Genomic DNA, 72,089 nt, shown 5'->3' on the forward strand with positions numbered 1-72,089 from the left:
GAAATATAGATAACAAAGGAAATTACTTGCCTAGGTTTTATCATATGAAAAATAAATTAAAACTTTTTCCCTCATATATACCCTGGTTTTATGCAATGCAAAGCAGGGAAGAATTCAGGTTTATAAATAACTTTGCAGAAATTATAAAAACTGTCACTGAATATTTGAATAAAGCCCATGTTTTAAACTTTGAAAGTATGATGCAAAATAAATACTGATTAAATATGCAATTGGTTTACTGCATCTCAGGGAAATAGATTTCAGAATTGGTGGTGGAAAAGTGTATATTTTAATTATGTGTTTAATACTGTATTTAAAGAATATTGTCTCACAAAAATAGTGGCATGTCTTAGTTTATAATGGCAAATGCAGACAATTTCCTTGAAGTTTCTTAGCACAGACTATAACGCTACATTTAGATAAATCTGTTTCTTTATCTAGAAAGGTATATTTTCAGGGTATAAATAGGACATAGAGAACATTTTTGCCCCCATTTTGGAAATGGACCTTGAAACCACTTCTGAGACAGCTCAGATGTCTAAATGCTCTCTGGAAAACATTAAAATGCCATCTCAGTCCTTGTTTAGACATTATTGATTTTATATTACAAGTAGATGAAAGGTCCACTTGGGGAATACAGAATACTGCTGTATAATTGCTGCAATGACCTAGCCATCTAATACTACCCAGAGCAAAAGCCATTTGATCAAAATCAATGTAAAATATACATTTATCCTCCTGAGACTACTAGGGTGTAGAGGAGAGGAGGGGGAAGACACCAAATATGAAGAGCACTATTTAATAATGTGACATCAGAAGTAACAGAAATTATATCTTTACTAACTCTCAAATGCAAATAACCCTACATGGCCCTGAATTCCGGAGCTGTATGGCTTGTCAACAACAGAATAAACAAATCAATAACTTCTGCAAAAACTTAGAGTGTTTTGGAAAAAAGGAATCTTGTATTAGTGCCGGGAATATAGCTTTACAAACAGCCCAAATGCCATGCCCTTTTGTTTGTTAAAGCACTTGGTTGGATAAAAATATATTCAAGGCAAGGCTTATATTAAATCTTCCTTAGTTCTTTCCTTAGTTGGAGGACCCATACAGTCAACACTTCATAGCCACATGGGAACTGTTCTCAGGCTGAGGAATATTGGTCAGATTTGTAGAATTCAAGTTCTTTGTGTAGTCCAGTTTCTCATCTGATCCCAAGAACGGGAGAGTGTGGTTGCACACTGTTGAAGGATATCTTTTATTAAGAGGTGCATTTACCATGAGCAAATGAAGTTTAAATTTCAGACCATCCTAGGCAGGACCCTTTGCACAGCCCTGGAAAGGACCCTAGCAATGTACATATATTCATACATGTTTGTGAAACGTATGTTCGTACAAAAAAGTGAGATACTTACAATTTTCTAATTGATTTTGTAATTCTAAATAATGCAAATATTATATTCGTAATTTTGTTTTTCTTTTTTTAGTATTATTTTATTTTTATTTATTTTTAAGTTTTTATATAAATTCCAGTTAGTTAAAATACAGTGTAATATTTGTTTCAAGTGTACAATATAGTGATTCAACACTTCCATACGTTACCTGGTGCTCATCACAAGTGCACTCCTTAATCCTTATCACCTGATGTACCCATTCGCCCCCACCCACCTCCACTCTGGTAACCATCATTTTGTCCTGTATAGTTAGGAGTCTGTTTCCTGGTTTGTATCTCTCTTTCTCTCTTTCTTTCTTTTTTCCTTTGCTACTTTGTTTTGTTTCTTAAATTCCACATATAAGTGAAATCATATAGTATTTGTCTTTCTCGGACTTATTTCACTTAGCATAACACTCTGGCTCCATCCATGTTGTTGCAAATGGCAAGATTTCATTCTTTTTGATGTCTGAGTAATATTCCTCTGTGTGTGTGTGTGTGTGTGTGTGTGTGTGTGTGTGTGTGTTCTTTCTCCATTCATCAGTCAGTGGATACATGGGCTGTTTCCATAATGTGGTTATTGTAGATAATGCTGCTATAAACATCAGGGAGCATTACCCCTTTGAATTAGTATTTTTGTATTCTTTGGGTAAATACCTAGCAGTGTAATTGCTGGATTGTAAGATAGTTCTATTTTTTTAATTTTGTTTTTCTTTCAAATTTTTATTTAAATGCTTGTTAGTTAACATATAATGTAATAATGGTTTCAGAAGTAGAATTTAGTGATTCATCAGTTACATATAACACCCAGTGCTCATTATAACAAGTACCCTCTTTCATATCCATCACCCATTTAGCCCATCCCTCAACAACCTCCCTCCATCAAACCTCAGTTTGTTCTCTGTCATCAAGAGTCTCTTATGGTTTGCCTCCCCTCTTCCCTTCTCTTTTTTTTCCTTCCCACATGTTCATCTGTTTTGTTTCCTAAATTCCACATGAGTGAAATCGTATGGTATTTGTCTTTCTCTGACTGACTTATTTCACTTAACATAATATACACTAGCTCCATCCACATCTTTGCAAATGGCAAGATTTCATTCTTTTTGATGACTAAGTAATATTCCAGTGTGTGTGTGTTTGTGTGTGTGTGTGTGTTTGTGTGTGTGTGTGTGTGTGTGTGTGTAGCACTTCTTCTTTCGATTCATCAGTTAATGGACACTTGGGCTCTTTCCATTGTTTGACAATTGTTGATAATGCTGCTATAAACATGGTGGTTCATGTACCCTTTCTAATTTGTACTTTTGTATCCTTTGGGTAAATACCTAGTATTGCTGGATCATAGGGTAGTTCTATTTTTCACTTTTTGAGGACCCTCTATACTGTTTTCCAGAGCGCCTGCATCAGTTTGCATTCCCACCAACAGTGTGAGAGGTTACCCATTCTCCACATCCTTGCCAACATCTGTTGTTTCTTATGTTGTTAATTTTAGCTATTCTCACTGGTGTAAGGTGGTATCTCATCATTGTTTTGATTTGTATTTCCCTGATAATGAGTGATGTTGAGCATCTTTTCATGTGTCAGTTGGCCACCTGATGTCTTCTTTGGAAAAATGTTTACTCAGTCTTCTGCCCATTTTCAATTGGATTATTCATTTTTGGGGTCTTGAGTTTGATAAGTTCTTTATATATTTTGGATACTAACCTTTATCAGATATGTTATTTGCAAATATCTTCTCCCATTCCATAGGCTGCCTTTTAGTTTTGTTGACTGTTTCCTTGCTGCACATAAGCTTTTATCTTGATAAAATTCCAATAGTTCATTTTTACTTTTGTTCCCCTTTTCTCAGGAGACATATCTAATGAGAAGTTGCTATGGCCAACGTCAAAGAGGTTACTGTCTATGTTCTCCTCTAGGATTTTGATGGTTCCTGTCTCACAGTTATGTCTTTCATCCATTTTGAATTTATTTTTGTGTATGGTGTAAGGAAGTGGTCCAGTTTCATTCTTTTGCATGCGGCTGTCCAGTTTTCCCAACACCATTCACTGAAGAGACTCTCTTTTTTCCATGGATAGTCTTTCCTGCTTTGTCGAAGATTAGTTGGCCATATAGTTGTGGGTCCATTTCTGGGTTCTCTATTCTGTTCCATTGATCTATGTATCTGTTTTTGTGCCAGTACCATAGTGTCTTGATGACTATAGCTTTGTAATATAGCTTGAAGTCTGAAATTGTGATGCCTCCAGCTGCGCTTTTCTTTTTCAAGATGGCTTTGGCTATTTAGGGTCTTTTGTGGTTCCATACATATTTTAGGATTGTTTGTTCTAGCTCTGTGAAAAATGCTGGTGGTAATTTGACAGAGATTGCATTAAATGTGTAGATTACTTTGGGTAGTATAGACATTTTAACAATGTTTGTTCTTCCAATCCATGAGCATCGGCTGTTTTTCCATTTCATTGTGTCGTCTTCAATTTATTTCATCAGTGTTTTAGAGTTTTCAGAATACAGCTCTTTTACCTCTTTGGTTAGGTTTATTCCTAGGTATCTTATGATTTTGATGCAGTTGTAGGTGGAATTGATTCTCTTGATTTCTCTTTCTGCTTCATTATTGGTATATAGAAATGCCACTGATTTCTGTACATTGATTTTGTGTCCTGCAACTTTACTGAATTCATTTATCAGTTTTAGCAGTGTTTTGGTCTGAGCTTTTGAGTTTTTTATATATAGTATCACATCATCTGCAAAGAGTGAAAGTTTTATTTCTTCCTTGCTGATTTGGATGCCTTTTATTTCTTTTTGTTGTCTTCTTGCTGTGGCTTTATTTTTCTCACAGAAGAATCAAAACTGTATTATCCTGAGACACCATAAATCCAGGATATGTTCCTGCGATAATAAGACCCATGAAATTATCCAGATTTACTTCAAATAAGATCATGGAAGAAATGGATAAAGAAAGAAATTCTAGAGATGAAACCAGTGACCATATGCAGTACAATAACAAAAGAATCTCTCTCAAGGAGAATACAGGCCTAATCTATAATCTGTCACAAGGGCTGTTTTAACACCTATTCAGCAGAATATGACCAAAAAATAGTGCCTATTGTGGAATTTTTGACATGATGGTCTACTTTCTTCCACCATTGTATTATTTGGTGTTGGGGAAGACAGGTGCAATTAGTTAACAGGCTAATGAAGAGTGAAGAAGCCACATCTGGACCATGAAAAGAACTGTGCATCACCCAGAGATCCTGAATTTTGAGCTAGATGCAGTTCTTAATTTTAATTTTGAGCCAGATGCAAATACTTAATCAGAATTTGGAATGTTTTCCTTGGTAGCAGAATAGGTGTGTTCTTCAGGTAGGAAGAAAGGTACACATTTTCCACCCAAAGAATTAAGGGTAAATTTGGTAGTCAGAAAAATGGACTGTGGGAGTAGCTGTTTCTCCCCTAGTCTCACTACATACTTACAACTGGAAGCAGCTACCCAGTTAAGAAATACATTCACTTGCTCTGTTTACATCTGTATGTGAATATGTGATTAGTTCTCATTAAGTAATATGAATAAAAATTATGTCAATTACTTCTAGGCAACGAATTTAATAAATTGATTTTCCTCTTGAACATTCCACTTCCCCTTATACTAGTAGATGCTAATATGATGCAAGGTCAAGACAACAATCCAGAAGGAATTAAGGAGCCTGAGTCACCCTGTGGAAAGAGCCACCTTGAGTAATTGTATGAGCTAGAAATAAAATTGTAGTGCGTTTGAGTCATTCAAAAACTTGAGGTGTTAGTAAGGTAGTATCTGATGTCTGAATGTAATGTGTATCCTTGGTCTAGATGATATATTTTTTAAAGGTTTTATTTATTTATTTTTAGAGAGAGATAGCATGAGTGGGGGAAAGGGCAGAAGGAGAGGGAGAGAGAATCTCAAGCAGACTCCATGCTGAGCATGGGGCCTGACATGGGGCTTGATCTCAGGATCCTGAGATCATGACCTGAGCCAAAATCAAGAGTCGGATGCTTAACTGACTGAGCCACCCAGGCACCCCTGGTCTAGATAATATTACTCAAGGTATCTGTGTTCTTTTTCACTCCTGATTGACCAAGTGCCAACTTAAAGGAATCAACAAGTATGAAAACAATACTCCAATGTTATGTTTTCTACAAGAATAAAGCTTATGTTTTTTACTCATACGAGTAGAAATTTATTTTAATAAATTGCTATACCTTTACAAACAGGACATCATTATTTCTAGCAATTATACATTCATCCACACTATTTCTTATACCCACCCATGCTTACAATGATATCAAAACTTTCTCAGTTGATTATTACCTATAAGAGATAAGTCTGGGCAGAATGATCTCTAGTACATGCCCTATCATCCCAGGAATGTATACAATGTAAGAACTGATCTATAGTCTATCAGGCAATTCAAAAGATTAGAAAATCCTCATCTGAGTTGGAAGCAGGAAAACACCATATTCAGACAATTTCAGGCATCAAAGCTGCTCACTTTCAGCTATACCACTTCTGCTTTCTACCTGTGCTTACTACAGTTTTCTATCTGAAGCATAAATATATAGCCTACACTTATATCAACTAATCTTACATCTGCAGACTGCAAGCCTAATGATTCATTCATTCCTTAATTCACCCATTTAAGAAATATTTATTGAGTATGTTTCTGAGCCAAGCATTCTTATAGAAATGGAGCAAAACAAATGCAGGTGCTACTTTTAAAGAACTTAAAATCTGGTGGAATTCTGGTGCCATTGCAGTTACTACCACGTGAACTGAGATCGGTCATGGAGAAGCAAAAGTGGTAAATCATGTACCAGGGCTTTCTACCTGGTATGCTCAGAGAAACCTAAGATTCATCATCTAAGGAGAGGCATTTGGGGTTGGAGAATGAGGAGATATCTGTCATTTCAGATATTACTACTGGGATCATTCTCATTATATAGAATAAACATGCATTTGTAGTGTGGCCTTCTTGTTTGATGACATACTAAGTAATCACAACACATCCCATTCCATAAACATATTTTATAGCATATCGAATCTTCAGTATTTCTTAGAATGATAGAGAGATGGATAAGTGAATAATTTTTTGTGTATCTGCATGTATGTGTGCATGGTGGGGTGGTCTATTCTATCTTCTTTGGTGACTATCTGCTGGTGGTAAAACATTTCCCAGCATGAAGCTGTAGAAAGAATCCTGGACTTGAATTCTGATTATAGTAAGTTAAATCAAAGATCTGGCACTTACAAACTCTGATCCTAAGCCATTACATAAGCTTTTCAGACCTCAAGTTTTTATTCCTCATGTAGAGTGAATAATACCTCTCTGACCAAGATTAGATGTATTTTCTTCTTTAATTTATGTTTTAAATATGCTCCATATATTACCACCTTGCCTCATTTAAATCTGAAAATTCACTGAAGTCAGGGATTATGATTTTCAAATCATCATTTTCCTTTCTTAAATATTAGTAATGATAACATTTACTTAGTATTTACTCTGTGGTATGCATTCAGTTAACCACTTTATATGCACTTCACTTATTTAATGTTTACAATATCCCTAACCAGTTGTTATGACTTCAAATTCTATAGAGACTGCTTGACTTTGAAATTTAGCTCTTCTACTTATAAGCTGTAATATTGGAAAAACCACTTAGCCCCTCTAAATCTCAATTTTCAAATCTAATCATAGGTAGTTGTGATACTCAGATGAATTAATAAAAGTAAAGTACATAAATATTGCCTGGAGTATAGTAAGTTATTAAATATAAGATAACATTGCTTTCAGATATACCCATTTTTTACCATTATCACCTCTATCTTGAATTATTATGGTAGATTTATTATTGTTCATTTTTTGCTCTTTTGCAGAGTTTGAATTTTTGTTCAGTAAATACTATAAGCAACAAACCTTAGCCTCACCTCGATTAGCCCAGTATATGGGCTCTCTCCTTTCCTGACTGTCCTCTATGGATAGAGTGTAGTTACCCACATCATCGATGTTGGCCTTATCTATGGGATGTTCCTTGGCTAATGGAATACAGTATGAAATGATCTGGTGCAAGCCTATGCCTTAAGTAAAATCACTTGCTTCTGTTTACCTTTCTTGGAGCTTCTGGTTCCACCATGGGAAAGGTATGTCCCATATACCTGATACTCCTACATGCAGACCCCAAGAGTGTAAGATGTGTAGAAGATCTTAACTCAATATGCAGGAAGAGAGCTGCTCCAGCTATCCAGCTAACACAGAGATGCAAGTAATAAGTGCTTACTGTTTGCCACTGAAATTGTGTTTGTGCCTTATAATATGGTAAAGACTGGCCAATGTACCCTTTTTCCCCATCAAATTCTTTGATATGTTACTCAATTAATTTTAAAAAACCCCACAAATCCAAAGATACCATTTCCTTCTACTTAGCACCTTTTAATGGCATGTCATTGCATTTAGACTAAAATCAAATTCTTTGTTATAGCTTATGAAGGTTCCTTTTAAGATTTTTTATTTATTTTAAGAGATAAAGACAGAGAACATGAGCGGGGGTGGGGGAGCAGAGGGACAGGACAAACCAACTCTGCGCTGAGTGAGCCCAATGGGGGGCTGATCCCACAACCCTGAGATCATGACCTGAGCTGAAATCGAGAGTCAAATGCTTAACCAGCTGAGCCATCCAGGTGCCCCCTAGCTTATGAAGATTTTAACTACCTCTCAGATACCATATTATATTTTTCTATGCATAGGCCATCTGTGCCCTTACTCTTTATGTAGGGCGTCACAAGTTCTTTTCCTTCTCGGGGCCTTCTCAGATGTTGTTTTATCTTCCTGAAGGGATATTCTACACTTGTCTTTCCATGCTTCTCACCCTTCAGATCTTGACTTAAAAATCATCTCCTAAGAATGCAATTTTAATTCTATATTTATCCATTTACTTATTTTTTGTCTGTCTCTTCTATAAGTCTTGTGAGGTCAACACAAGAGTTAGATTTATTTACTGTTTAGTACTCAGAACTTAGTACAATGCCAAAAGCTTACAAGTACTAACAAATTCTATTGGATAGATTGGTTTTGTTAAGGAAATTGAGGTACCTAATGAAATACATTTCATAGGATTATGCAACTGGTAACCAAATGCAGAACTAGAACTCATACTCTAGTGTATCTTATATTTGTAATGATCCAGATATTAGGAGGAAATCATAAAAATATATATTTTGTCTCTAATACATCTAGCCTTGACTTATTCACAATTTTGGTAGTTCATACCAATGTTGAACCAATCATTGCATTATCCTATAGTAAATTGTTCAATAATTAAGTAATGCACAATTATAAGGATTGTATTTATGTGACTTAAAATAGTAGGTTTCAACTAGCTTTAAGTACTTTATAAATATTTATTATTAAAAATTCACAACCCAAGTATATAGCATTATTTATTTATTTATTTATTTATTTAAACACATACCCTCAAGGTTATCTATTATACAACTTGATCTACTGTAGTGGACATCTCTGATAAATATTTAATAGTATCTAAATTTCAGTTCTTTAACACTATTTCATATTTTGTATTTTAGATTAATTTCATTTTTTAATTGCTATCACATCTTCGTATCAATAGGAATAGGTTAGATTGTTCTATATTAAATAACTTTAAAATAGTAAGGAACTACAACAACAAATATTTGTTTCCTACGATATGTCTGTCATTGGTTGGCTTCGGCTCTGTTCCATATCTACTTTTTTTGCAGAACCCAACACTAATGAGTAGCTTCCTTCTGAAATTTTGTTGGTTGTCATTGCAGAGGAAACCTAAAAGGTGAAACATGACCCAGCCTATAAATCTCCTGCTCAAGACACATGTCGCATCCACTCCTGTGTCATTGGTCAAATCAAGTCATTTTATGAAGTCTGAAATCATTGGGACAAATACTGAATGATTCTTACTGAGGGAGTAGCATTGCATGTGGGCAAAACTAATATGTCAGTGACAGTTTGCCACCTATTTTGAAATATCTTCAATATAGTTGGAAGTCTTTAAAATCCAAAAGGCTATGATCCTTTCTTGGACCCACCATTCAAGGAAAAAAGGTAATTTCTAAGCAATTGCCTTTCCCAGAAGTTGAATTAACATTCTTAATTCTTCAGAAAAGTAAGAGGCAGTTAGACTCAAAAAAAAGAAAAATTTAATATTAAGTCATTGTACTTGGTCATACTTTTTTCTGCATGAAGATAAGTTTCAATAGAGAAATCTCACTGTGGTCCATTAGATTTTTAAAAATGGGCAAAAACTAATACAGATTTCTTACTACGCATAAGGATCTATATGTACATTTTTTAATCCTTAATATAATCTTTTTCTTTAATTCTTAATATAATCTTTGAATATAGGTACTTTAATTATCATTCTGTTAAGGGAATTGAGCCTTAAAAGATTGGATGAGGTGCCCTATGGCACATACATGATAGTGAATATCATGGATTAAAAATTTATACAATTTTGCTTTCAAAAACCTACACTTTCTATTTGCATCATGCAGTTTTACTTTCCATTTGCACTATCAAAAATGCTATTAGTGTGTATTTGAAAAATGAAAATGAGATGATACATCTGGAAATGATACTTACATCTCTGTTCCTGAATTGTTTATACTGAGTCTAGAGTAGCTTTTTTCCATCAATCCTTCACTCTAGATAAATGTGCATGCACCTCTGCAAATAACTTAATAAATCTATTAAGATTTGATAGAAGGGCACCTGGGTGGCTCAGTCAGTTAAGTGGAAGGCTTTTGTTTCAGCTCAGGTCATGACCTCACAGTCTTGGGACTGAATCATGCATTGGGCTCCATACTTGGTGGGAAGTTGGCTTCAGGATTCTCTCTCTCCCTCTCCCTCTGCCCCACTCCCTGTCCGCACTCTTGTGCTCTCTCTCCCTGTCTCTCAAAGAAATAAATAAATAAATCTTAAAAAAAATACTTGATACAATTCTGCACAACGTTCAAACCACATATGTTGTGTAATTGATCCTAGAAAGTAATATGTTTAAAACCTACTTCTTTTTTTTTAAATTTTTTATTATGTTATCTTAGTCACCATACAGTACATCATTAGTTTTTGATGTAGTGTTCCATGAATCATTGTTTGAGTATAACACCCAGTGCTCCATGCAATACCTGCCCTCCTTAATACCCATCACTGGCCTATCCCAATCCCCTGCCCCTCCCCTCTGAAACCCTCAGTTTGTTTCCCAGAGTCCATAGTCTCTCACGGTTCATTCCCCTTTCTGTTTACCTGCCCCCTTCATTCTTCCCTTCCTTCTCCTACTGATCTCCCTGCTATTCCTTATGTTCCATAAATGAGTGAAACCATATGATAATTGTCTTTCTCTGCTTGACTTATTTCACTTAGCATAATCTCCTCCAGTCCCATCCATGTTGCTGCAAATTTTGGGTAATCGTTCTTTCTGATGGCTGAGTAATAGTCCATTGTGTATATGGAGCACATCTTCTTTATCCATTTGTCTGTTGAAGGGCATCCCAGCTCCTTCCACAATTTAGCTATCATGGACAATTCTGCTATGAACATTGGGGTGCATATGGCCCTTCTCTTCACTACATCTGTATCTTTGGGGTAAATACCCAGTAGTGCAATTGCTGGATCATAGGGTAGCTCTATTTTTAACTTTCTAAGGGACCTCCACACTGTTTTCCAAAGTGGCTGTACCAGCTTGCTTTCCCACCAACAGTGTAAGAGGGATCCCCTTTCTCCACATCCTCTCCAACATTTGTTGTTTCTTGCCTTGTCCATTTTTGCCATTCTAACTGGTGTAAGATGGTATCTCAATGTGGTTTTGATTTGAATTTCCCTGATGGCTAATGATTTTGAACATTTTTTCATGTGTCTGTTAGCCATTTGTATGTCTTCATTGGAAAAGTGTCTGTTCATATCTTCTGCCCATTTTTTGATTTGATTATTTGTTTCTGGTGTATTGAGTTTGAGAAGTTCTTTATAGATCTTGGATACCAGGCTTTTATCTGTAGTTTCATTTGCAAATATCTTCTCCCATTTTGTTGGTTGCCTCTTTGTTTTGATGACTGTTTCCTTTGCTGTGCAGAAAATTTTATCTTGATGAAGTCCCACAAGTTCATTTTTTCTTTTGTTTCTCTTGCTTTTGGAGACGTGTCATGAAAGAAGTTGCTGTGGCCGATGTCGAAGAGGTTACAGCCTATGTTCTCCTCTATGATTTTGATGGATTTCTGTCTCACATCGAGGTTTTTCATCCATTTGGAGTTTATCTTTGTGTATGGTATGAGAGTGTGGTCAAGTTTCATTCTTTTGTATTTAGCTGTCCAATTTTCCCAACATCATTTATTGAAGAGACTGTCTTTTTTCCACTGGATGTTTTTTCCTGCTTTGTCAAAGATTAGTTGACCATAGAGCCAATGGTCCATTTCTGGAGTTTCTATTCTGTTCCATTGGTCTTTGTGTCTGTTTTTGTGCCAGTACCAGCTTTGTAGTATAGCTTGAAATCAGGCAATGTGATGCCCCAGCTTTGTTTTTCTTTTTCAACATTTCCTTGGCGATTCGGGGTCTTTTCTGGTTCCACACAAATTTAAGGGCTGTTTGGTCCAGCTCTTTGAAAAGTGTCATTGGTATTTTGATCAGGATGGCGTTGAAAGTGTAGATTGCTCTGGGTAGCATAGACATTTTAACTATGTTTACTCTTCCAATTCATGAGCATGGAATAGTATGTTCAGTGCTAGAATCTTAGCTTAAATAAAATAGAAAGTGATCTGTAAACATTATTATTTTCTACTGATTCTTATATCAAAAATTGGTTATTTGAAGCCACTTAGGGAGAAGGATGATATAGTTGCTACTTATATCAAGAGCCAGAGGGTGATTAAGGTTAGTGTTGCATGTGTATTTCCCAAAATAACTTACCATTAAAAATCAAGAATAATGATAAACAATAAAATTTCAGGTAAATGTTTCTGGTTTGACCTAGTATGAATTTCAAGGAAGTAGTTTCATAAATAATGATGTAGATGAGGGGCCATCAGTTTACTCATTCACAGTAGTGACATTAACATGGATTTAATTTTTCTTTTGAAGAATAGTAGTAAGTTCAGAAACCTCCCCCCAAAGTTTCCAAAGTTCCCAAGGATATCAAGATGTAGAAATAAAGAATTCTGAACCTAGGAAATTAGTAGTCTAGGAAGAATTAGAGATGTTGGGATTGAATGACATAAGAAAACAGTGACTGGCAAGATAGAATCTAAGTTGTATCATTGTTCAACCAGTTAGTCTAAACCTGATACTGACCAGCTAGTGTAAGTCTTGGTTGTAAATCAAAGGAATTCACATATTCTTGTCTAAAAATGGTATTTATTTCCTAGAAAGCAAGGAAAGGTAACCATGGCACAGTGTCTAGGTAGCTCAGTCAAGTTATTTCTTCAAGTAGAGTAATATACTAGATTGCTGTCATGTCCAGATTACACACTTCTCTCTAAAAATATGTTACGTATAGTTGACACACAATGTTACATTAGTTCCAGGCGTACAACATAGTGATTGTACTTCTCTATATGTTATACTGTGATCACCACTTCTTTATTTTACCTGATACAGCTTCTCAATCTTCAGTTGCCAGCTTCTTTCCCTTAGATGGTTCATCATGTGTTAGAATTTGTTAGCACAATTAGACATAAACTTCTCTTGTCAGGAAATGATCATCATGTGGAAACGTATAGCTCGGAGCCTCATGTGAGTGAAAATCAGTGCTACATCAAGGTGCTGAATACTATCTTATATTTGTCTAGGCTAGTAGTGATTGAAAATAGATCATGTTGTTCATGGATCCTGATTCCTCAGTAGAATTTCCATCAAGGCTTCTGTTTGGGGAGTGTTTGGCCTCAGAACATCCTCTAAGTAGAATGTAGGGAGGCAACCACTTTAGGGCCAACTTAGCATTCTTAATACTCTTACAATTCCTTTTTCAATAGCCTTACCTCTGCCCATCAGAAATAGGGCTACTTTCTTACTTTCTTCCTCTTCTAGGGTTCTTTCATCGGAAGTGATGTATATTTCTCATATTCACTTACTATTAAGATTTAGGAGGACTAGAAGGGTCATTGGTACAAATGAGATTTGTACCAAGTCAGCTGTATTAGGGTCACCTGAGTAGCTCAGTTGGTTAAGCATCCGACTGTTGGTTTCAGCTCAGGTCATGATCTCAGGCTTATGAGATTGAGCCCTGTGTAGGGCTCTGCACTGGGCACAGAGTCTGTTTGAGATTCTCTCGCTCTCCCTCTCCCCCTTCCCCTGCTCATGTGCGCGTGCTCTCTCTCTCTCTCAAATAAATAAATAAATAAATAAATAAATAAATAAATAAATAAATTCTTTTTTTAAAAGTCAGATATATTAGAACAAGAAAATTTTATGTATACCTATATCTATGATATGTGTACATATATTTGTGTGTTAACATATGTGTGGGCCTAGGTTTGGTTCAATACTTTAAAAAAACTAATTTATTTAATCAAAGCAGGCATTCCATATAAAAACATTGTTAATATGATTCCTATTTCTTTTTTTTTTTTTTTTAGATTTTATTTATTTATTTGAGAGAAAGAGCATGAACAGTGGGAGGGGTAGAGGGAGAGGGAGAAGCAGGCTTCCAGCTGAGCAGGGATCCCCATGTGAGACTTGATCTTAGGACTCCATGTTCATGCCCTGAGCCCAAGGCAGACAGATGCTTAACTGACTGAACCACCCAGGCGCCCCTGATTCCCATTTCTTTTAGAATGAAATATAATTGCAATTTATTTTTGTTAAAATTGCTAATTTAAATACATATCACAGAAGAAATTTCAGGGCTCTCTTAATTACCAGTTCCATTCAGTTAGTCTATTTGATAAGCTGTCAACCATTAGATCCATTTATATAAATGGTTTAGACATTGAAGTAAATAATATTAAAGTTTTCATCAGAGTCTGTGAATTACATGAGCTAGATTATAGTATTATCAAAATATTTACTGTTCATTCTATTTGGACCTTCCCTTTGGGAAAATTCTGTTTATAGGTTCGTAGACATGAGGCTCAGATTACTAACTTTGGACATAAATGTGTGGGCAAGTGTCATGTGATAATTGCAAGGGGAAGCCTTTAGAGTCATTGCGTGGTATCACCATGTCTCTTTTCCTTCAGTAATGAGCCTGACAATATTCTAGATATGGGCTGCTCTGTCAGCCTAGCTCTGGAGTGAAGTAGATATTGAACAGACTTAGCAGAAGTAAATATTGTATAAGCCATCACTATTCAGTGCTCAGTGTTTTTTTAACCATAGCAAAACTTAGCCTAAGATTTATGAAGAAATATTTCCCAAAATAATGTAATACAAAGATGTAATTCAGTTGTTTCTATTATATAAGCACACAGGCACTAGGGATACAGCAAGTACAGTAATTGTGTTAATGCTTATGTCATGGAATATAGTAACAAATTACTGTTAGACATAAATTAATGACTAGTATTTATAGCTCTGGCTTTTCATACAATACAATGGGCGTGTACCTTGGTATATTTCCAAAGGATAATTTTAAATATATGTTAAAAGTATTAAAGTCTTTCATACAGTAGTCCTAACTTCAAGAAAAAAAATAACAATACACACAAAACATATGCAGAGGAACGGTGATTTTTTATATAAGAGTAAAAATGTTTTGAAACAGTCTAATGTTGAAAAGTAAAAGATTGGTAACATCATCACCTGTAAAATGATATTTTATGCAGCTATTAAAATAATATTGTGAAGGAATATTTAATGATATAAATGATAATGATATAAATATTTTTGACAGAGCATAAAGCAAGATAGAATTGTAAATAATGCATAACCTCAATTCTTTTAAATCATAATAAACATGTACACAGAGACTGGAAAGAAATGAATCAACTTTTAACAGTGCTTACCAGTACATAGTATAACTTTTTAAAAATTAACATACATTACTCTTAGACCTGGAACGCTGTTACGAATTTTATTAAAAATAAAACAAAGGGGAAATAAGGTAAGACTGTATTTTTTTTTATATACATAAAATTTCAAAATGTGCTATGTGAGTGGGAAAAGCTTTTTTCTTGGCTTTCCCTGCCCAATTTGTCTATCTGTGAAGTGTGAGGTGTTACATCACCTCATCCTTGACATGCTATTTTAATTCCATTTTCACGGGTCTTGAAGTTGGACTAGTTATGTTGTTAAATCAAAAAAATTCAAAATCTTTAAAGTCAGACTACATCCAAGTCTCTTTACTACATTATTGCTATTTCTTTTTCCAACTATTGTAGAGATAGAGTATTTGTGGTAATTAAATATTATTTAGTCATTAATTCCAGCTGGGACTGCTGATAATTATGTCCCAATATGATTTCCTCTAAGATATCTCACAGGCCATTGACAAAGAACTGAGAGAAAAAAAAAATCAAGGGATTAGCAGTAATTATTGCAAAGTGGTTTGCTATTAAATTAATTGAATAAAAAGTAATTGGGTTATGTATGATCTTCAACAGCTATTAGAGTTTAAACTTTAATTAAATTGTCATAGTCCTCATTCAAAAATGAATGTTTGAGCATAAACTATTTTTAAACAACAAGAAGAGCAGAATACTAATCAGAACACCCTATACCACCAACCTTAAGCTGAAAGCTCTATCAGACTGATTACCAACCAATTTCCACACATTAAAATTATCGGCAAAAATGTGTTGAGATATAGTAATCATTTGCAGGCTTTTCAAATATTATTACCTGATAGGAAGTCAATTAGCATCGACTAAGAAAACTCATTCTTAAACAATTAGCTCAGTTGTGTGTATTAAATTTTGGCTTTTAATTTTGCCTGGAAGCTGTTAGAGTCAGAATTCCCCAGCTAAGTCCAAAATGACAGTTTATCAACTATTTCTGTATCAACCAGGAAAACCATTTTAAACATATTGATAAAACTTTTCAGGCCCAGCTCACTCTATCAGTGTTCTAAAGTAAAAATAAACAAATAAAATACTGTATATGAAATAGAGTTTATATATATTTGTTTACATATATGGGTGCACACATTTTCATGCATAGATGCATGCAGATAGATACACATACATACATATCATCTGGGGCCTCTTTCAGGCAGCTGTTTGAAGGCTGTAAGGTAAATTGCTTAAGCTTTCTCTGAAGGAAAGACAAACTGTTACTTTTTGCTTTTCTAGTTCTGCCCTTCACAAAGATGGTAAAAATAGGAAATTGCTTCATTCTAACATACAAATTTTCACTGCGAACTACAGGTGAGAATTTGAGTTTTCTAACTTTAAGATTTTTTAATATAGTGTCTGAACTATTTTCAGAGAAACTTCTTAATCTTTTTGAGGAATGTTTGATGAAATGACTCTCAATATGCACTACTTTGGATTTCTAAAAAAAAAAAAAAATTCAAGTTACTTCTGGTTTAAACCAAAGGCTTTCTAGACTCCCTATGGTAGATTTGGATCATTTGACTTTTATATTAATATTTTAAATATAGATTTTTACAGTTTTGACTTTTATCAATAATTTATCTTATCTATTTCAGGAACATTTGACTTTTATTCTTAAAGGAGATCAAACAAAATAAACTACATTTCTATTATTGAGTGCCATTTTATGCAGTGTATGTTATATGCTGTGTTTCATTCATTTCTAAAAAAAAAAAAACACTGTGAGAAACTTATTTGCTTTTAAAAAGTGGTAACTGCAGTTCAGAAGGTCTCAATACTTTGTTTAAGGTCACACAGTCAGTAGATGCTAGAACAGAGCATAAGTCTCAAAACCCTGCTCATTACACTATCCATGAAAGACATGAGGATGCCCCAAGCCTAACGTGGAGTGGGATGAAGAATGAGGGGGGAAGAGGTTGAAAATCTTCTTTCCTTTAATTAGTTCCCCACAGGCAGTTCTCTACCTCAAAGCAAATCCACTGGATTGACCCTTCCCACACTCCTTGATCCTAAACTTAATTTAGAAAGATTGACAGCTCTATGTTTAAAATTAACTTATCACATAATTTAGGATACCTGGCAGCAAAGTTAATGCCAGTGGTTAAATAAAACTAATTCTAAAAGCAACTTATGTGAATATTTAAAATAATGCTGTCAAATAAAGATTTTTAAATACAATAATAGAAAAAATGTCAAGTAGTGTGTAATCGTTTTGTTATCCTGAGAGCAAACAAAGTTTTCACTGGTCATTATTAAGGTATTACTGCATATTCAGGAAATAAAATATCAGTAAGCTTATACATATCAGGTTACCCTTAGGTATATACAAATCACACTCATAATCAGTTTTATTCATTCATTTATTCAGTACATTTTTATTAGCCAATTGCTTTGTGTCAGGCAGCAAACAAGGCACTGGAAATACAAGGGTGCCTGTAATACAGAATCTGATCTTGAGGAACTCATAGATGAAAAAAGATTAATGTCATCAAGTAAAATAAGGAAAAAACAGGGAGGTAAACCATAAGAGACTCTTAAATATGAGGAATAAACACAGGGCTGTTGGAGGGAAGGTGGTGGGGGATAGGGTAACTGGGTGATGGGCATTAAGGAGGGCATTTGATGTAATGAGCACTGGGTATGTTATATGCAACTGATGAATACTAAAGTCTACCCCTGAAACTAATAATACACTATATGATAAATAAATTGAAATTAAATTAAAAAAAGATTCATGTCATCAAATCTTTGTAAATTACTATGATAAATGCTCTAATAGTGCTAGAATCAGAGTCTTATGATATCTGAGAAATGAAATAGACTGTGAACTTAGACATTTTCCAAAGAAAACATGCAAATGGCCAAAAGGTATCTGAAAAGATACTTAATCTCACTAGTCATCAGGGGAATGCAAATCAAAGCCAGGGTAATGTATTACCTCACATCTGTTAGCATGGCCATTTGAAAAAGAGAAAGAGAGAGCAAGTATTGGTGAGGATGTGGAGGAAAGAGAACACTTGTGCACTGTTCGTGGGAATGCAAAATGGTGCAGCCATTGTGGAAAATAGTATGGAGGTTCCTCAAAAAATTAAAAATAGAACTACCAAATGATCCAGCAATCCCATTTCTGGTTAAGTCCAAAATCATTGAAATCAGGGTCTTGAAGAGATAACTGCACTCCCATGTCCACTGCTGTATTAATCACAATAGCCAACATATAGAAATAATCTAAATCTCTATTGATGGCTGAATAAAGAGAATGTGATATATAAATACAATGATGTGATTTGGCTTTAAAAAATAAAGAAACCTTGTCATTTGCAACAACATGGATGAACCTGAAGGATATTTTGCTAAATAAATCAGTCACAGAAGCCAAATACTGCATGATTTCACTTACATGATGTATAAATAGTCAGACTCACAGTCAAACAGAAAGTAGAATGGTGATTGCCTGGGGCTGGGGAGAGGAGGAAATGGGAAGTGCTGTCCAATGCCTTGTAGCTTTCTTCATGATCTCCTCACTTTGGTTTGGTGAGCTTCATGGATTGGTAGATTTATAGTTATCATGAATTCTGGAGAAAATGGTTATTATTTCTTTAAATTTTTTCACCACCTCCTCCTTCTCAGGACTCTGATTCACAAATATTTGACCACTTTCTGTTACCCCACACATCACTGAAACTCTTCTGATTTTTTTCTAAGATGTTTTCTTTCTCTGTGTGTTATTTTGGGTAGTATTTATTGCTATGTTTTCAGCACCACACTAATCTTTTATTCTGTAATGTCTAATATCTCAATTTTATACAGTATATTTTTCATATAACATGTTATTCTATAGAAATTAAATTTGGATTTTTTTAAATATCTTCCATGTCTTTACATGTTCAAAATATATCCTAGTTTCTCAAAAATTTGGAATACAGGGGCACCTGGGTGGCTCAATACATTGAGCAACCAATTCCTGGTTTTGGCTCAGGTCATGATCTTGTGGGTCATGGGATTGAGCCCTATGTTAGGCTCCCCACTCAGTGGGGAGTCTGCTTGAAGATTGTTTTTACCTGCTTGTGTGTGTGTGTGCTCTCTCTCTCTCTCTCTCAAATCAATAAATCTTTCAAAAAAATGTGGAATACAGTTTTCAAACTGTTTTATAGTGTCCCTGTCCACAAATTCTATCATCTGTTTCATTTTTTGGTCAGTTTCAATTGATTGTCATTTCTCCTCATTGTGGAATAATTAAGTTTTCCAGTCTGGCTGATGGAATCTGGTAATATTCTCATTCCTCTGTGAACTTTAGACACTGTTCCTTTCAAATTTTTCATTTTCATTTTCTCTGTCTTCTAATAGTTTCTTCACATTCATGCACTGAACGTTACTCAACTGAATACTTGAGAAGGACTCTTTGAAGGTCTCTGGTTTTTTTTTCTCTCTGTATAAGTTGCACTTCTCTGGTACTCTTGCAACCAAATCTTCCCTCTGTCCGAAAGGACACTATTTCCATCCTCTAATGTTGTCTGCTATACAAACACATTTGAAAAGAAAATCCAGAACAAAAGCCAATACAAGGTGTGCAGAAATAGGAGAGATCCACGGAGAATTGTATCTTACCATCTGACTACTATTCTGAGCCAGGCCACCACTGTTTCTCACATGGACCATGCTAACTGCCTTGTAAATTATCTCTACATCCATCTTTCCCATTCCAATCATTTTTGCATATGGAAGCTAACATGAACTTTTTAAAATGTGGCTTCATATTTTTTATAAACTCTTGGTGGACTCCCAACTGTATATAAAATAAAATGAATCAACTTACTAATCAAGAGGCCTCTTTTTGAGCTGACACCTCTATGCTTTCCAAATCTACTCTTTCATCTCTTGTTTCATACTTTTCAGTTGCAATATTTTTAAAAAGAATTCTGAATAGTCTAAGTATTTCCCACATTAGGGCCTTCATACATGCCACTGCATCTACCTAGAGTGCTCTTTCCCCAATATGACTATATCCTTCACATCATTTTTATCTCTAGTTATTAATATTCTCCTTTAAAAAAGCCAACTCTGACTATTGTTGCTATAACCAGTACCACCTCTTTATTCAATATTTTTAACCATCTGCTTCCCTGATTGCATTTATTTATTTATTTATTTAGATTTTGTCTACCTCCACTTGTGATCTATAAACATGTGAGAAGGACTTATGTCAGTATTATCAGAGCTTATCACAGGGTCACACACAATGATGCTTGATACTTCTTAAATACATTGATAAGTATTTAAAAGTCCTAGTTAAATTATGTTATAATTATTTGTATATGGGATTTTCCCCATTGTTCTCAATAGTGCACTATTGAATTGTATGAACGATACTTTATCCTCCTTCGTAGTCTCTGCTGATTTGCCCGACCTAAAATGCTGTGTTCAATAGTGACTTTGAATGTGATGTAACAGATAAAGTCATTTATTTTGTTCTAAGTCCTGCAAATAGAGCACTGAACAAAAAAGGAAATGTTTCTTCTTTGTTTGGGTGTACTACTTAGTGTAAGGAAGCAAATTCTAAACTAACAAATATTTGGTATTTATGATGATGATAAGTACTATTTTTTAAACATTGAACTTGGTAAGGAGACAGTAAATGATGGTGGGTGGCCAATATTTGATCTAGAATGGTCAGGAAAAGCTTTTTGGATAAAATAACATTAAGTAAAATTATATAATTTCAGATGGAACAACATGTTTTTCTTGTATTAGGCAGCCCTGGACATAAAATTGTGCACCCAAACTCATAAACATGACACAAAGGCAGTCCACCTAACACCAAGAAAGCAATATTTTTAGATCATGTATTGCTCTAAATAGAAAAACAATTTATGGTATTATACCATTAACTGTAAGGGTTTTTGACTTTTTATGAGAATTTTCATCTCTTTGTATAGTCTTTAAATTGTATTCAAGTATATGTACTCTAGCAGTAGAGAATGTAATTTATCAGACTTTTACAAAGTATATTGTATGTATGTAAAATGAAAGATGGAATGATTCTGAACTATTAGGTTATTGGAATGTGAGTGTTGGTCTATCTTGTACATACAAGGAAGTCAAGTTTTTGATGTGGATTTCTCAACTGCATAGAAAACAAACTCTTCCAAGTGTGTTAGGAAAAAGCATTGATTAACTGCATGCTGTATCACATGATTTAACACATGTAGAAAGTGATTTATATGGAAAATCAAAGGCATATTTAGTTACCATATTTTCTCCCCCCCCCCCCGTGTAAAATAAAACCAGAGGTAAGATGTGGTATGAGATTTGTTTCAGGCATAAGACACTGAATAGCAAGGTGGAGTTCTTAAGTTTTATAGATGTTGAAAATGGGGATGGAAATGAAAGTGCTGAGGCAACTTTTACTCCAAAAGTGCTTCCCTAATAAAATTTACAGGGTTCAATAAAATTTCTATGGTGTCTTAGCTCATGTCAATCTTTTTGTGTAACTGTTGGGATTTAAATGGACCAAGAAATTGAAAAGAGTGACAACTTTGAAAATTACAATATGGTATTTAGTAATCAAAATATTTCTAGAAAAAAACTTTGGGGAAATTTGTGATAAAGATGTTTTTCAGAGATGGTGTTTTTATTGTGAGAACACTTCACATGAAATATATCCTCTTAAATTTGTAAGTGTGCAATAAGATATTGTTAAATTCAGCACTATGTTGTACAGCAAATCTCTAGAATTTATTCATCTTGCATAACTGGAGCTTTATGTTTATTGGCCAACAACTAAACATTTCCTCTTTCTTTTATACCCTGGAAACCATCATTCTATTCTCTGCACTTATGAGTTTATTTTAGCTACTGCATATAAGTAGAATCTTGCAATATTTGCCCTTCTGTGACTGGCTTATTGCACTTAGTATAATGTCCTCAATAGTTCATCCATGTTTGCAAATGACAAGATTTACCTTTTTCGAGGGATGAAAAATGTTCCATTGTATGTACCACATTCTCTTTCTCTATTCGTCTGTCAATGGACTTTTAGGTTTCTTTCTTCAATTATAGATAATGTTTCAGTGAACATGGGAATGCAGATATACCTTCAACATCCTGAGTTCGTTTATTTCAGATATACCTAGAAGTAAGCTTACTGGATCATGTGATAGTTCTATTTTTACTTTTTGAGGAACTTCTGTACTGTTTTCCATCCTGGCTACACCATTTTGAATTCTCACTAACAGAGTACAAGTGTTCTAGTTTCCCTACATCCTCTTTAATAGTTATTTTTTTTTAATTATAGCCATCCATAAATATAAGGTAATATTTCATTGTGGTTTTGATTTACGAAAATCAGGATAGACTTTGGGCACTAAACTCAAAGACTAAAAATATTGATCTAAAGGTGGAATTTTAAGAATAAAAGATCTGTCTTTTCGTATTTATAAAAACGAATTCATTTTTGCAAGAGAGTTTAGAATCTCAAATTAGGACTCAATATTTCCTTTTTGGTTATATTTAATATATTTGCTTTTATATATATTTGGAGCATATATATATATATCTATATATATATATATGAAGCAAAATTCTATTACCATCTGTAATTATCCATTTAAAACCTATTGTTATTTACATATCTGATTTATCACCTTATAAGCCTTTAACTAAGGTTTTCATGGGTGATGAAACTTGTTTTAAATCTAGTAGATGGTTGCTTTAGGTAGTCTGTTCATGAAAATCTTTGGTCATTTTTCTAAGACAAAACTAGTTTTGAAATGGTTTTGTATTTTTCAGAGATGTTTTGCTCCACAAAGAATATGCATCTATGGAAGAACTTTATCCAACCTATGAATATTCTTGCTGTTTCTCAAATTTGGTAGTTGTATTGTGTATCAAATATCACACCATGATATACTGATCCCCAGGTCTGTGCAATCAGAAACTTCAGCAAGATTTCTCATGCAATACAAACTATTTCTTATATAAATATTCAGTATTTTTTTGCTTTTGGAATATCACATTTGTACATTTACCATACATACACCAGTGACCGAGACAGAGGCTTTGCAAGTCATCTGTATGCTAGTTGCCCCCATTTTAAAAGAGTCTTGCCTACCACACATACACATATATTTAAAAAAATATTTTCCAAAAAGCATTCTAAAATGAATTGCTTTGAAATCAAATTTGAATTATTAAGACAGATGTAACTATTGAATGAAAATAACTGTACTTTAAATTTGTATCTTGTGGTAATACCATGCTCCCACACACAAACTGGTTTGGATAGTTAAGAAAATAACATACAAATGTAATGACTAAGCCAATTACTTGTAACACTTGACAGAATTCATGAGAAAGTCTGCCTTTAGTTAGAAGAGGTATCAAACAGTGATTCTTGGAATAGCATTATAACTATTACTGGTATTTTTATCCTTAATATTAAATAAATCAATGTTTTATTTTTGTGTTATTCAGAGTAATAAGTCACAGTTCTTATGATATGAAACTTCAAGAATGAGAACAAGGTTTATGTAGCAAATTTTTTGAATGAGAACTTAAATGCAAAATAATTCCTTTTAGGAAAATGTTTGATTGTAAAGTCATGATTTTCAGTTGCTAGGACCATTCAATTCATGTGGAGTCATGGATAATAACAGGGCCTAAGATAAAAGAGAAAAAATAGATTACACATGTTAATTAATCATGTGATAAGAAGTAGACCAATGAGGTGAGAGAATAGAACCAAGAGTTCATTATATATCACAAAAAATGAATGTGAAAAGTCAGTCATAATTTAGAATCTATATTAAATATTCGTGGCTCAGATTCATTACTGTTTTTGGCGTGCTAGAAATATTCTGATGTAATTGAATCATTGACGTGCATTATGGTCTGGCCGTTGCTTCACTTTGTTTTGTTTTGGCTTTAGAAATATATTGAACTTCCTTGAAAAAAATAGAAATTTATTCAACAGGCCTGCCAGATGTTTTATGGGCACTGTGAGCAATTTTCTAACATTCTACACTTGGAAGAAAATTTTGCTTTATTAAATTTCCTTCAAATTACATCACACTTAAAAAAAAATGGTTCCAAATCATCAGATTGAATGTGAACTTGTTGCACACAGCTTGGATTGAAATATTTAAAATTTTAGTTAAAATGTAAACAGCAACATTTCCAGCCAGTAATTACTGCTTTAAAAAAACACACATTTTTATAAATGTAAATGACAATCTGAGGGGCATATTCATTCTACATAAATTATGTATGTAAAACATATTAATATTTAGATACAAGAAAATGAATTTTGTGTCATGTGTGACTGTGTGTATTCAATAAAATCAAATTGAACAAATTTCTAGTCATTAAGGATTATATACATTAAACACTGACATCTTATACCACATGATATTATATTAGTCTACAATTAATATTGTTCCATCTCATATTCATGAAGGACTACTTTGTAAGATAACCACAGTCTTTTATTTTTTTTAAAGTATAGGAAAAGAATATACCGAAATGTTTACTTGTGAGAACTATGTGGGAAAATTTTCAAATAGTAATTACATCTTGTCCTAAATTTATAATATTCTTGTTAATAAAAATAACAGGAGTTGATATATTCAGTATGTATTCAATGAGAAATGTATTTTGTGGTTACTATACCATAAATTAAAAAAAAAAAAAAAGAAAGAAAAGAAAAGAAAGAAAATAGAGGAATCAACTAAAGAAACAAGGGTATTCTTAAAAATATTGGTGCCCAAATATGGAAACTTAGTAAAATCACCTTCTGGTACTATACATTACTGAAGTGTAATTTTTCCAAATCATTATAATATTTCTGATTTCAGAGACTTCAAGACTTCTCTTTAAATATGTCTCTCTACCAGTGACTGGATTGACTGATGTTTTCTTTTGAACCCTCTTTTAGGATTTTGAAGCGTTTTAGTTTTGAGGAGTTCCTTTTTGGGAAGAATATAAGATGTAAGAGAGACCAAAAGGGATTGTGCTGACGTTAGCAGAAAAGAAGAGGTAAGTACCCATTTAAACATTTTGCATTCAACTGACTTTGGGTACAAATTCTATACAGTTCAAATAGTATTCAATGAGGTATTAAGAACTTTTGTGCACAAGTTATGCTAAAGCATGAGCCCTAAAAATATGCAGTTGATCCTCATTATTTGCAGTCTGTATTTGCTGATTTACTAGCTAAAATGCATCTATAACTGGAAAGTCAATACACCCAGCTCTTTCACAGTCATTTGTAGATACATGCACAGCAGCGTTAAATTTGATTTCCTGACATGAATATTCCCAGCTCAGGTGGAGCATGGCAAACTTTTTGCCTTTTTATTTCAGCTCTTATGTTGTAAACAAGTGTCTTTCCATTCTATTTAGTGTCACTAAACTGTTTTCTAATTTCCTTTTTGTGTGTTTTTTTAGTGTAGAGAAACACAACTTATTTTTGTATGTTAATTTTGTATCCTGCAACTTAAATGAATTTATTTATTAGTTCTAAGAGATGTGTGTGAGGGTGTGTGTGTGTGTGTGTGTGTGTGTGTGTTCTTTAGGGTTTTCTAAATATAAGATCATTCCATCTACAAACATGTAATTTTACTTCTGCCTTTTTAATTTGGACTTCTTTTATTTCTTTTTCTTATCTAATTACTCTGGCTAGGACTTCAAGTATTATTTTGAATAGAAGTGGTAAAAGTGGTCATCCTTGTTTTTCCTGATCTTAAAAGAAAAGCTTTTAGCTTTTCACTATTGAGTATGTTAGCTGTGAGTTTGTTATGCATAATGTTTACTATGTTGAGCTACTCTTTATTCTATACACAATGAGTAAAGGATAGTATCTTCAAAAAATAGTGTTGGAAAAGCTGGATATAGACATGCAGGAAAAGAATTGGACCCCTACTCTACAGAATACACAAAAACAAACTCAAAATGGATGAAAGCCTTAACCATAAGAGCCGAAATTGTAAAGCTCCTGGAAAAGCTTCTTGACTGAGATTGGTCATCACAGTGATTTCATGGGGATGGCACAAAAAGCATAGACAACAAAAGTAAAAATAGACAGGTGAGACTTGATCAAACTAGAAAGATCTACACAACAAAGAAAACAATCAATAGAATGAAAAGGCAACATACAGGAGAGGAGAAGAAAATATTTCCAAACTATATATCTGACAAGGGGTCAATATTTAAAATATGTAAGTAATTTCTACAGTTCTAAAACAAAGTAAAACAAAACAAACAAATAAACAAAAAACCAAATAACTCAATTAAAAGCTGGGCAAAGTCCTTGAACAGACATTCCTCTAAAGAAGACATATGAATGACCGACAGGTATATGAAAAGATGCTCAAAATCATTAATTATCAGGAAGAATACAATTCAGAAGTACAATGAAATATGATATTATATATCATATGACCTCTTAGTATGGCTATTTAAAAAACAAATGAGATAATAAATGTTGGCAAAGGTGTGGACACATTGAGATCCTTATATACTATTGGTGGGAATATAAAATGGTACAGCCACTGGAAGACAGTATGGAGGTTCCTTAACACATTAAAAATAGAATGACCATATGATCTAACAATCCCACATCTGGTTACATATCCAAAAACTTTAAAATCAGGATCTTGAAAAGATGTATTCTCTCATGTTAATTACAGCATTATTCGTAATTGTTAAGACATGGAAGCAATCTAAATGTCCATCTACAGATAAATAAATGAAGAGAACATGGTATATATATACAATGGAATATTATCAGCCTTAAAAAAGAAGGAGCTCCTGCCCCTCATGATAATATGGATAAACATGGAGTACATTATGCTAAGCAAAATAAGCTAGTCACAGAAGAACAGATACTGGATGATTTCACTTATATGAGATATGTAAATTAGTCAAACTCATAGAAACAGGAAACAACAGCTGCCATGAGGAGCTAGGGGATGGGAGAAATAGGAAATTGTTTTTCAGTGGGTATAAAGTTCTACTTATACTAGTTGAATATAGTAAGTTCTGGATATCTGCTGTAAAACATAGTACGTATAGTTAGTAATACGGTATTTTGCACTTCAAAATTTGTTAAGTGTGTAGATGTCATGTTAAATGTTCTTAACACACACACACAAAAAAAAAAAAAACAAAACAAGAAAAGCAAAGAGACACAAGGAAACTAAGTTATGTAGCACGTGCATTAACTTGACTGTGGTAATGGTATCACATGTGTTTGCATATGCCCCAAAGCATCAAATGGCGTACCTTGAATACGTGTAGTTCTTTGTACATCAAGTTTTTCTTTGTAAATACTGCAATAAAGCTATTTAAAAAAAATAGTCCCAAACGTAGTGCTTAACTATGCTAACTAAGTGCTCTCTAGTGCTCGTAAGCACAAGAAGTCTGTGATGTGCCTTTTAGAGAAAATGCATGTTAGATCAGCTTTATCCAGGCAAGAATTAATGAACTGCTGCCTGTGAGTTTAATGTAAACGAATCAACAATATGGACCATCCACATAAAGGTAGAGGAAATTCATCAATCTATATGCGAGTCTCCCCTGAGAAGTACTAAAGTAACATCTAAACTGTATTATGAAACTGTGGAAGAGATGAAAAAGAGACTAAATTTGAATATTCATGAGATGATAACCAATTTTTAAAAGCATGTTGTTAGGAAATTGCAAATGTCAGCAACCATGAGATACCACTACATACTTACTAGAATAGCTAAATCTAAAACACTGACAATACCACATGCTGGTGAGGAATGTGGAGCAACAGGTACTCTCATTTATTGCTGGTGGGAACACAAAATGACACAGACATTTCTGCCAATTTCCTACAAAACTAAATATACTTTTACATAGGAGCCAGTGAAATCTGGAATCAACCAAGATGTGCTTCCGTAAGTGTATGGATAAACAAATTGTGATACATCTAGGCAATACAACATTATTCAGCATGGAAAAAAAATGAGCTTACAAGTCATGAAAAAACGTGAACACAACTTAAATGTATATTGCTAAGTGAAGGAAGCCAGCCTTTCTTTTTAGAGATTTTATTATTTATTTATTTATTTATTTATTTATTTATTTATTTATTTGAGATAGAGAGAGAGTGAGAGAGAGCATGAGCAGGGGGATGGGTAGAGGGAGAGGGAGGGGCAGGCTCTCCACTGAGCTGGGAGCCTGATGCAGGTCTCAATCCTAGGACCCTGGGATCATGACCTGAGTCTAAGGCAGACACTTAACCGACTCAGCCCCCCAAGCACCCTGAAAGAGGCCAATTGGAAAAGATTATATACTACACGATTACAGGAATGTGACATTCTGGAAAAACAAAACCATGGAGACAGTAAATCCATCAGTGGTTGCCAGAGGTTTGGGAAGATGGAGGGAAGTATAGATAGGTAAAGCACAGGGGATTTTTAAGTCAGTGAAACTATTCTATTTGATACTATAATGGCAGATACATGTCATTAGATACTTGTCAGAACTTTTAGGATGTATCCTTATGTAAACTGTGGACAAATAGGAACACTGTATACATTCCGTAAACCAAAAAGTGGTCAAAAAAATAATGTCTGTTAATTAACAAATAACAGAAAACATTGTGGACAGCATTCCTGAGACAGAAGCCTGAGAAATTTATCACTTTTCCCCAGGTCAGAAAAATGTTAAACTCTCTTGGCCAATGCTGTCTGCCTCCTGCATTTCAAAAAGTGGTATGGCATAAAACATGTTAAACCTGCGATTAAAGTAGTTTTGGCAGATGAGGAAATACACTACATGTTGTACAGGAAAAGGTAAAATAGCAGATTTTCAATACTGATGAGACTGTCTTGTTTTACAAGGAAGTTGGCAAATTAATCTATATAATGCAGATGACATTTCAGTTGACAAAAATGTTGTGACCTAAAGCTCACAGAAACCTAACCCTGTACTTGCACTTGGAAAAATAGTACATTTGCTAATTGAGTGTTTATGGCAACTTTGGAGAACATAACTAGTGTGAATAACCATAATTGACAAATGTTACATTATATAAGTGTCAAATTTTAACATTAGGTCATGTCTTTCGAGTAAATAGTATGCAAAGCAGTGTCACATAGATCATGTTACGCTCTATTTCACTCCATGATAAGAAAAATTCTTCCTTATAATCTTTTGTGCATTTGTGGTTTATATATAGAATTTGGTATCACATGACAGAAACATTTTATATAATAGAATTGGATTAATTGCCTACCAAAGATGGAATTAAATGAATTCATCATGGTAAGTTTAAAACAGCTATAGTTAGTGTAATTAGCTTTTCTGTTGTTGATTCAAAGGTCCTCCAAATTATCATAAGGGTAGATAAGTGTTATACAAAAAATATCCTGCTAATATTCTCCAAAGTAAAGAACAGAGGGTCCCAAATGAATGACAGATAGATATACACATCTTATTTAACTTATTATAAGTTATCTATTATGAAATTCCCTTTGAGAAAAGTGAATGTTGAATTATATGTATATAAAGTTTACGTGTTTAACTTTTCGTAAATAAGAACAGGAGTAAAAGCCAAAGGATGTATTTGTCAGTAGAAAGGCCAGAGGTAGACATTAAGGAATTCAATTCCTTTTTTGAATCTCTTTAAGAAGTGTTGAAATAATTCTGTTTTTAAAAGGAGAAGGACCTTTCTTTTGAAATCTTTTACCTTCTCCGTCTGTTCTTTTGCCATGTATCTATGTTGTTTCCTTTGGCTCAGCTTCAGTTATATAGAGTGTGCAAGATTAGTGACTATGTGACATTTGTTCCAAAGATTTAAAAAGGTATGTATTAATTTACAACATATATTACCTTAATGTGAAGAATATTTTTAACCTAGAACATTCTAGGTCCTGTTTTGATAGCTGTAAAATACAGCATGAAGTGATTCAATCATTTTTAAAGCAGTTGGTGAAATGAATAAACCATTACCTTAATGGGAGGGACTTAAGTGATCTATAAAATATTGAGAGGATTAGAAATTACATTCCCTTTATCCTAATGTACCGAAGCATTTGAAAAAGAAAGAAGACAATGATGAACATGCTTCTGGAACTCTTGAGAACAGAATTATTTGGAAAATAACAAAATAACTGATAGCTATTTGAAGAAATTATTTAATTCCTAGGATGCTGTAGAGGCTATATTGAAGAGAAAAGTAGCATGTGCCTGTTGAGAAAAGATGAATAAAGCAGATCACAAAATATGTTTGGTGAAGCTAGCTAGATGAGCCGACTTTTGAACCAGCTTTTTGCATTTAGTAGCAATTAATTTAGCTTCAGATGCACTCCATTTTTTCCTTTGATTTCTGGGGAGGTATCTTACAGTAAATATTTTAGTATTTGTAATTAGAAAATAAAAAATAATCAATTGCTAACTTGCTGTTAAACATTTTGGTAGAGGGTATTCTTTATTAATTTTTCAGTTATATATCTAATTTCTTTTGGCACATTTTGCCAATGCAAGATAGAGAAGGGCAAATGAGACAATGACCGTGGCTCCAAGTAGGATTAGTTTAGTAGTGGATACACACACACACACACACACACACACACATATATATATTCGTATTTTTATATATATATATATTTGTATATGTATATTCATATATATTCATATATTCATATTCGTGTGTGTGTGTATATATATATGAAATTTAATTGATAGTGACCATAAACTATATCAGACTGAACCATATGAAGTTGCTATTTTTAAATAAAAAAAAATGTTTGCCTATTGGCAGCTTCACATGGCTTAATATGATGCTGTGGCATGAATGTTTGCATCCCCTTAAAATTCAAATGTTGAAGTCCTAACCCCCAAAAATGATGGTATTAGGAGTTGGGGACTTTGGAAGTTTCTTAGGGATGGAATTAGTGCCTTATAAAAAAAACCCACAGAGCTCCCTACCCCCTTTTGTTATGTGAAGACACAGTAAGAAACTACCAGTCGGCTACGTGGAATAGAGCCCCTCACCTCTGATCATGCTGACACCCTGATTTTGGACTTCCAGTCTCCAGGACGACAAGAAATAAATTTCTGTTATTTATAAACTATCCGATCTGTGCTATTTTGTTACAGCAACCCAAATGAACTAAGACACATGGCATTATAATAACTGTTATGGTGGAAGAATACGTAGGGTCCAATGAAAGCAAAAATACATTCATTTCAAACTGGGAAAAAAAAAGACCTTGGCTTTCAGGAATCGTTGACATGAATTACATCTTATCTAGTTGGCAATAGAAGATGGTGGGGCAGAGTGGGTTGGGGGGGGGGCTATTGTAAAATCACACAAACAGTTAAGCCATTTGGCATATCTTTAGTTCTCTTTCAAATGTTCAGGTCTGAATTGTGTATTCTACCATAACAGTAATTTGACCCTATTCTTAGAGTGACCAATTCCAGTAATACTAAAATATCAGCTGGACTTTAAAAGTCTAAAACCAAATATCTGTAAGACTTGCACTGTATCCTCAACTTGTGTGACACTACATTGGAATACAACCTCGAAAAGTATTTTTTTGAAATTGGTAACAGTTAAAAAGAAGCATGGTCTTGGGTTTGCAATTCTTCTGATAGAATACCTTGAAATACTATTTATCAAAGAACTTGTATTTAAAACAAGTATATCCAATGATTAGATCAATGGGCAAGGACATTCCAGTATGCATGATGAATAGCAGAAATTTATTTATAGGACCCATCTTGTTGCCTTATATCTCTGTTTATTTTATGAGAATATAGTTCATTACCTCTTCAAGGTGATAGCATGTGCTCTTTATTTTTCCTCTTACATGTTGATTTTTTTATTATCCTCCTAAACTTTTTATGTTGTAATAAATCCAACACAGAGATGAGAATTAATAATAAAATATAGCAAAACTCTGTGCAAAAGAGAAGATTTTGCAAATATGCAAGTTTTGTCAATAAATGACAAATTTCAAGTTTAAGAAGCTTCTTGTCAAAACAAATCTAAACAAATGCTAAATTAGATCTTAATAAAAGTAAAAGCAAAACATAAACCACCGCCTTTCCTTGCAGTATAAAACCCTCTCTTTTAAACACAATATGATGAGACATAATAAAACAAAATAAAAAATGGCATTGAAAGTGCTAGTGATGTTTCTTCCCTAGCCAGCAAACAATGAGTATTTCTAGTATTTCTAATGTTTGGCTCATGGCAAGGTCAATTTCATCTTTTAGGGTGTCAAAAGAGTGAAATAAATAATAAATAAATCTCACTACTTTCATCTCTAGAATGATAAATATATTGCCAAAGTTCACTGAAATATATTTGATTTTTATTTCTAGCTAAGCTTTCTTTATATACACTGATAATTTTAAAATGTTTTATACAATGACTTGATTTGAATTATGTGCCATTTGGATTGTGTTGCTGCATTTTTTTAACTTGTTTTCATTAATTTTAATATTTGATCTATGGTAACTTTGTAGCTTTTCTCTTTGATAGTGTTTGTAGATTAAACTTTTATATTCTCTTTTCAATTTGCATTTCTTACATATTCACATTCTCAAGCAATTGAAGCAGGGCAAATGGGATACTGTAAACTCTTTTACAAATTACTATTTGTATTCTTAGTTTGATAGTATTGCAAATAGAATAATATATGGACTATGACTGAATGCAGATTTATGGGTCTGTACTTTCAAAGCATGCCATTATTTAATCTTTTTATTTGCTATGTGATCTCTTTCTTACTTGCTTATCTAGTATGTATCTTTTGGTCCTATGTTAACAAAATCTATTTTCTTTTTTATTCTTTGTTGAGTTACTTTCCGTTTCTCTATGTTGTACAATATTATTAGCAGAAACAAATTCAGTTTTTTTATTAAGCAAGTAAAGTCTCTATTTCAGAGTATATTTCAAAAGGGAGTAAGCATTTTTTGTCTTATTATTGACTTGAAGATAAGTTTTACTTCTCATGAGAAGGCTTTTCTATCTTATCAGTATTTATTAAACATTTTGTACACTCTTGTCTCCATAAATCTAACACTTCTTTTCTTTTGTAGATCTTATATTGTTCTTATAAAACTATCCAATTAAGTGAATTATAATTCCTAATATGAATCTGTAAAGAATAATGACTTATAAAATAAACAGCAATTTTCATGTTAATTAAAACTGTTTTCTCCCTGTTTCATAATTTCCTGTCATTAAACTTTTTGGTATAAGATGTGCCCCATATTTTCTATTCTATATTCTAATTGGATTTGACAAGGCTATGTGTGATCTCCCGGCTTCTGGAATCTCATTTGAGAACTAAAAAACAAATATCATAATGGACCAATCTTAAATTATGCAAATAAGAAATCAAGGAAATCTGTGATAAAAAAGCGTATATTCATAAAAATAAGTCTTTTCATTGGTTACTTCATGGATGGTATCATCTTTCTTGTCAGTTCTTATAATTAGTGCTTAAGGCCTTGGGCAACCCAGAATGAGTGAGCATCAATAAATGGAAAGCAGCTATAAACTCAGAATTTTGTACGGTAGGGTTGCCAGTCCAAACTGACATTTCTGACAGTAGTTGAGTAGAAGTTGAAACAGACATGTAAGCATTACATCTAGATTGGTAGTTGATCAATGCTAAGCTTCAAATGGAGTGAGAGTCTCGCCTAGTATCCTCCACTCATTGAAGGGAAGAGAAAAAAAAAAAAAAAGAAAATTTTTGAAAGGTGAGGGGAACCTGTGTTTGAGTCTCTTTTTGCAACTCATACCAATTCTTATGCATTCCATGTTTGTTTTGAATTCTAATTTTTACTTCTTCAGTAAAACAAATAAGGTTTCATATTCTTAGCACTAAGTCACTTAAAACCTAGGCAAGTTCTAATTCTTAGTTACTTGCTATTTTCAAAATGACTGTGATTTCTTTGTCAAATCCATTTGTATTATAAAATTTGGGGAAGCTCTTGTGTGTCTCTGATCTTTTGAAACCATGGCTAAAGAATTAGAAATTGTATGGCTATATTAACAGTGCACATTATAAAATGGTATAATGAGGTTGGAGAGTACTTGGCAGATTTCGATTTTAATCCCCTGTTATTAAAAACTTTAAAACAAATCCTTTCAAGTCTTTTTAAGTAGATAGCATAGTGTAGTGCTTAAGTGCATGGATTTTAGAACCAGACTGCCTGTTCACATATTGTCTTTATCTAAGTACCTTTCAGAAAGGTACCCTCCTCCCAAGAAAGAGGGGAAAAAAGTTGTCCAAGCTACTGCAGATACCAGCCTCCAGATGGCTAGAGCTGATGGCGGAAGGGAAAAATTTACTCATTTTTAAAATTTTATTTATTTATTATTTGAGCGAGAGATTGCGAGAACGAGTTGGAGGAGAGGCAGAGGGAGAAGCAGACTCCCTGTGAAGCAGGGAGCCCAATGTGGGACTTGATCCCAGGAGCCTGAATCACAACCTGAGCCAAAGGCAGACACTTAACTGACTGAGCCACCCAGGCCCTGGGAAAATAATCTACTCTTAAGTTAACTCTATAATTTTGATTACTAGGACTGGTCTGGACTTAAATATTGAACATATACTGTTCTTTGGGACTTAAACGGATTTTTGTTTCTTGTATTTGCTTATTTGCTTTTTAAAATAAAAGAGATTAGAAAAGTCTTAAAGACTGCCCTTTTTATCTTTGGAGGCAAAATAAAACTAGACATATTAGTGGCTTAAAGGAACAGTGGAAGCAAAAATAAAATTGTTTTATGATTACTGCCCTAAGTCCTGAGTTTTTGCAAAAACAGTTACACACAGATTTTGCCAGGATAGAGCCACTATCTTGAGAACGCCTCTAATCCACTGTAAACACTGAACTTCACTGAATGCAGTTTAATGAATAAATATAAGGGGACCCTGTTCCCTTCCTTGAAGAATTCTTCCTGACATACTCCTATTTTATTTACTCCTGCTTAACCCCTATCATATTATGGTTCTCTTAAAATAGTCATATATTTACTGAGTATCAGATTCCTATTTTAAAAAGAACAATAAAATAACATTAAATATAATAAATGGGGTTAAATACCCCAGGGATCTGTGTGAAACAAATCTTAGTTTTCAGACTAGTTGAAACAATTCTCTGTGGTTCACCAATTACACTTCGTCCAGTGCAGTTTACCACAGGAAGTTATACTTCCATATTAGTTCCTGGGGTCCTCTACTTATTCCCTGTATAGGAAGAGGGCATATGGATAAAAATGAATGGTAGTATATTCTTTATCCTCAGGGAGTCTTAAACACTTCACATAATAAGGACAATTGGAGGATATATACTCAACAATCAACAGCAATTACATTACTCCTTTGCATTTGGTGATGAATTTACCTGACTACTTAGTTGATATTATCATTTACTGAGGAAATATTCCACTCCAGGCAACATATCCATGTTACTTTTTTATAGGAAACATAGCATAGTAAGAGGTTATATGTCATTTTAAGCTAGGTGTAAATATTGGGGAGCATTGTAAGAAGTATCTAAAGCTTCAGACACAGAACTTCACACATTAAATGTGCTATATAATAGTTCCCTTATTCTTGATATCCGTGCTGGCATTTCTATGGAAGTTTCTTCTCTTTGTGAACTTACACCATCTTCTAGTGTATATCACCTACCTGGAGTATACCATGTCACCAATATCTGAGAAATGTTATTCAAGCTACCAAGGCCATACAGGTGAATGTCACACCTAGAATGAGGTTTTCTTTTCTTATAGATAATTCCCTTGCAATCATTCCTTTTTTTTTTTTTTTTTGAGTAGTCTCCATGCCCAATATTGGACCTAGTGCAGGGCTTGAACTCATGATCCTGAAATCAAGACCTGAGCTGAGATCAAGAGTCAGATGCTCAACCAACTGAGCTACCCAGGCACCCTGAAATCATGCCTTTATAAGGTCCTTATTACAATTTCTGATTTATTTTAATTATCCACAAAGATCTCCAATAGCAAAGGATGGGATGATTCAAATAGCTATGATTATCAAGACCATGGGAGAATGTGGCCTGAACACTATTACCTTGGCTTTCAAAAATTCAGTTCGACTGCCTAAATATTGAATATCTTCTTCGAGCTTCATCTATGCTTTCTCTTTAATACCCTTTATAATTTAGAAATTTAGTTTAGACAATTTAGAACAACAACAAATTTAGAAATTAGAAATACCTGGCAAAATTTAGAAATTTATTTAGAAAACTGAATTTAGAACAAAATTTAGAAAACTGAAATACCTGGCAATAACCTTATTTGTACAAATTCCTTCTATATATTTATTATCATAAAATGACTTCTCATATTCCAACTATGCGTTTTTCTCATGTTTGCTTATTATTAATTATGTATATTGACATTTTACTCCTATGGTATCTTCTATCTATCAAATACAATTGTAAAAATAATTCAAGAGGGATGAGGGACTGGAAACAAAAAAAAGATTGCTAATGCTTTTATAGCTTAATTTCTGAAATATGAATACATTCAAATGTATATGATCAATTTATTGCTTCTTATCAGCCTGTGGGCAAACCCACATAATAATACAAATAATTGCACTTCTTAAGGAAAAATAGTTATTTTAATAGAGTATCTTTAAAAAGTAACATTACTGTATCCTCTAGGAACCAGTGAAATAATATTTAGTAATAATCTACAATGTTTAAATATATAGATTTATTATATATCCCCTGAGGAAAATATATGTATATTATCTAATAGAAGAATTTCCCTCCTATCAAGTTCACAGACTGCAGATTTACACTTTTAATTGCATTCAGACCAGCATTATGAAATAAATTTAGAAGTCTAGAAAGCATTGTTTGCCAATCTAAGTCAGGTTGATAATGGTTACTGGCAAAGAACCAATAAAATTCCTATTTTTTTATATTTAAAAATATAACTTCTATTTTAAAATATAAGTATCTGAGTTACTTATTGAATGTATTGTAATCAGCTGTTTTATTTCATCAGAGCCTAGCATTTTAGAAGGTTTATTTTGTTTTCCAATATTCTCAAAACACTTTTTTCTTATGTTTTTCAAAAGTGACCTGAAGTAGATGAATAGACAGATTACAGGACGTGTTGTAACTTAAGGCTCTTCCTAGAAAATATTTTAGGTGCTTACAATTTTGTATTCCTTATTGCATAAACTATTCACATGAACTATCAGTTATTTTTTCTTTCCAATTTTTTAACAACATGAAAATTTAAACTAATTCTGAACTTTATATTTTTAGGACCATTTTTCTCCAATTCTTAAATTTGCCTTGGCGATACATAAATTAACATTATTTCAGTAGCATAGTCTTACTAAATCTTTACAAATACTTAATTCAGTATTGACATAAAGAACTGTTCCTCTTTTTTTAAAATATTTTATTTATTTATTTGAGAGATATAAAGTGTGAGAGGGGAAAAGGTAAGAGGGAGAAGCAGATTCCCTGCTGAGTGGAGCAACTGATGCTGGACTCCATTCTGGGACTCCAGGATCATGACCTGAGCCAAAGGCAGTCTCTTAACCAACTGAGCCACCCAGGCACCCCTCTTCTTAAATCCATATTTCTTTTTTTTTTTTTTTAAAGATTTTATTTATTTATTCGATAGAGAGAGACACAGCCAGCGAGAGAGGGAACACAAGCAGGGGGAGTGGGAGAGGAAGAAGCAGGCTCATAGCGGAGGAGCCTGATGTGGGGCTCGATCCCATAACGCCGGGATCACGCCCTGAGCCGAAGGCAGACGCTTAACCGCTGTGCCACCCAGGCGCTCCTAAATCCATATTTCTTAATAAGACTTTTATTTAATACAATTTCATAAATAAACTACCATAAACTGGTTTGAGTACAACTAAAACTGAGTCTTGGTAAACATACTCTTCAAAGCTACAAAGGTTAAATTTTCTCCTTATTTTCAGTAGAGTGAATCTATGAATTTTCTTTCCTTTAAATGTTTTATTTAAATTCAATTTACTTAACATATAGTGTATTATTAGTTTCAGGGGTAGAATCTAGTGACTCATCAGTTGCATATAACACCCAGTGCTCATTCCATCAAGTGCCCTCCTTAATGCTCATCGCCCAGTTAGCCCATTTCCCCACCCACCTCCCCTCCAGCAACCCTCAGTTTGTTTCCTCTAGTTAAGAGTCTCTTATGGTTTGTGTCCCTCTCTTATTTCATCTTATTTTATTTTTCCCTCCCTTCCTCTATGTTCATCTGTTTTGTTTCTTAAATTCTACATAGGAATGAATTTTCTGAGTTGAGTAAGTGTAAGTTAGGTATTAGCTTTCTACTTTATTCTGCTTCTCTTATTTTGTCTTGTCTGGCTGCTGGCCTCTTTGTGAATTTATTTCTGTAGGTGGGTTTTTTTGTAAAAAAAAAAATTCATTTTTAAATAATAAAATCAGTAAATAGAGATCTCTGCCATATAAGAAATGATGATTCCACTCTTACAAGGATATTCAAATCACCCCACAGAATAAAAGGAAGGACTGTACAGCTTCTATCCCCACACTTACTTTACATACATTTTCCCATTTTTCTACTGACCCCTGTGACAGGTGACTTGATGTGCTCCATGTATCACACTGACCATAGCGTGAGCTATACCTCATATGATCACAAGAACAGCAGCATAATGATATACTTCTCTTGCTACTGCCTAAAACTAAAAACAGATGCTTCAAGTTTCTTGTGTCCAGTTGTACCTACTTTTGTCTGACTGTCCCACATGCTGTCCTTAAAATGGTGGCTTTTGGGGTGCCTGGGTGGCTCAGTTGGTTGAGTGTCTGCCTTCCACTCTGGTCATGATCCCAGAGTCCTGGATTGAGCCCCGCGTCAGCCTCTCTGCCCTGCTTCTCTGCCTACTTGTGCTCTCTCTAATAAATAAATAAAATCTTTTTTAAAAAATGGTGGCTTTTGTGATGTCATATATGGAAAGGTTTGGGAAAAGAGAAAAAGCTTATTGTCAGTCATCTTTTAGCTTATTCCAAATGTGAAAATCAAAATTCTCTGAATGTGTATTACAAGATGGTAGTTGAAGCTGTAAGTATAATAGTCTCTGAAGCTCAGCCTAATTATTTTAATGTCAGCATTTACTAAAAATATAGTTAAAAATGAAAAATCCAGGACAAACAAATATAACCCACTCAGTCAAACTAAGAGGTACATTTATATTAATTATAAAAGAATTACAATTGCATTATAGTTAGGTCTTAGAAAGTCTGTCTTTACTTGGATGATTTTTTTGAAGGCTGGTCAGGAATTCAAGCTTATTCATATTTCTATTATACCAGGTGTCTTGAGTACTTTTAGATATATAGAAGTACACTGTTGTTTGGAAGAAGAAAATATATTTTAAGAATGAATTCTTTTATTGTATCATCAGATACAATATGTATCTGTATTGTAACTCAGACATATGTTTGTGAAATGGTTGTTCATAAGCGTTGTCAATGGAAATATAACAGAACAATGCCACTTTATACACAATGAGTAAAAGCCCATATCCTTGACTTTTTAGCAGAATGGTCTAAACAAGTGTAATAATTAACCAGAAAAAAATTCTACTGTGGACTCTCTATGGACTGCACTGAATTTGGATTCTTACTATTTACAAGAGAAGTAGGATGACCATAAACAAAGTAAAAATCCTAGTTTAAAGAATCACTGTGTCCCCAGATTCTTCAAGTTGTATGCATTAAATATGAACAGATTTTACAAGTTAATCATATCTCAGTAAAGTGGCTTTTAAAAAAAGAATCATTGTGAATTGCCATGAAATAGTTCAACTCTTTGCACATGGAGAATCATTTGTGTATTACACGAACTACACATTCTATATCATTAATACAAAGGGCAGTTTTGAAACACACTCCGTGACTGTGCAGAAAACAGCAACTATGCAAACGTCCAACAGAAAGTTTCTGAAATAACTTTGGAGATATGTTTATGCAAATTTGAATTATATTAATATTGCTTCTGTGAGATTCTAACAGATGCAAAGTTTCAGTAAGGCTATTGAAGGTAGCTAGAGGATAGCTAGCTAGGTAGGTAGATGTAGCATACTTTGCTGTTATTGAATACACTGTATTTTATGCTCTGTGACCACGATAGAATGCATGACCTGGCATTCATGACCTCAAATATCCGAGCACAACAAAATGAATTTTATTATAACATTCTTAGAAACATCTAAACTGAAAGGCAAGTTGATGCTATGTTATCATTAATAATTCGGTGAGAGGACATATGCACTTTTAAAAATAAGTTGGTGGTGATATGATTAAAGATATAGAATCTAGAATGCAAGTCGTTTATCCTTTTAAAAGTATTCATGTTTACATTTACTTCTTAGTACTATTTGGCAAGATGTTTTGGATGTTAATATAATTAGTAAGATGATGAGAAGTAAATATTTAATGAACATAATATCTTTGAAATTATCAGAGATTAAAACATTCTCTGAGGCTGCACAAAATTTTGATATTTACAAAAAAAAAACCCACAAAAAAACGAAAATCAGTTTTAATACCAATTTCTCCAACTAAAAAACTACTAGGAAAGAAAGAAGTATGATTTATTTGTGAATTTCATAATCGGTACATCTCATAGTCTCAGAACTATATGTAAATTAATTCATTTTTTCTACATAGTTGCATCCAAAGATACAACCTACTCTTAAGCCAAACCAAACCAAACAAACAGACAAAAAACATGATCTGTTAAAGAGTATAATGGCCATTCCAGTGTCATAGAAACAGACTGGATGATTTTTAGAGTTATGATGGATAAATGAAATTTACTAAATATAATAAAATAGGTTATAACATTTAAAGTACTAAAACCTTAATTGTATAGAAATGCAATTGACCCTGTTCATATATGCAATACATTTTAGTGCTCATTTTCTTTTTTTTTTTAAAGATTTTATTTATTTATTCGACAGAGATAGAGACAGCCAGTGAGAGAGGGAACACAAGCAGGGGGAGTGGGAGAGGAAGAAGCAGGCTCCCAGCGGAAGAGCCTGACGTGGGGCTCGATCCCATAACGCCAGGATCACGCCCTGAGCCAAAGGCAGACGCTTAACCGCTGTGCCACCCAGGCGCCCCTAGTGCTCATTTTCTAAGCATACATAAGTATGGGTGCATTTTGTCAATATGTATTTAAATTTTTTGTAGTAGTACATTGTAGAGTGAAGTTTCCAAAATTAAATTTCTTAAATAACTTTGAGGTTTGCAGTGGTAACAGAATATTTTCTAAAAATGGAAAAATAAAATTAAAAAGTGACTAACAGAAATCTTCTTAAAACTCCTACTAATCTAGAAATAAAACACTGATTTAAAGAGGAATTCACAAGAGAAATCATAAGTGACAAATCAATGCATGTCGTTAAAATTGGTGTGGGACAGCTAGAGCAGAGCTTAGAAGAAAGTTTACAGCTTAAAATTTTTTTGTACAGTAATTTTGAATTTATTTAAACACAAATGAACTAGAGTGATAGAGCCATTAACAATATGGAATAGTTGTGATGTGATCAGAAATCAATAACAATAAAGAAAAACAATAGAGAGGATTGGGATGTCAAAACGATTGAGAAGTTAGACAACATTTTTGTGAGAGTAATGAATAAAATGTGAAAGAAATGACAAAATGAGCACAAAAAAATGATAAAGGGTACATTCACAGGTAGAATGAAAGAATAGAAAGGTAGGAAGGTAGAATATGAAGGACATGTATTTAAAAGATAGTTTGAAGCAAATAAATATGCACATCAAAACCTGGAGTGATCTTAAAGCCAGTGTTGAGTAAGTCAAATTTGGAACACAAAGGTACTCTAACTTAGTAACAGTTAAATGGAAGACACACAGACAAACAGTGTGGATGGATGGATGGATGGATGGATGGATAGATTTATTTTTTAGGGACATATATCAAATGTTATAGTATACCCAATAAAGGGAACATACCTCAACATCCTAAAGGCCAAATATGAAAGACCCACAGCGAATATCATCCTTAATGGGGAAAAACTGAGATCAGGAACAAGACAGGGATGTACACTCTCACCATTGTCATTTCACATAGTACTGGAAGTCCTAGCCTCATCAATCAGACAACAAAAAGAAATAAAAGGCATCCAAATGGCAAGGAAGAAGTCAAACTTAATGCTATTTGCAGACGACTTGATACTCTGTGTAGAAAACGCAAAAGACTCCACCAAAAACTTGCTAGAACTGATACGAATTCAGCAAAGACACAGGATACATAAATCAACATACAGAAACCTGTTCCATTTCTGTACACCAATAATGAAGCAGCAAAAAGAAAAATCAAGGAGTCAATCCCAATTGTAATTATACCCCAAACCGTAAGATGCCTAGGAATAAACCTCACCACAGAGGTAAAAAATCTGTATTCCAAAAACTCTAAAACACTGATGAAAGAAATTAAAGATGACACAATGAAATGGAAAAACAGTCTATACTCATGGATTGGAAGAAGAAGATATTGTTAAAATATTTATACTACCCAAAGCAATCTACACATTTAATGCTATCCCTATCAAATTACCACCAGCATTTTTCACAGAGCTAGAACAAACAATTCTAAAATTTGTATGGAACCACAAAAGACCCTGAATAGCCAAAGCAATCTTGAAAAAGAAAAGCGCAGCTGGAGGCATCACAATTCCCCACTTCAAGCTATATTACAAAGCTATAGTCATCAAGACACTATGGTACTGGCACAAAAACAGACAGATCAATGGAACAGAATAGAAAACCCAGAAATGGACCCACAACTATATGGCCAACTAATCTTTGACAAAGCAGGAAAGAATATCCAATGGAAAAAAGAGTCTCTTCAACAAACGGTGTTGGGAAAACTGGACAGCCACATGCAGAAGAATGAAAATGGACCACTTTCTTATACCATACACAAAAATAAATTCAAAATGGATGAAAGACATACAGATGAAACAGGAAACCATCAAAATCCTAGAGAAGAACACAGGCAGCAACCTGCTTAACCTTGGCTGTAGCAACTTCTTACTAGACACATCTCCTGAGGCAAAGGAAACAAAAGCAAAAATGAAGTATTAGGACTTCGTCAAGATAAAAAGCTTTTGCATAGCAAAGGAAACAATCAACAAAACTAAACGGCAACCCACAGAATGGGAGAAGATATTTGCAAATGACATATCTGATAAAGGGTTAGTTTCCAGAATCATTAATTAACTTACCAAACTCACCCAAAAAACAAATAATCCAGTTAATAAATGGGCAGTTAATAAATGAGCAGAAGGCATAAATAGACCTTTTTCCAAAGAAGACATCTGATGGCTAACAGTCACATGAAAAGATGCTCAACATCACTCATCATCAGAGAAATACAAATCAAAACCGTGATATCACCTCACACCAGTCAGAATGACTAAAATTAACAATATAGGAAGCAACACACACACACACACACACACACACACACACACATACACACAATGGAATATTACTCAGCCATCAGAAAGAATGAAATCTTGCCATTTGCAATGACGTGGATGGAGCTAGAGCATATTATCCTAAGAGCAATAAATCAGAGAAAGACAAATTCCATGTGATTTAAGAAACAAACAGATGAGAGCCAGAGGAAGAGAGAGGCCCTCAGCTGCTGGGGAGTCCTTGCCCCAACTCATCTCCCAACACACTGAGAATCTCCCGACCTCCACAGTTTCCATCCCAGACCCCCTGAAGGAGGGCAGGGACTTGGGGAGCCCTATCTTGTCATGTACTATCTATAAGGTATACTGTACCCAGTACCCCCCCCAAAAAAAACCCACCTAAAAACAGATTAATATAGGGAAGGGATGGGGGAGAGATGAAGGCAAACCATAAGAGACTCTTAACTATAGAGAACAAACTGAGAGTTGCTGGAGGGAGTGGGTTGGGGATGGGCTAGACAGGTGATGGGTATTAAGGAGGGCACTTGTTGGGATGAGCACTGGGTATTATATGTAAGTGATGAATCACTAGATTCTACTCCTGAAACCGGTATAACATTGTATGTTAACAAACTGGAATTTAAATAAAAAATTAAAATAAAGGTAAAATGCACTCAAAAGTTTTGCTTGTTATCTCTAGGCATTTTGGGGGGAAGGGAGAGGCAGAAGGAGAGGAGAGAGAGAATCTTAAGCAGGCTCCATGCCCAGCACAGAGCCTGACACTGGGCTCTATCTCACAACCCTGAGATAATGACCTGAGCCAAAAATCAAGAGTCAGATGACTGAGTGAGCCACCGACTGAGCCACCCAGGTGCCCCATTATCTCTAGGCATTATAAGTAAAAACGAAGTACCTGAGTATGCTAATGTGTTACTCAATTTTTTCTTGATATTAAATATATTATTATTTTTTAAATAAAAATAACTAACCTTTATGAAAAAGGGAATTAAGATAAGAAAATAAACCAGTGATACAGGAAACAAACATAAAGAATATCAAGAAATCCAAAAGTTATTTGTTTAAAAAGACCGACTAAACATAACCTTTCACCAGGTTGTTCACAGAAAACAAAAGAAAGTAGAGTACCATAACAGGAATAGTAACTCCACTAGAGATTCTAAAGCCATTGAAGAGATAATAGGAGAATATTCCTTTAAAGTAAAACTTTAATACAGCAAATATTTAAATTTGGATCCAACTGATAAATAACTAGAAAAATACTGTCAAAAATGATCAAGAAGAATTAAAAATTCTAAATATCTATTAAAGCAATTGAATCTGTAAAGGACACTTAGCACAAAAGATATCTCTAGACCTAGATGGCTTCATCAGTAAATTCTTTCAGGCTTTTAAAGAGTAACATCAACCTTACAAACATATTTTAGAAAATAGAAAAAAGAACACCTCAAAGCTCATTTCATGAAGCTTTCATGAAACTTACAAAGAAAGGAAAATTATCTCATGAATTCTAAACAAAGTACTAGCAAATCAAATTCAAGAAATGTATTAAAAAGGATAATACATCCCAGCCATGTTGTTTGTTCCTGAAATACAAGGACTTTTTAAAATTCACAAACCAATCAATCTAGGGAAGAGGATTCTGGGAAGATCAACTGCACTGCCAGAATCTGTGTGTTGAAACGGTTTTGGAAGTCTAGTGTCTTGTCGCGTTTGGCCAGCAAACCCTGAGGAGGGGAATGAAAAGTTATTCCAGAAGCCTAAGTAGGAGAAAGGAGAGGGGGAGGAGACCAGACGCTCTAGTGCCGAAATGTCCCGAGCCAAGCTCTGCCTCCATGTTTATTGTGAAGTCATCAGTACGTCAAGGGAATAAGAAAAACAAAAAGGAGTGCGAAGCTTTAATAATCAGGACAGTGACATAGGGAGAACCGTGTGATTAGAACAACCCGTGCTCGTGACGCATGTGCAGACAGGAAGTGCGTGGAGTATATGACCACCAAAGATAAATGCTTCTCCTAAGCATTTACTCCCTGGATGGGAGTATTGAGCTGCAGCAAGGATCTGGCTGTGTTCAGCCCAGAAACTTTAAAGGAGGCCCAGTTTTCTGGACCCTCCTTTGCTTTTCAACTAGTCTCAACCAGGGAGGCATGTGTTTATTAAATCTTATCTAGCCAGACATTACGAATTCCCACAGTGTGTTGAAGCTTAAAACTTACCAAAGAAGGGGATCCTTGGTCTGTTAAGCATCTGCCTTCTGCTCAGGTCATGATCTCAGGGTCCTGGGATAGAGCCCCGTGTAGAGCTCCCTGCTCCATGGGGAGGCTCCATGGGAACGTCTCCCTCTCCCTCTGTCTGCTGCTCCTCCTGCTTGTGCTCTTTTTCCGTGTGTGTGTGTGTGTGTGTGTGTGTGTGTGTGTGTGTGTGTGTCTGTGAAGTAAATAAATAAATACTTTTTTTAAAAAAAGGAAGCATCATTAGATTTATAAATATTCAAAATTATTTTAAAAGTTACTGTTTTTTTTACAAAATCTGTGTCCCTTCTTTCTTTATGAAATCACTCCATAAATTCACTTTCCAATTACACCTTACTTGCTACTTAACTAAAGCATATTAATAAGCAATTATTGTTTTTTATTGAGTGCCTGCCTTTTTTTAAAGACTGTTTTAGAGCACTTTTAGTTTCTCTCTCAGAAAATCATAGAGGAAGGTACAGAGATTTCCCATATATCTCCTGCCCACATATATGCATACCTTCTCCATTATCAACATCCCCCACCACAGTGGTACATTTGGTAAACCTACACTGACACATCACACTCACCCGAAGTCCATATTCACATTATAGTTCACTCATAGTATTGTACATTCTGTGGGTTTAGACAGATGTATAATGACATAGAGTCACCATTATAGAATCATACAGAGCATTTCCTGCCCTAAAAATCCTTTCTGCTCTGCCTATTCATTCCCCCTCCTGAAGAGCCTGCCTTTTAAATGTTCCATTTTTTTTTCAGAGCCTAGAATGTCCTAGCTATCAACAATATGACTACTATTTATTAGCTAATAAGTTGTCTCAGACAATATGTTCAGTAGATTATACGTAGTATCTCATTTATTTTACAATATCCCTGTGATGCTGGTTATTATTATTAGTATCAGTACCATCATCATCATTATCATCATCACTTAAATTTTAAGTGTGAGGAAATTGAGCCATGTGAAAAATTTTTTTATAACAAGCACAAAACCAAATAGCTTAGAAACAACTGAGGCAAGATTTGAATTAATTGTCTCAACAACAATGTTAAGGTTTTAGCCACCACACCTACTTCTATGCCAAAAGAAGTTAGAAACATTTATTTTGTCTAGATAGTTGGGGGGAAGCTCTGATGCCATAGTAGCAAAGTCATCCAACTCTAACGTTAGAAAACAAAAGGGACTTGTTAATTAATAGCTTTTTACCTAGCAGGAGTGCCCTATCTTCAAGGAAGCCTATCATATTAGTTTTTCATGGAATATTTCTAACCCACTTTACCAGATAAAGCATATACTCGCCGAATACTGTGAAGTTACATTTATGTTAAGTACCTTTCAGGGGCCTGGGTGGCTTGGTTGAGTGTCTGATTCTTAATTTCAGCTCAGGTCATAATCTCAGGGTCATCAGGCTCTGTGCTCAGCACAGAGTCTGCTTGAGATTTTCTCCCTCTCCCTCTGCTCCTCCCCTCCCCCGCTTACACAGATATGCATGCACACGCTCTCTCTTAAATAATAAATAAATAAATAAATAAATAAATTTTAAAAGTGACATATCTTTCAGAGCCTTTTCATCTAGTTTTTGTTTTCTTAATATGTTTTTGTTTTTTTAATATACTGAACGGGCAGCGTTAGGAGAACAATCTACAGAATGGCGTTACTGGCCTTTCCATCCAGTTTTTAAGAAAATAGAAAATTAAATAAACTTAATTTGGGTAGAAACACATATTCTTTTAGAGCTATGTTGCAAGAAGATATTAATAAAACTCTCAAGCTAACTCAATTTCATATATCTTGTAGATTGTGATGAAGTTTGTAGATTTAACATTGTTCTAGGAATAAATTAGACATTTCATTTCTTTTATTATTGCCAAAAAAATATTAAGAGGAAAATGCAAGTAGATATCAATGCTGTAACAGTATAATCATAAAGGATCACATTAAAAAACTAAACAAAGACACAGAACAAATGAGAAGGAGTTTACATGAAGTCTGTGGGATATATGTATGATATAAAAGAATACTTTTAATATGTGTTATTATGCATATTATGAAATGACTTTTTAAAGATATGATGGAAACAACTTCCCCTAAATTATCTAGAGATAGCCTGGAGATATTTTTTTATCAACCAAAGGATACTTTTGAGAATGAAAAGGGGCACTATTAAGAATTACACTGGGATAACAGGCGTATGGTGAGACTGACCCTGGGTAAACCTGGACCTTTGATCATCCTACTTGAAAAGAAAGATGCCTTTGTCTTTGGTGTAGATGGAGGTCTCCATCTGGAGTCTATTCTGTGTTTCAGCGGTGTAGTCTCTGAAGTACACCACACTAGGGATCTTTATATATCTGTGAATGTATTTTCATCGTAATCCATGCATTGTAAAGATAAGCTCTCTAAGAATTCCCAACATAATTCCAAAATTAGACCTCAGGCTCTTCATTGTAAGTTACAGAGAAAAACAACTATTTCATGCTCCATACAAAATACCATGTGTTACTATAGGAGCAGAGGAGGACTAATTTACCAGTTGGTTATATATGTCTATTGTTGGAGTAACTCAGAGGAAGCTTATATGCATTTGCACTAAGTTGTCACCTAAAAAATATGTACTTGAAAGATTATTTATAAAAGTAAAAAAAAAAATTTCAAGTCAGTAGTGTCAAATGTAAATTGTTAATAAGGGGCCTAAAATTTCAAAGTAAAAAGGTATCTTAAAGAAAGTCAAGCTAACACTCCTAATTTGTAATTAAGCAAACTAAAGTTTTAATCAGTTAAGTGATTTACCAAAATGAAACAAAAAATTGGAAAGGAGCTTACTATCTTGACACTGCACATTCAGTGCTCTTTCCACTACAAAGACTGTTCCCAATGAAGTGTCATGGCTGCAATCTGAATTTGCTTTTGTCCTGCTTCATCATGAGGAAGTATTAAATATCCAAGGATCTGAATGTTCCATACTCTGTATTTTGTTAGTCCCCTCCATGCGCCTTTGTAAATAAAGGGGCATCTGCTCAGTATAATCCAAAATAGAATTTCCTTCCATTCTTAAGATCTCCATAAGTAGAAAGGTTCACTCTTAAAATTCTACAACGATCTGAACAATATTGGTCTGTTTCCAGAATGAATAATTCCACAAAATATAATGATAGAATACAGAGTACAACACAGCAGAATTAAAGGTTAAAGTCCAAATGCTGTAATTGCAAGCTATTGATCAATGGTAATTTTTGGCAGCTCTGGGTTAGTTCACTGGCATACAGCAAATAAGCAAGTTAGGTTAAGTATTAATGATTAATATCAAAGTAACTCAATTACATCAAAAAAAAGTAACTCAATTTAATTTTCATAGATTTGCTAAGACAATATTTTCTTTTTTATTCCCATAGTTGGTCTATACTTCTAATCCATCCACTTATTTGTTTTTTTTGGAAAATAATATTGCTTCTAATTAGAACAGAACTAAAAGAAGAGGAAGCAGCAGCTTTAATTAGGACAGAGCTAGAAAAAGATCTATCTTTAAATGAACCACTTGCTAAAAAAATTAGATCAGATTTCATCTTTCTAAAGGTATGATGAACCATCAAATACTATCTCATATTAATAAGACAGTATAACAAAAACACTATCTGTTGATAACTTTTCAGTTCTCAAAAACAAGTATGTTGTACTTTTACCTGCCACTTTGAAACATGTAAACTAAAGTTATCAATTAAAATATATTAATATTCTTCAGTTCAAATGTCATAGTCTTTTGTATGTAAAAGGCTACATTTACACTATTTATATGTATAATATAATGGAATACAAATTAAAATGATTAATATTTGAAAAGCGATTTGTGAGTATTTTGAAGATGATTTCCTCAGAGCTATAAAATTGTCAGTTATATCGTTGTTTGACATATTTTCCATGATAGTTCCGCAGTGTTAGATATTATATATTTTACTTCTAACTGTAGTGAAATAAAAAAGGTCAGTATGAAAATTCACATAGAACTTAAGGAAATACAAATCTGGTTAACAAGTGGAATGTATTTATTTTGAAGTTGGAATTAAAGGCAAAAAAACTCTTGTATTTCACCTAACCTGCTCCTGTTTATTAAGTCCAAAGTAACTTAAGTTTAATGTAAGTATGAGGGAGTCATCAAACTGCTGCTTTTATTTTTTTTTTAATTAATTTATTGATTTTTTGCACCCATTTTTTTTTTTTTACTGATTTTTTTTTGGAGTACAGTTTTAACATTTCATGTCACGTGTGTTTTTTGGGTTTTTGTTTTGTTTTGTTTTAGCTTTTTTTATTATAATATTTTTTATTATGTTATATTAGTCACCATACAGTACATCATTAGTTTTTGATGTAATGTTCCATGATTCATTATTTGCGTATAACACCCAGTGCACCATACAATATGTGCCCTCTTAATACCCATCACTGGCCTATCCCAGTCCCCCACCCCCCTCCCCTCTGAAGCCCTCAGTTAGTTTCCCAGAGTCCATAGTCTCTATTGGTTCATTCGCCCTTCTGTTTACCCCCCCCCTTCATTCTTCCCTTCCTTCTCCTACCGATCTTCCTGCTATTTCTTATGTTCCATAAAATGAGTGAAACCATATGATAATTGTCTTTCTCTGCTTGACTTATTTCACTTAGCATAATCTCCTCCAGTCCCGTCCATGTTGCTGCAAATGTTGTGTAATCGTTCTTTCTGATGGCTGAGTAATATTCCATTGTGTATATGGACCACATCTTCTTAATCCAGTCATCTGTTGAAGGGCATCTCGGCTCATTCCACGATTTAGCTATTGTGGACATTGCTGCTATGAACATTGGGGTGCATATGGCCCTTCTCTTCACTACGTCTGTATGTTTGGGGTAAATACCCAGTACTGCAATGGCTGGGTCATAAGGTAGCTCAATTTTTAACTTTTTAAGGGACCTCCACACTGTTTTCCACAGTGGCTGTACCAACTTGCATTCCCACCAATAATGTAGGAGGGATCCCCTTTCTCCACATCCTCTCCAACATTTTTTGTTTCTTGCCTTGTCCATTTTTGCCATTCTAACTGGCATAAGGTGGTATCTCAATGTGGTTTTGATTTGAATTTCCCTGATGGCTAATGATTTTGAACATTTTTTCGTGTATCTGGTAGCCATTTGTAGGTCTTCATTGGAAAAGTGTCTGTTCATATCTTCTGCCCATTTTTTCATTTGATTATTTGTTTCTTGTGTATTGAGTTTGAGAAGTTCTTTGTAGATCTTGGATACCAGTCTTTTATCTGTAGTGTTATTTGCAAATATCTTCTCCCATTCGTGGGCTGCCTCTTAGTTTTTTTGACTGTTTCCTTTGCTGTGCAGAAGCTTTTTGTCTTGATGAAGTCCCACAAGTTCATTTTTCCTTTTGTTTCTCCTGCCTTTGGAGATGCTGCTTTTTATTTCATATCCACAGTGGCGGCTTCACTGAAATTTTTAGTGCTTGCATTCTTCTTTTTTCTCTTCAGTTTGCTTTTTAGTTGTTTTTTCCTGGCGATGTCTCTACAGGAGAGTTATGTAAGGTTACATACTCAGGTTACAATAGAATGCCCAGATGTTCACTTTGGCTACTCATGTGTCTGTATTCTTGCAAAAACGTGATACCTCCAAAAAGTAGACAAGCCCCTTCCAAACAGACCTCTCAGGAAGCAAAGTCTTTGACTTTCAGAATATTTTATGATCACAAATCCACCATACTTCAAGGTAAATCTTTTTTTGCACTTGATAGATTTCTAAATTTGTTTAAACAGTGCTCGCTTCGGCAGCACATATATTCTAAATTTGTTTAAACAAAGTACATGTTAACAAGTAATCAGACTTCACTGGATTCTTCAGTTAATGAATCCTCTGAATGTATAACCCCTTTGTAAAGATTTTGACATTTTAAAGAAAGGGAATAATCAGTTATCTTGGCAAGAAATGTTTTCCTGTTTTATATGTTCAAGAGTTGTTACCAGTACCAGTTTATATTCTTTCTACTACCTCCCTAACCCTTTACCTATAAATATACATATGCACATATACACATATGCACAACATACAAACATGTTTGTGTATCATTTGATCCACCCCTAAGTGCCTGGAAGGAACAGAGTATAGATAAAGAAAAATTGGGCTCAAAGTAACCGAATTTTTAAGTAACTAAGCAAATCTGTCCGTCGCCATAAATAGCACATATCCCATAAAATAGAATAAATAATAAGACATAGAATAGGTTTGAATATTTGTCTTTTGAAGCATATCAGATTTAAATCAATATCTTCATCTTGAAGTGTTTGACTTTTCCTGATCTTTGAAATGAACAGTTAAGAAGCACAGGTGTAATTTCTGAGTCGGTTGAAAAGGGCCATATACCCTTTCTCCTCAATACCTATCATCTCTATGTCAGAGTTCCCCGGACACTTACATTGTGTTGGATAAATTTGGATAATTACATCTTTATATTTAATTATCAATGTGAACTATAACCTGAGAAAATGAAAATACATAGTAAGGGGGGGTTAATTTTTATCACAAAATGATATGGCCAGAGAAGCAGAAAGATCCAAAAAGGACTAAACAGAAACAAAACAAAACAAAACAACAAAAACCTGCCTTATTAGGTTTTTGGTAAATTACTCTTTACTACATAGCCCTCTGATTGTTCCAAGAAGAAAGTGGTTAAAATAAGAAAATTCAGAAGTTTTCTATTTTGCAGGCCATGTATGAATTTAGGCCTCAGAGCAACAAAGGCAGAAGTTGTTTATTTTGAATAGCCAGTAATAAAAATCAGTAGAAAACTTTCAGAGTAACTGACAAAAAATATTTAAACCATGTGTGTGTGTATGAATGGCTGACTATATATATATAGAGAGAGAGAGAAGGAGAGAGAGAGAGAACTGTAATTCTCCTGGTGGTACTTGATACATTCTCCACACATTTTTCTGTTTGCCATAGAATCTTCAAGTGGGTATTTCTGAGTCTCTGTTTTGACATCTATTTTCATAAGTGGCAATGTCTAGTAATTTTAATCTATCCTGAAGAAGGCAGGTACTATACTTTTGTTGCATCCTTCTAAATTGTATCAAGTTCGGTTCTGACAGACAGCTGATGCTGTCAAACCTTGGTTTCAGGCATTGTTAGGCCGGGTCAAGTCTATTATTTACTTTAGGGCTAGAGAGGCCTTACTTCTAAACACCTTTCTCAGGTTACAATAGAATGCCCAGATGTTCACTTTGGCTACTCATGTGTCTGTATTCTTGCAAAAACGTGATACCTCCAAAATAAACACCCTTAGCTCTTCTCTGCGTGGCCTCACAAGTCTGTCACAGTCCACACACAGGTTGGTATCCATTCAGAGCCTTGAAGGGGACCCTGTGGAGTGCTGCAGATCTGCTTATCTGTGCAACTCCTTCATCACTGATTTCCTTTCTTCCAAATTCTGATGGAGTCAGCAGCCCCAGCCCCTGTGCATCTTCTTAGATAGAGCAGACTCTTTAGGCTCTAATCCCTGTATCACAGTTTGGGTGGTGACCCCCACAGAAAGCAAGACTGGATGTGGAGGTCCCTTCTGAAGTTCCTTTCTCTCTAGCATCACAGCCCAGTGTTGTCCAATGCCTGATAAACAGGCGCTTCCTACATGCTTACGGGCTTTGTTTCTCAGTTATTTAAGGCAGGATACATGTAAAACCTACTAGTCTGTCAAGGCTCTCATCCGAAGTTACTTTCTACTTTTGTGGCTTTTTTAAAAAGATTTGTTTACTTATTTTAGAGAGAGAGAGAGCGGGGGAGATGAGGGCGGAGGGGTAGAGAGAGTCTTAAGCAGACTCCATGCTCATCATGGAGCCCAACATAGAGCTCGATCTCATGACCCTGATCTCATGGGATCAGGACCCCAGATGAAACCAGCAGTCGTTCCTTAACCGACTGTGCCACCCAGGAGCCCTGATCTTACCTACTTTCAGTGCTTTTTTTTTTTTTTTCATCCTCCTCCAATTTGTCTCTTTAGTAATACCTTGAAAATTATGCATATATTCCTATTATTAAAATCTGAGATTTTGTAACCATGATTTCCCAAACTACTTTAAAAAATGCATTATTCCTGGTACTTTCCATTTTAGATAAAATATTTAAAATGATTTTGCTTTTTCTTTTCCTCTTCACCAATGATGTTGTTTTAGAAACAAAACGAATGTAGTTTTATATTAATAGATTTTCCTTCAGGGATTATTTTTTAGCATTTGTATTTAGATATCATTTTCTTTGTTTTATCTCCATAATCCATATAATTCCTTTATACCATATTTTCCCATTGCCGAATTTTCTATTACATGAGACAAAGTGTGGGAAAGCCTGGCCTGACACAGGCATTTCATGAATAATATCTGCTGTTACTGCTGTCGTAATCATTGTCATCATCATCAAATGGAAGCACAATCACCAGCAACATCAAAATTTCTCAAGCCGCAAATTGCCTTTTGAATTCATTTACCAGGCACAAGGATGATAGATCTAAGTCTTTTAGAAGAACACTTCTCTCTCCCTTCCTGTCTCTCTCTCTCTCTCAGAACATTTTGACAATTAGTTGGCTATACAAATAAATAATAATAGTAGAGGAATAAACAAGTTCTATAGTATATTTTTACAAGATTGTGGTTCTAAGGACTAAAAATTTCTGTGAGATTATCTGATTTATGGCCTACTTTAGATAATTTAAGAAGCGTCAAGTGTCACTATAAAGTCACTAATTCTGTTGCAGAGATAATTCACGGCATCTATAAATCACCATGCTTAGTTTAAAGTAAAAACACAGGTCTTCTATTCAAAGAGAAATACTGCCTCAAATAGGAGGCAATCTTATATACTTATAGTGACTTTGACTGTGACACCAAGGACTTTGAACCTAAATTATCATTAAGAACTTTTCCTGACCCAATTCTCTCAAAAATAATTGCAGTTATGAGTGTGGAAGTGATTTACTGCTGGATTATAATCTGATTTTATGTCAAATACCTAACTTAATTAATGGGAATAATGATGAGTTTCAAGAAACCTAGAATTGGAATGCCAAGCCCTAACTTTCCTGAGTACTCATTCTGTGTATAAGCTGGAGGAAAGAAAAAGTTTTGGATTTGTTATCAGTGATAGGAGGAAAACTAAGACAAAAAAAGTATGTTGATTACCATTTGTCTTTCCATTGTTATTCTCTAAAGATTTTATTATATGTTAAAGATCAATTACTAGAGGAGTTAAGATGGCGGAGGAGTAGGAGACACCGTTTTCAGCCAGTCCTCCGAGTCGAGCTGGATAGGTACCAGACCAGCCTAAACAACCACGGAACCAGCCTGAGACGCAGGAAGACGCATCTGGATCTCTACAAATGAACATCTCCAGCGCTGAGTATTGAGGTACGAAGCGGGGCCATGAAGCTGTGCACGAATGTCGGAAGATAAACGGAAGGGGGGAGGAACCGCGTTCGGTGCCGGGAGCGGTAGCCACTTGCGGGAGAGCGGGCGGGCTCGTGGTCGGCACCCGCCAAAACAGCAGACTGAGACCGTGAGCCGGTGCGCGCGCCACCAGGCATCTCGCGGAACACAGGAATCCTGGTGCACTCACTGGATCAGACTGAGGCCGGGAGAGATCCGAAGGAGAGCGCAGGCGGCTAGCGGCGTTAGAAACACAAAGGACAGAGGCAGCGCCCGGCCCTGGAAGTGAGGAGCTGGGACACCAGGTGTGGGCGCACATCCCGGGACGCTGCAGGGTTGAGCAGCACCAACAGAAACAGAGTTAAAGTGGCCAGAACATTAGTAGAGAGCGGGCATAATCCCTCTGTTCTGTGACAGAAGACGTGAAATTTGGCCGCTGCTGCTCTGGCTCTCAGAAGTACAAACAAGCCGCCAGGGAAAGCAGCCAGAGAACAAGCCTGGAAATACCGGCTCGGAGTGCCATCCCATCCCCTCGCTGGGGTGCCGAGACTCTACCCAAACATGGCTGCCTGGTATCGTGTGACGAGGCCCCTCCCAGAACACAGAAGGCAGGCTGAAAAATCAAAGCCCCACAACCTGGGCGCCGGGGTGGCGCAGTCATTGAGCGCCTGCCTTCTGCTTGGGCGTGATCCGGCGTTCCAGAAAGGAGTCGCTCATCGGGCTCATCCGCTGGGAGCTAGCTGCTTCTCTCCCACTCCCCTGCTTCTGTTCCTCTCTCGGCTGGTTGGCTGCCACATAAATAAATAAATAAAATCTTTAAAGAAGAAGCCCACATCCTAAGATCCCTATAAAACAAGGGGCACGACCTGGGACCCAGTCAATAATTTAGACTCTGGAAACCCACGCAACCTCTCTTCATCAGAATGACAAGAAGAGGCCCCCAGCAAAGAAAAGACAGTGATTCTGTGGCCTCTGCCACAGAAGCGAAATGGATATGGATGTAACCAAATTATCAGAAATGGAATTCAGAGTAACGATGGTCAAAATGATGAGTAGAATTAAACTAATGCGAAAAGGTTACTGAGAATATAGAATCTAAGGACAGAAATGAGGAGCGAATCTGACAGAAATTAAAAATTCTATGAGCCAAATGCAGGCAAAACTAAGAGGCTCTGACGGCCAGGGTCACAGAAGCAGAGACGGGTTAGTGAATTGGAGGATATAAGGTTAATAGAGGAAAAAAATGAAAATAGAGATGGTCTTAAAATCACGCCCACGAATGTAGGTTACGGGAGATTACTGACTCAATGAAGCGATCCAATGTTAGAATCATCGGCATCCCGAGGGGAGTGGAGAAAAACAGGAGTCTAGAAGAGATATTTGAACAAATTGTAGCTGAAAACTTCCCTAATCTAGCAAGGGAAGCAAACATTCATGTCCAAGAGGCAGAGGACCCCTCCCAAGCTCAACCATGACAAACCTACGCCACGTCACGTCATAGTGCAATTATAAATATTAGATGCAAGGATACAGTATTAGCGGCCAGGGCAAAGAAATTTCTCACGTGCCAAGGCAAGGCATCAGAATTACGTCAGACCTGTGTCTACACAGACCTGGAATGAGAGAGAAAGGGTTGGGGGAGCATATTTAAAGCTCTTTCAGAGAAGAACATGCAGCCAAAGGATCCTTTATCCAGCAAGGCTGTCATTCAGAATTGATGGAGAAATAAAGACATTTCAGAATCGCCAGTCACTAACCAATTTTGTAACCACGAAACCAGCCCTACAGGAGATATTACGGGGTTCTATAAAAATAAAGGCCCCAAGAGTGATACAGAACAGAAAGTCACAGCATAATGCAAAAAGACTTTAGTGGCAACATGGCAACATTAAAATTATATCTCTCAGTAATCAGTCTTAATGTAAATGGTTTGAACCATCCCATAAGACGCCACAGGGTTGCAGATTGGATAAAAAGAAATGACCCATCCATTTGCTGTCTACAGAGACTCATTTCAAACCCAAAAGATGCATTCAGACTGAGAGTAGGGGATGGAGCTACCATCTTTCACGCAAATGGACCTCAAAAAGAAAGCTGGGGTAGCAATTCTCATATCAGATAAATTGGATTTTAAACTACAGACTATAGTTAGAGATGCAGAAAGGGCACTATATTATTCTTAAGGAAGTATTCAACAAGTGGATATGACAATTATAAATATATGCCCCCAACGAGCAGAAAGATACACAAGCCAACTCTTAACCAGAATAAAGAGACATATAAATAAAAATACATTAATGACAAGGGGACCTCAACACTCCACTCTCAGGAAGACAGAACACCCTGGCAAAAACTAAGCAAAGAATCAAAAGGCTTTGAATGCCATACTCGATGAGTTGGACCTCATAGATATATATAAGATACTACACCCCAGAACCAAGAATACTCATTCTACTCTAATGCCCATGGAACATTCTCAGGAATAGACCATGTTCTGGGACACAAAACAGGTCTCAACCATTGCAAAGATTGAAATTATCCCTGCATATTCTCAGACCTGGCAGCTCTGAAATTGGAACTCAACCACAAGGAAAAATTTGGAAGAAACTCCAAACACTTGGAGACTAAGAACCATCCTGCTCAGGAATGACTCGATAAACCGAAATCAAAAATCAAATTAAACAATTTATGGAGACCAATGAGAATGAAAATACAACAGTCCAAAACCTATGGGATACTGCAAGGCAGTCTAAGGGGAAATACATAGCCATCAAGCCTCGCTCAAAAGAATAGAAAAATCTAAATGCAGTTTTATATTCTCACCTCAGAAGCTTCTGGAACAGCAACAGACGAGCAGGCCTAATCCACTTGCGAGAAGCAGTTGACCAAAATTAAAGCTGAAATCAATCAAGCAGAAACCAGAAGTACAGTAGAGCAGATCAACAGGACTAGAAGCTGGTTCTTGGAAGAATCAATAAAATTGACAGACCACTGGCAAAGACTTATCCAAAAAGAAAGAGAAAGGACCCAGATTATTAAAATTATGAATGAAAAGGAGGTCACGGCGAACACCATTGAAATTGGAAGGATTATTAGAAATTTTTATCAACAGCTATATGCCAATAAACTAAGCAATCAGGAAGAGATGGGAATCTTCTGAAACCTATAAACTACCAAGATTGAAAAAGGAAGAAATTTGATTTCTTAAACAGGCCAATTAATTATGAAGAAATTGAGTCAGTGATGACTTAACCTTCCAAATAACAAAACTCCAGGCCGGACGGTTTCCTGGGAATTCTACCAAACATTCCAAAGAAAATAATACCTATTCTCCTAAAGCTATTTCAAAAATAGAAACAGAAGGAAAGCTACCAAACTCATTCTATGAGGCCAATATTACCTTGATCCCCAAACCAGGCAAAAGACCCCATCAAAAAGGAGAATTACAGACCGTTCCCTAATAATGAATATGGGCGTCCAAATCCTCAACAAGATACTTGCTAATAGAATCCAACTTAGTACATTAAAAGTTATCCTGTCACGATCAAAGTGGGATTCATACCTGGGGATACAGCGTGGTTCAATATTATAAATCAATCAGCGTGATACATCATATCAACAAGAAAAGACTCGAGGAACCATATGATCCTTTCAATCGTGCGAAAAAGCATTTGATAAAATACAGCATCCTTTCCTGATTAAAACCCTTCAGAGTGTAGGAATAGAAGGTACATTTCTCAATCTCATAAAGCCATCTATGAAAAGCCTACTGCAAATATTATTCTCAATGGGGAAAAGCTGGAAGCCCTTCCCTTAAGATCAAGGAACTTCGACAAGATGCCCACTCTCACCACTATTATTCAACATATTTAGAAGTCCTTGCAACATAATCAGACGACAAAAGGGATCAAAGGTATTCAAATAGGCAAAGAAGAATCAAATGTCTCTCTTTGCAGATGACATGATACTCTATATGGAAAACCCCAAGAAGCCACTCCCCAAACTATTAGAAGTTATAGAGCAATTCATTAACGTGGCAGGATACAAAATAAATGCTCAGAAATCAGTTGCATTTCTATACGAATAACGAGACCGAAGAAAGAGAAATTAGGAATCATCCATTTACAATAGCACCAAAAACCATACGTTACCTTGGAATTAGCAACACTGAGGCGTAAAGGACCTATATTCTGAAAACTATAAATCACTCTTAAAAGACATTGAGGGAAGACATAAAAAGATGGAAAGATATTCCATGCTCATGGATCGGAAGAATTAACATATTAAAATGTCCATGCTACCCAGGCAATCTACACTTTCAATGCTATCGATCAAAATACCAAGGACATTTTTCAAAGAACTGGAACAAACAGTCCTTAAATTTGTATGGAAACAGAAAAGGCCCGAATCTCAAGGAGGAACTGTTGAAAGGAAAAACAAAGCTGGGGCATCACAATGCCGGTTCGAACTGTACTACAAAGCTGTGATCACAAAGACAGCATGGTACTGGCACAAAAACAGACACATAGACCAATGGAACAGAGATAGAGAGCCCAGAAATGGACCCTGGCTCTTTGGGCAATTAATATTTGATAAAGCAGGAAAAGCATCCGATTGGGAAAAAGACAGTCTCTTCAATAAATGGTGCTGGGAAAATTGGACAGCTACATGCAAGAGAATGAAACTTGACCCTTACTCACACCATACACAAGAAATAAACTCCAAATGGATGAAAGACCTCGATGTGAGACAGGGAATCCATCAAATTCCTAGAGGAGAACATAGGCAACAACCTCTACGACATCAGCCAAAAGCAACCTTTTTCATACATCCCCAAAGGCAAGAAGAAACAAAAGATAAAGTGAATTTATGGGACTTCATCCAAGATTAAAAGTTTCTGCACAGCCAAAGGAAAAGTCAAAAAAACTAGAGGCAGCCCACGGAATGGGAGGAATATATTTACCATATTTTCTAGATAAAGGACTGGTATCAAGATCTACAAAGAACTTCTCAAACTCAATACGAGAAACAAATAAACAAATCAAAAAATGGGCAGAAGATATGAACAGACACTTTTCCAATGAAGACATACAAATGGCTAACAGACACATGAAAAAATGTTCAAAATCATTAGCCATCAAGGAAATTCAAATCAAAACCACACTGAGATACCACCTTGCGCCAAGTTAGAATGGCAAAAATAGACAAGGCAAAAACAACAATTGTTGGAGAGGATGTGGAGAAAGAGTCCCTCCTACATTGTTGGTGGGAATAGTTGGTACAGCCACTCTGGAAAACAGTGTGGAGGTCCTTAAAAAGTTAAAAATTGAGCTACCTATGATCAGCCATTGCACTACAGATTGTTTACCCCAAAGATACAGACGTGAGTGAAGAAGGGCCATATACCCCAGTGTTCATAGCAGCAATGTCCACAATAGCTAAATTGTGGAAGAGGCAGATGCCCTTCAACAGATGACTGGATTAAGTTGTGGTCCATATATACGATGGAATATTACTCAGCTATCAGAAAGAGCGAGTTCTCAACATTTGCTACAACATGGACAGCACTGGAGAATAATGCTAAGTGAAATAAGTCAAGCAGAGAAAGACAACTATCATATGATTTCTCTCATCTATGGAACATAAGAACTGAGATGATCGGTAGGGGAAGAAGGGATAAAGAAAGGGGGGTAGTCAGAAGGGGGAATGAAGCATGACAGACTATGGACTCTGAGAAACAAACTGAGGACTTCAGAGGGGAGGGGGGTGGGGGAATGGGATAGACCGGTGATGGGTAGTAAGGAGGGCACGTATTGCATGGTGCACTGGGTGTTATACACAACTAATGAATCATCGAGCCTTACATCGGAAACCGGGGATGTACTGTATGGTGACTAACATAATATAATAAAAAATCATTTAAAAAAAAATAAAGATCAATTACTAAGCTCTTCTTCCATATGTGAAAGTTTTCTGAGGGTGCATTTGTGCATCCAACAACAAAACTGTACCCCTTATATAAAATAAGTATGGAAATTCCATAAATAAAGGTTTGAAAGAATGTTGAAATTGTTTAGAAGTCCAAGTCAGTAGTGGAATATATGTGCAGACTTAAAGTTATGAATGCATTTGCATTTTTAAGGGAGCGTAAATCAATTCTATTTATATATACCTGTCACAATTTGGGTTTAAGGTTTCTAAAATATGGTGTGAGAAGTGCAGGCCATGTAGCCCTTGTAATACATGTTGTCGTTCCCATCTTGGTGATGATATAATGAATCATGTTCATAATAAATCATTACAATAGCTTTCTCTGGTGGAATTCAAGTTCACACTTTAGTATTTGATTCTTTAAACAGGCTATAGATTCATGGGCTGAGAAGCCACTGATGAGGCTGGTGTTGTAGTTCTCCATATGACCTGATGATAGAACATAAACAAATATGGACACCAAGGAAAAGTAGGTTTTTGAATGTGAAAACATTCCCAAAATCTTCCCTCAAATTGGAAAACTAAAGTTTACATATACAATTCCAGTACCTCGGCATCCTCATATGTAAAATTACAGAGCTGTAATGATTATCTTCAGATTTGCCTCCAGCTCAAACATTCTGTAATTTTATAAAAAAAATTAAGTTATACAAAATTGAAATCCTTCTTACTGTGACTTAAGCTTTTCTAATAAGAATTTTATTTCCTAGAATATATTAGTGATACAGATTTGTAATCTCTTTTCCAAAAGATCTTAAAAGCCATGATGAATACTTGTCATTCTGGGATTTTTCAGATGTAACTGCCATTTTCCAGCTATGTTATATGTAAAAATCTCACTGAACATATCTAAGATATAATCCTTTACATGTAGAAGGGACACATAATGTATCTGTCTGTGTGAAGGGATTTTCTTCAGATGGCGTATCAGTTTTCTATTACTGCCATAATAAATTACCACCAATTCAGGAGCTTAAAATGATTTAAACTTATTATTTTATTATTTTATAATTATATATATTATATATTATATATTATATTATAATTATATATATATTTATATATATATTTATAATTATATATTTTATAATTTTGTAGGTCAGAAGTCAGACATGGGTCAAATGCAAATGCGTTGGATGGCTACATTCCTTTCTGGAAGGTCTAGGGGAAGATCTGTTTCTTTGTCCATTCAGATGATTGGCAGAATTCAGTTCCTTGCTGTTACAGCATTGAAGTCCCTGTTTCCTTGTGGGCTGTCATTCTTTCTTCTCCACCAGATTCCTTAGCTTGTGCCCTCCTTCCACCATCTTCAAATCTAGCAAAGGCTGGCCAAATTCATCTCAAGTTTTGAACCTCTACTGTTTCTTGTTTTATCACATATCTCTGACTCCATATGTGTAAGTTTTTCTCATTTTAAGGGCTCATGGGATTAGAATGGACACACTTGGATAATCCAGAAAATATCCCTATCTCAAGATCTAAATGCTTAACCACATCTACAGCTTCCCTTTTGCCAAATAATATAATATAGTCACAGGTTCAAGGAATAAGGATATGCACAACTTTGAAGGCCACAGGTAGTCTTTCAAAGATCTCCCAGTTCTAGAATCTGTGATTGTGCAATATTGCTTCCTTAATAATCTCTCAACTTTCTGAGAAGACTCATTCTATACCCCAACTCCTTGAAGCCCCTTGAAGAGAGGTTTTCTTCTTGCTCTAAATTCCACTTGGACTAAACTTTTTAATGTCTGTTTGTCACTTATTCCATTAAACATTTTGTTTACTTCTATCTTCATACAAATATACTAACATATGTTTTTGTTCACATTCCATGCAGAATGAATATTGTAGCTGTGTGGTAATTAAGTCTTTCGGCTGTGATGTTTGTCTATGTTCAGATCAAAGGACCATCACATACTAACTGTGATAACTTGCTCAAGTGACTTAGTTTCCCTTGTCCCCAGTTCCTTTATCTATCCTATGGGGGTAATAATACTGTTTATCATATAGGGTTACTTTTGGATAATAATTAATAATTTAGGGGTGCCTGGGTGGCTCAGTCAATTAAGCATCTGAATCTTGATTTTGGCTCAGGTCATGATCTCAGGGTCATGAGACAGAGCCCCATATCAGGCTCTGCAGTGGGCATAGAGCCTGTTAAGATTCTCCCTCTCTCTCTGCCCCTCCCTCTGCTCACTCTCTCTCTCTAAAAATAGTAATAATAATTAATAAAATTAAAATGTAATAGATAATTAAGTTAACAAGTTTTGAAATAAACTTGGGGAAGATCCTGTTACCTAATGAGAATAATTGTTAATTAATTAGCATATATGAGCAATAAACTAAAAAGTTATATAAAATGTATACATTCCATTGATAAAATAGGTTTTTATAATTTTTGACCTAGACAGGGCATGCTTTTTAAATTATTACATATAAAACCAGTGAAAGAGAAATAATTAATCCTAGTTCTCTTAACTTCTATGGTGATAGAGCTTTCTGTCATGAATCATCCTGCCTCTTTGATTTAAATATATGTTTTTATAGTTTCAAAATGTAAATGCCTAAGATTATGAGAAGTCTAAATTTTCAGTAGGTTTGATTTAGTTTGATCTCAAATTAGGGTATGAATATTGCTGACACTGATTTTTGTTTATATATTTTAGTTCACCTTGTTTCATAAAGAATATAAACAGTCCACCAAAATACAAGAAGCATTTTAAGATAATATTACTTAAAATGGTGATAACTAATAAAGAGAAATAGGAATGAAAAATATTCGAACTAGGAAGAAGGTCACCATATGTATAATAATCTGTTTTCCATAGTCAAAATGAAACAATAAATCCATTATCTTATATAGTTGTCCATATACATGAAAAAATGTAACTATTACATCTGCTAGAATGGGTAGGGATGGTTGTCTGTTTTGCTCTTAGTTGAGGTCCTGTACTTCAAATATAATATACATTTTTTGAGTAAGTGTTTAAAAAGGTGTTTCTTACTTATGGGGTGCCTGGGTGGCTCAGTCGTTAAATGTCTGCCTTTGGCACAGGGTGTGATCCCAGAGTCCTGGGATCGAGCCCCACATCGGGCTCCCTGCTCCACTGGGAGCCTGCATCTTCCTCTCCCACTCCCCCTGCTTGTGTTCCCTCTCTCGCTGGCTGTCTCTCTCTCTGTCAAATAAATAAATAAAATCTCCAATAAATAATAAATAAATAAATATAAATAAATAAATAAATAAATAAATAAATAAGGTTTTTCTTACGTGAAAAATATCTACAGGGAAGAACAAATCTTGAATTGATATGTGTGGCTCAGGCCAAATACACAGTGGAAAGTTTTCAAATATCTGAAAAAGTGTGTCAATTGTCATCCCTTGATAAATAACATCCATAAATGCTATTTATATTAATTGAATTTCTGAGGAATCTTGTGTTGCAATTAGCTTAAGTTTTGATTTCTTGGTCAGCTACATATAAAGCAGTAACTCTTTATTGTCCTTCCCTTCCATCCTGGCTTTTCTGAGTTTTATTACCTGGTGGCTCTAGAGTGTAGGAGTGGAAAAACTTGACTATTAAATTTAAGGTATCTTTTATGATGTGTGGTAATATTATTATTAATAGTAGCATTTATATTCCTCTAGTTTAATAATAAAATTAGTGAACCTTTCATTTTAGGAATTATCTAACCAGAAATAAAATTAGTTTTTACACAAAATTTTTAAAAATTACTTTAAAAGAGAACATACCCTTTTGAGGCATAGAATTTTAAATTCTTTATGAGTTACTATTTACTTATTTATTTATTAATAAATGATCTTTCTCTTCAGTTCATGATAGCACAATTTATTTATTACTATAGGTCCTAAAAATCTAGACTTGCAAAAATTTGGGAATAAAAATAGTTGCGGTGAGGAAGGGAAATAGAGTGAGAAACATGGAATACTAGGCAATGTGTCAATCATTCTTAACAAAGCCATTAACTTTCCCTGTTATTTTACCAGCCCAATTAATGGAATAAAAGGGTTGGGTTGTCGTTCTAGAGCTCTCACAGAAAATGGGGAGTATCTCCTATGTTGCAAGTGGAGAAAACCGTATGGTTCATTTTGGTTTTCTGGTCACTAACCAGATACCTTGTCCTGTGATACAAGCTCACCTACTGAGAAAAGATAAATAAATAAATAAATAAATAAATAAATAAATAAATAAATAAATAAATAAAAACAAAAGCAAAAGGCAACCCTCTGTCTTTCCTGTTTAATGTCCCAGTAAAAAGTCATCACATCCATTCATAAACTAATGCCTTCCCTGGGTCTGCACCACACAGTAGCTTCAACAGTAGACCAGATCACATTGTAAGTCATACCAATTTGAATCCCACAATTTAATACTTTCTTCGAGAGAAGGGCCTAAAATCTAGAAGTCTGAAGCAAGGGCATATTTGGAGTCTCCACGTAGACAGTGGTTAAGAAACAAACAAACTTTACTATCTCTGTTTTTCTTTTCTGAGAAGCAAGAAGCCCCCAAGGAGTACAATGGGAGTAATTCTGTCTATGATAGTTTACAGTCATCCAGAAGCCTAAGGTTTTACAATAAAAGATGACTCCCTCGCCTTCATTGATGAATGGCTATAATTTTCTATTGGACATCCTGAATCGGCTACCCTGCCAGAACAGGGAAAAAAGCTCTCTAACTCTGAATTGAAGGTATAATTCTAAAATATAAGACTTTACTGTCCAACCATAACATATTTTCTAGGAACCCTTGACATGCAAGGCGTTGTAGAGAAAAATAACAGGATAGGTATTTACAGAGCACAGGCATTTAGATAAGTTCACAAATCTCATTATAAAGAACAAAATGATAATGATATAAGGAAACAAATACTCAAAACACAAAATGCAGAAATTCAGTAAAAAATGATTTTCTAACAAAACTGTCATGTGAGACACCATCTGTCAGAACATTTTAAGCGCCTATTTCTTTCTCAATCTTGTAACAAAAAATATGGTGGCAGGGGGCATGCATCCGCTTCTACACAGCCCAGAATCTCACATTCTATTTTAAAGAACATACAGCATACAGTAGATAAACTATTTGATAAATGCCTAAGTATGAGCATGGTTGTTTTACTATAGGATAAACAATGCCTCTTATTTGAGCTTATAAACTGTCTTTTTGCTTACGTTTGTTTCTTCTCTATGTCATGGTGATCCTGAAAGTAGTTACTCTTCTCTATTTTAAGGTAGCCCAAGTTGGTTTATGCATTCCTTTTTTTCTGAGGGGTCAACAGCAAAGCTCTTTTTTAAACTACTACAGCATTAACATTAGTAACTATATTACATTTAAGAGATATATATTAATTTTAAAAAAAGTAATTTGGTCTAATTACTGTAGTCACCTTGCAATTTGAATATTAATACTACACTATAATACATCAGTATTGGCAGCTACTGAACAATTTGCCCATTCAATGAACAGGAAGACAGAATATTAACTCCATTTAAACAAATACATATTTCCAAGACAGTGCTAATGTGGAAGAAATAATAATATAACTGAAATGCATAAGTAAGAAAATTGCCTGAATTTCTCTCGACAAATTGGTTATTTAATAGTACTCTTGTGTAGAAAGTATCAAAGCTTCTGTGTTTCTGCCCAATGAATCCTTTCAACTTGCATTCCAATAGAAAAGTATTTTTTCCTCAAACAAAAGAGAATATTAGTATGCCAGTGGATAAAACACTAATAAAATAGACAGACAGTTAAGCCCATATAAACAGAGTTCATATGAGATAATAGAGCTGCAGCCCGTGGCAGCTCCTATGTTTATATAGAGAAACCAGCCAGTCATAGATAACCAGGGATACTCACTGGAATCAGAGGTATTTGCTTACGTTGTGTGCTTATATGGAGTAGCTCATGGTACAAGGTAGATTATTCCCAAGATATCCTTTGAAGTCCACTTACCACATCACCACAGAAAGAAGACAATTAGTTCCTAAAGTAACCAATAGAAGAGGCAATCAAAATTTTAAGATTTTGGAATAAGCACTACTACTTAACAGTGTAACAGTGCAGTGAACGTAGACTCAACTTTGAACAGATTCATTGAGAAAAATTAAGAATATGAACTCTGAAAAGAAGACATGAAAGTGTAAAATCTTAGAATAGAAAATTGCAGTAAAACAGACAAAAGTCATACTAACCAGTTTTGGTTGACGTCTCTATTATTGTGTTAAGAAACTATATTCTGTCCTTGGGGTTAGGTGATTTACTCACTTCACCTGTCGTTACATGAGAGGAAATTAAGACTTTATAACAAAAGTCCCAATTTTTAGTATTTAAAAAGAGATGCATGGATCTTTGTACTTAAGGTAAATTTAAGGTAATTAAATGTAGTTTTCATTCAATAAAGTTTATTCATTATCAAAAATTTTTTTTCATAAAATTTTCACTAAAAAATACCTGGTCTAAAGCTGAAATGATCTGACCTAAGTAATCATCGGTTTTGTCCAGGTTCCTATCAAGGGAAGAATCCCACATGGAATGTGTAACAAGCACATCAGATTGTTTGGTGACTTAATTAGACTGTAAGCCCTGTCACACCGCAAGTCTACAACTGTGATGCTGTTTCACATGCCAGTGACTTGAGTTTACTGTTCTTTCTCTTGGAATGTTCTCCTTATTCTTGTCCCATGTCTACAACTCTATTCATCCTCAGAAATTTTATCAAAACTGTGATTTTTTTTTTTGCTACTCTGCTCTCCTGTATATAGTTGGCCAGCACTTACCCTCTGTATTTCCGTTCTTTAAAAGCCCTGTGCACTATTTCAAATTTCAAGCATTACTATATTTATATATGAAGTATGTAACAAATGCAACATATACCATCATATCATAATATTTGTATATTATGTTGTGTATTATATGTTGTATGTTATATGTTTTATATATAAAACATCATATATTCTATATCACATACAGATTTATGTATGAATTAATAATACCATTTGCAAGTTTAAACTAATCTATCTCTCCTTTTTGAATGATGGTTTTTCCCCCCAATGGCAAGATTAACACTCAGTTTTTACTTTGTTTTTCCAGAATCAAATAAACATTCATTAAATCTATGTTGACTCAAATAGAATGCCTCCCTCATATTTAGATACAGTCGTAAGTAAACACCAGACAGAGAGTAAACACCAGAAACAGAAAACCTCAAAGCGGGAAACAGTAAATTGAGTGAATTTTTTTTCTTGCTTAGATGAAAAATTTGGGGTCAAAATATAATTGGAAGTACTAAATGTAGAGAAAAAATTAATTTATCTATTATCTTCTGTATTAAAATTAGTCTCCAGTGCTGGTCAGATGTGTTTGTTCTGGAACACTTTTACACGAACAAGAATAGAGGCAAACAGTGTGGAGAACCGCCAAGCTACAGTGACTGTTCACTTGCTGTTGAAGACCCTTGAGAGCTTTGTGTTAAGCCCAAATACTCAAATGACTCCTGCTTCCCAAAATACAAATTCAAAGCAAGAAGAAAGAAATTTTAAAAGCATCCTCCAATAAGGAATGGAAAGTGAGGCCTCTCACTCTCCTTGAAGGAAGGATAGTTTCTTCTCTAAAATACTGCTAAGTACCAGATAGAGCACATAGTAGGATTACCTGAAAGCAACTGAAAACCTGACTCACACCAATGAGGTTCAAGAACTAAAGCTCCTGGGACTGACAGAAAATCAAGCACAGCAAGCCTTGGGCTTGGAGAGGAAGGACATTTTTCTTTTCTTGTTGTGCTAAAAAATTACCCTAGGGAAGAAAACAGTACAGGAAAGTAAAAACAGAACAAAACAAAACAAAAACACCACATTCCACAATCAAGTGGAAATATTATGCACCTAGAACTAGAGAATATTTTGAGATTGCACCTTTTCTGCTGCCTTGGATTTATATAGCCCCTATTTGCAGTTAATTTTTACCAAATGAATAACTTTGTTTTAATGGGAAAACTATATTACTTCTTAAAAGTATTATACAATGCTTGGGGCTTAGTCTTCATAGCCAACATACTTTAAAAATAAAATGTTCCTGCAAAATAAGGTAAGTTATAAATCATTATGCAAATTTAGAGAATTCAAAGCTGTTAGACCCAAAACTGTATGTGAAGACAGATGAATGATGGGGATTCTGGAAAGAAAGCGTAAACCTAAATTCTCCCTCTTCCCTTACCCTGCTGGAGGCAGACACACTATGATAAGCCACTGGTGGAAACTGGAAAAAAAACCCATGATAGTGCTACAGTGCTGACTCTTCAGCTGATAAATGTTGGTCTGGGGTACGAATGTGTGTATAAAGGGTAGAGAGGCCGGAGAGGGGAAAACAAAATTGAACAGAGATAAACATTATTTTTTTTAAAGATTTTATTTATTTATTCTAGAGAGAGAGAATAAGAGAAAGAGCAGGGGGAAGAGCAGAAGGAGAGGGACAAGCAGACTCCATGCTGAGCACAGAGCCCGTCTCAGGGCTTGGTCTTAGGACCCTGAGAAAATGACCTGAGCTGAAACCAAGAGTCAAATGCTTAATCCAGTGAGCCATCCAGATGCCCCATGAATATAGATAAAAATTCTGAATGGGTTTACCAGGTGGGTAAACCACTAATCCCTCTACTGGGGGAATTACTTAGATGACTTTGATTATGCCATTGAATTGAGCTGGGTTGGCACTGCTAAATTGTTTATGTCATCCTGTACTGTTTCTACTAATGCCGACAGAATTGGAGGAAGGGGTAGTTTGTACTGAGAAGTCTTCCCCCTTCCTTATTTCTGAATATAGACATGTTGTCCCCTCTAAACCTCAAACCAGAGGTCAGAGCTTCCTGAGCTGAATTCTATAAAATTTAAGAAGCAAGGAAGCTCATCCTCTTCTACTACTGCTTACCAATCCACAGCTACCTGTAGATCTCATCAGGCAGACTCACCTGGGGATGGGGTTGTCCCACATTGGACTTAAATAGGCAAAAAATGAATACAAACCATTTATGAAGGGGGATCGAGAAACACAGGTCAGTGAGTGAGGATTGCTGTGGTCAAGCAATACAGACTTTACAGTCTGATAAATAACAGGTTTACCTTTCTTTTTCCACCACTCACTAACTTATGAGCTTTGGAAAATTACTTAGTATCTCAGTGTCTCAATTTTTTTATCTATAAAAAATGAATTTCTATGTCTTGCTGATGGAGCATTTTTAAAGAATTAAATGAATTGATCTTTATATAAAGCCTTTATAACACTATGTGCATACAAAATATTATATATGTTAGATATTGTTATACCCTAGAAAAATAGTTGAATTAGAGGATCAATAAAAATAAAAACCAAAGCTTCTAGATAGACACAATATAATATACTCAGGAAAGAGAATTAGAAAATCATCTGTCTTTTCATGTGCAATATTGAAAATAACAAAAATCAGTGAATATTGGAATGTTGTAAGAAATGGTCATTGATTTAAAAATAGATTACCTAGCTATAACATCATTCCAAAGAGGGAAAATACATTTTTGGATACACAAGTATTCAGAAAACAAAGCATTCTTGTAGTATTTTTGAGAATAATCTCAACAAATTATCCTTTTTTAAAAAAAAGATTTTATTTATTTGAGAGAGAGAATGGGGGAGGGGCAGAGGGAGAGGGAGAAGCAGACTCCCCGCTGAGTGGGGAGCCCGATGTGGGGCTTGATCCCACGACCTAGAGATCACAACCTGAGGCAAAGACAGACACCCAACCAACTGAGCCACACAGGTGCCCCAATAAATTATCCTTTAAAAATAAGTTTATAAAAATGTTATCCCAGAAATGGTAAAAATAAAACAGATGAACAACATGAAAGAAAGAACAATATATAGTGAAAAATATAGCGTATTAAAATGATGAAATCTGAACTTTACTATGTGCTAAAGTATGGATTATTAAAGTATTTTTGAAGATTCATGGAAGGCACAAAGAAGACACAATAACAACAACAGAAAACCTAAAAATATCTTCATGAGGTTAAAGTTGAAAATTAAAATATACTAGGGAAGGACATAGTCATATTTTCAATGTTATCTATTGATAAAATTAGGTTTTCATTGATAGAGCATCATTGACTGATACTTTCCAGCAGTAGCTCCTTTGGAGTTCATTCTGAGGCCACTCTAACCTTGACCTAGTTCTAAGAGATTAGAAACCTCTTTATTAGGTGACTTTGCTTGGAGACTTCCCAACAGCCTCACTCACCAAGACGTTCTCAGAACTCTGAATAATCAAGCCTGGAGAAAGATAAGCATCTAAGCATTTTTTTAAGATTTTATTTTTCAGCGATCTCCATACCCAGTGTGGGGCCTGAACTCACAACCCTGAGATCAAGA

The sequence above is a fragment of the Ursus maritimus genome, unplaced genomic scaffold (genome assembly GCF_017311325.1).
Source record: "Ursus maritimus isolate PB19 unplaced genomic scaffold, ASM1731132v1 scaffold_21, whole genome shotgun sequence".
In the NCBI taxonomy this organism is placed as follows: Eukaryota; Metazoa; Chordata; class Mammalia; order Carnivora; family Ursidae; genus Ursus; species Ursus maritimus.